Genomic DNA, 60,948 nt, shown 5'->3' with positions numbered 1-60,948 from the left:
GCAAGATTAGCTTTTTTCCTGAAAGGGCCTTTTTTTATGAATTTAGATGTATGGTAGCACTTTATTTTAAGGTGTTATTGTTATGCACCAAAGCTGGTGGTGTTGTCTCCTTGCGTCTGCAGCATTGGACAAAAAGCTGCACTTGACAGCCGACTGCAAACGAACATGTGCATTCTGTGCTTGCGTGAGAGGAATTATCTATTTTAGCAGCTATCAATAGTATATATTCATCATTTAAAAGGAGAAACCGAAACAAAGATATACGAGATAAATGCAGATATACAAAACATAAACAAAGCAGCACTTGCTTACCATTTTGAATTTTGAACAGTAACATTGATAACTTTGATAACTTTCTTCATTTTAAATGCCTCATGCTGTTACGAACACATTCACATATTGGAATGCTTGGGTAAGATCATGTAACATTAAAACAGTCTTTTGTCTGTGCCACCTTCATCTGCTTACTAGTTTTCATTACTTTCACTTTAATTCTTGAAAACTGACTCATTTGCTAAACTGAACATCCAATCAGAGTTTTAACTCTCGTTGACTCCCCCGACGGCGATTCCACATGTTGAAACAGGCAAACTGCCTCCAAAACACAAAATAAACATGACTGACAGATGCTTACGGACGACCGACTGTCAGCTTGGTGTGTCCCGGGCTTTACGTGCATTTACTATAGTAACAGTTACAAGCATGGATACCGTAATTTTGAGCTAACACTAAACCAAACCCTAAACCTAAATGTGTACTATAGAAAACCTGAAGTTACTGTATGCATACTTGAAATTACTTTATGCATTAATTACATGCTGTTGATTAATCTTACTCAGTACTCACATATGGACTTTACACTTTACAATCCCACTTCAATTTTATTGATTTCTTTATTTTTTTATCCTTTAATAACAATGGTAATTTATTCCATTCACACCAAACTTTTAAATGTGCATGGGCAAGTATTATAATTCCTATCCATAGAGTCATAGGTATGCTGTTCTCTAACTATATCAAAATAATTTACCAAATAACTTGAAGCTGTCAGGGAGTCTCCGTCACCACCATGACCTTAAGCCTTTTACACACTGCACGATTTTAGCAATCCTATAAGATCATCGCTGGTCACACTGTGCAACATGAATCCAATAAACTTGGGTACGACATCATTAGCATGCGCTAGTGGTAAACAAAAAGAGCATAATGAATCACACTTTGACAGCTGTAGGTTTTATGTGTGCTGAAAAAAAAAGTGGAAGCGGTGAAAGAGGAAGGAATAAGAGCTTGAGGTAAGCAGTTTTATGCTTTAGCACCATGTCGCATTGATTTCATGTCGCATTTTTACTGGTTGTTCAGTAAACGTGGGTTGTAACTGCAAACACATTTTGCGATGATCATGCTGAATTTCTGACACTGCCAGAAAATTATCGTAGGCTATCTTTGGTCGCAAGACTGTGACAACGGCTGTCTTTGAACCTCTCTCACTGTACGACATAGGACAACCGATTAGGAGCCAAGATCACAGAAGCCAAGATCACAGAAATCGCCACATTGTTTCACAATGCCCATCTTTCGTCTGGGACAGCCGAAAATCGTGCATTGTGTCTCGGGCTTTAGTCTCCACAGCCAATCACCCGAATACTGATTGCCCGCGACTGTCTCAACTCACTAAGCTCCCTACAACACTGCACTCTCCCCACAGCCTCAGTGTCTGGTCTACAGTTTGCATTACCGAACTAGCCTGACTCTGTACCTTGCTACTTACCTGTGTTTACTCACCCTTAGATGCTCCTTCGCTCCACCTCTCCCATTCTCTACCACTCCTTCGCTCCTGCGGATCACCTGCAAGAGACAATCATCTGTTACCATCAGCATAGAGACCTGAAACCTTACATTTGCATATTACTCACCTTCTGATCATTGCTTCTCATTGCCACAGCCCATCTGTCAATAAAACTGCTGTTTTGCGTACTTCCCTCTGTGTTTCTGGCCTGTTTGCTGACAGAAGACCAGACCCCAAAATATGAATTTGGCTGAGGACCAGCTGTGGTGTCTGCGGTAGGGAGGTCAGCCATTGGAAAGGTATGTGGAGGAATTCCTCGAGCTGTCCTAATGGGTGAGCTGGCACGACGCTGCACTCGGTGCTTGTTTTCAGTTGGGTCTGGATGAGGAAACGATCTGTTGTGATCTACCTATGTGTGGTTTTCCCTTGGTCGAGTTGATTCATCTCATTCTTTATTTGAATGGTTCTACTTTTGAGGTAGAAGTTAAGAACAATGAGAATCATCCTCATCCAGCCCCCTCTGAAACACACCTTGCCTCTCCAGCTCATCCCACACCGGGACCTTCTACATTCCTAACCAATGGCTCCGATCACCCATTACCCCCCATTTACCCCCGAGCTTATAGGTGGATGTCAAACAGTGCTGAGCTGGAGGCCAAGATGGTAGATCCCGCATACCAGTCTGTCCGGTCCACGCTCAAATCCGCATCCCTTTTCCAGTCTTCAGTTCCAAGCTCAGTCCTCAGCCCAGAAATGCCGGCCGCTCAACAGTCATGTTTAAAGGCTGCTCTACCATCAAGCCTGCCAGCCGATTCACTCACAAGCCCTATGATGACAGCAGCTATCTCCTTAACCTCAGCCCAAAAAAGGGGAACGAGGAGGAAAAGACTGTTGGCTTTAGCTCCTGAACAGATTCGAGAGAGCTCTCCAGAGTCCACTCCAGAATGCTCTCCAGAGCTCAACATGAAGCCCACTCACATCACAGAGCTCAGCAAGGTGTCCAGCTCTCCTTCGTCTCTTTTGCCTCCGCTAGTCCCGTTCAGTTCTCCTTCATCTCAGAGTCTCAGTCACCACCATCACCATAGTCATCAGCCCCAGCGCACACCAGATCCCAGTCACCACAGCACTGATTGCCCGCACCTGTCTCAGCTCATTAAGCTCCCTATATCAGTGCACTCTCCCCACAGCCTCAGTGTCTGGTCTACAGTTTCCATGACTGAACTAGTCTGACTCCTTACCTTGCTTCTTACCTGTATTTACTCACCCTTACATGCTCCTTCGCTCCATCGCTTCTCCAGATCACCTGCAAGAGACAATCATCTGTTACCATCGGCGAAGAGACCTGAAACCTTACATCTACATATTACTCGCCTTCTGATCGTAGCTTCTCATTGCCACAGCCCGTCTGTCAATAAAACTGCTGTTTTGCATACTTACCTCTGTGTTTCTGGCCTGCTTGCTGACAGAAACCAAGTGATTACAATTTCTTTCATAAAAAAAGTCAGGCCTTAACTTTTCAAACATTCACTATTTGAATGAAAGTGAGGATGAACTTTTAACAGCATTCTAACCAATTTATTTAAAACATTTTCTAGCTAAATTGAGCCTTCTGCTATTTCTGTCTCTCATACTATGTGAACTGCTACTTTTAATGAGGTAGAGGTAGAAATGATAGCGGCTATATTAGGCTTGTTTAGGACTATAAATGAGTTGGAATACAAACCCCAGGAGTCCAGGTACTACTGTATAAAGAGAAAATCAAACATTTTGGCCTTCCACTTCGTGGTACCATGTGCTGAGCAGCAGAAGCTGTGGCATGTTTCAAGACTGTGTGATAGTTGAAAAGACTAGTTACCTTGTGAGTAGTATGGAAGTAAGGGTTGTGACTATCATGGTTATAGTTTGTGTGTTTGTTAGTTTTTGTTTTTGTTTTAGTGTGCTTGCTGGAGATATACTGATGGGTGCCTCAGAGAACTGAGCAGATTTACTCAATAACACAGGTACTGATCTTAATCGAATTATTGGACTATGTGAATTTTTTTTTAAAAGCTTTTTTATTGTAATTTGTTTTATGTTTTGTTGTGCTTATTCCAAGGAAATCATGGGCAAGGGGCAATCATGAATTGGATTTTGTTTTTACAGATGATGCTTGATTGCCATTTACTTTTCTTGAAAATATTGGTGGCTTGATGATAGGTCTTAAGACATTATTTTAAATGTTACTTTGTGATGAAGTGGCTTGAATTCATTGTGAGATTTTATTTTTGTGTGTTAATTTGTCTTGATTTTTATTTGTTTTGGACCAACAAACCACAGTGAGGTTTCCATTCTCTTATATATGGTTAACTCTGTTAAGGTGAGGGGGAGCAATATGTAGTGTTATGAATTGTGTGTTTCGCACTTGTAGTGATATTTGGTTTGTGTTGTGATTGAGTGTACATTTTTTGCAGAGTAATTGTCATTCCATATGATTGGGGAACCCTGTGGTCTGCAGTGATTATAATAATGTTTGGTTGTTTTGTTTCTTTTGTTTTCTTGCAACTTCTAATCACTTTCCTTGTCCAATAAATGTTTCTCTTTTGCAAAGAGAAACACTGTGGTTGTTGCCCTTCTTTTTCATTATCCCCATCTCTTGTAAGGTCTGGGGGTTACATACTGTACGTACTACTGTACACCCGCTGATACGAACCCCTGGAGCTGGACATATTAGAGCACATTACACCTGAACTGTGATGAATGCTTGACTGTTCATATTCATAGAAACCAATGTAGGGCACAGCATTCAGTGACCATTCAGTGTGACCAGTGGAATGGTGTTCATAACATTTGTTCACATTCAGAACATTCAAATGTCAGAAATAATGCATGTGTAATGCATAATTTGGTTGGCATCACCAAGGCCATGAGGGATTTTTGTTAATTTTAATAATTACGAGCTGTTGGCAGTGGTTAGTTGTTGGTTAATATCAAAACAGCTGAGTGATTTATTGTTTGAGTCAGCTATCATAATAAGGGTCTCTTCATAAGTAGTTTTCAGTCTCTGCAAAACAAATATAAATCTGATTAAAAAGTGAAAGTCGTGACATTTGCCAAGTATGGTAACCCATACTCGGAATTGGTGCTCTGCATTTAACCCATCCAAGTGCACACACACAGCAGTGAGAAGTGAACACACCGTGAACACACACCCGGAGCAGTGGGCAACTATATATCCAGCGCCCGGGGAGCAACTGGGGGTTCAGTGCCTTGCTCAAGGACACTTCAGTCATGGGTATTGCACTGTTCATTCACTCCCTCCTACCTACAACTCCTGCCAGCACCGAGACTCGAACCTGCAACCTTCGGGTTACAAGTCCAACTCTCTAACCATTAGGCCACAGCTGATCTTCAGTTCCTTGTAGTAGATCCCCCACAATCCACTGCAAACTCACATTCAGCTCAATCCAGATGGATAAACTCCAGCCAGCATTTATTCTAGCAGGAAATCATAAAAACATCAAATGATGAAAGCTGCAAATGCCTTCGTTAAAGATTTGTCTTTCACACATTTTTTTCACTTTCACTTCAGCATCAGTTTGTGGTATCCCTTTGCTGGTCCATGTTTGTGAAACGACGGATTTGCTTCAGCTCTGAAAACTGACACATAAGGTACAGTCATCAGAGCACTGGCTCCCTCTGTGAAATCCCCCCACCTCCTCATCTGACTTTCTCCAGCTCTGAGACCAAACAGGGTTTGTTGGTCGCTCAACAGCACCTGCACAGTATATGAGAACCAGGGCATCGACTGCTAGTTAATGCTGTGCTAATGAGGCAAGTTGACGAAATGTTTAGTGGACACCATCTGTGTTGTGCTGATGTATTAACTGAAAAAAAAAAAAAAAAAAACGGTCTTCTTTACAGACCCTGCAGAGCTGAAACAGAAGAACATCAGCAACACTTAGCTCTGTTTCCACACAAACTATTCCAGGACGGTTCTAAAGCTTCACAAAGTCTACAGAGAGTTAACCGCTCCAAAATACTGCAAATCCACAGAAAAAAAGTGATCTTGAGCACACAGGCCTGCAGTTTACTATAATCATAAAAGGTGTGTTTAGTTGAGATTAATAAACTCCAACATGCAGAATCAGATTTACTTCCAGGTCTTTGAGAAAAGAGTCAAGTTTGTTTGTGATCCTTTCTGTCCTGTGCAGGTATAACATATGAAAGTATGGCTGTTAACAGTAATGGCCTGTGTACAAGCACTGTGCAGAAGATAAACAGGGAGTTATTTCCTTTGGTAAGAGCACTCAAACAGTCAGGAACGTCACCTGCCGATGGCTTGATCAGATCACACATGGATTGGGGAGAGTACTGTGAGATCTCACGTCTGTCTGACGCTGAGCGTCTCAAGGCCACCATTGAAAACTGACCTTTTCTGTCTGTCTGTAGGTGGAACTGAGTATAGTCGCACTGACTGACGTCAGACATCATTAGAAATGCTGCCGTTGAGAAAACGCATGGACTTTCTGTAGGATGGAGTCTGGGTACACCGCTAATGATTCCTGTCTCTCGAGGAAAGTAACTGAGTGAAGAATAGAAAGAGGCTTGATGGAAAGCTGCATAAACAGAGGACAATGAGAATGTGACTGTGTGACACATGCGATGATATAATTAGGTCAGAAGGAGCATGAGAAAGAAGTAAAACAGAAAGAGCAGTAGACTGCTTTGATGCACATATTCTACTTTGATAGTATATCACTCTTGTAGCAATAGTCAAGATGTGTTTCCCCGAGAACATGCGGACTGATACATGTGAGAATTCACACTAAGACACTTTCTTACATCATCTGTGTAAATGTTTGATAATAGCACAGTGTAATAAGAGTTATAAGAATGTAATAAGAATTATCTGTAATGATTCATTAAAGTCCTGATTTAAATGAAATGTTCAATTGCATCTTCTGCAGTAATGACATTCTGATGTGGTGCGGCAAGATATTTATGTTTTGAGACAGATCATTATTTATTTATTTGCCGTTTGCTGTGTTGTTCTCACAGCTGTGATTTAAGAGGAACATCTAAATATTGAAAGATGTTTCTGTCCTAAAGCAATCTGAGACATAATCAGGAACGTGTGTTCATCTGCGCCTCAATGAAGATGCCTGGTAAATTAAATGTTTTAAAAAAGGCAGTGCAATGGAGAAATATTCAGAGATGAGTTCAAAGACATAAAGCGTTCAAGCTGGTCATTCAAAATATCTGAAAAAATCAGATGTTTTCCATCGAAACGATCCGCCCAGCAGGGACCTGTAAAGCACATAGAATTACATCAGAGAGAAGCTGAGGGGGAAGTGAGGAGAGAGAGAGAGAGAGAGAGAGAGAGAGAGGAAAAATTCTTCAAGAATGAGGAAATTTTACTGCTCTCCTCCCTCTCTCTCTCTTCTGCCCCCTCGCTCTTTCTTCCCCAGTCAATCAGGAGCATTCAGAGCAGCGACCGACTGACAGGAGGAGAGAGAAGCAGCATCCAGCATCAGCAGCTCCGCAGGTAAGACTGACAGCTCTCGCTCATCACTTCATGATCATTTGATTTCAACCTTCTGATGCTTGAGTCCTTAAATCACAGACTTCAGAAGCTTCAGCATCTTTGGCTTTTTCAAAATGCTTTATAGGAGAGTTCATGTCTGTCCATTGCAAAAAATAAAATAAAAATTTTGCACATATTCAGAGTAAGTACAACTCTTTCACCAAACATGCTCAATTTATGCTCTGCTTAAGAAAGAAAGAAAGAAAGTTTTCTATAGATCTGGTCACTGTCAGTAATTGTGCGCTGCTCGTCTGAAGTTTGGACTGAAGAGGTTCTGCTTACAATCTCTTTAAGTTTTCATCTTGTCAGGGAGTGGTGGTCACGTGATCTCTGGCTGTAAAGTTTTTATTATCAATGTTCAGAATATCATGCTTGTCTGTCTATTATACACTTCTGAAAAAGACTGACACAGAAGAGGTTCTGCGAGTTTAGACAGGGCTCATTTGTGTGATGGTAAACTGATGATGACATTTGTTAATGAAGAGAAATGATGAGATGGGAAGGAAAAAATCATCAGGAGCAGGCTGGGGGGTACAGCAGCTGAAATCCTCGTCCGTTTTATGTGTATTTCATGATACATATTGTTCCAAAGCAGCTTTACAGAAATTAAACCATATATAAAATCAATTTATCTTTATTATTATCTATTTTTATTTCAGTTTTAGATACTTAATTGACTTCAACTTAAACCTCTTTTGTTTTAATTCTTTCAGAATTGTTACATTGTTTTAAGTTTTTTAATCTAATATTTTATTATTATATTATATTATTTTATTGCAACTATAGGCACTTTATGAACTCATGTATGCAGTTTCACTTTGAATAAAAGCATCTACAAACTGTATTTAAAAAAAGTAACAGTAACAACACTATTACACAAATTAACTTTATAAAGATTTATGCTTATGAAAAATTTTACTCAGATAAGAGCTGCTTTTACAGCTGGTTTGGAAACTTTGTCTTGTATAGGAACAAATGAACTGCTGCTGCACGTTTATCTCTCTCTCGATGGAGTTCTCAGTTCAGTCAGATCTGATTTAAAGCTGATGTCATTTTAGTGGCTGTATTTTGGCCTAGCCCAGCTTAACCCCTCATCAATAAGTCTGTCTGAGCGTCCAGATACAGGGTGCGACTCCTAATACACCTGCGCTTAGACGCAGTTTCTTTTTAGTACTGTATGACGTGCACTTAAACAAATCATGCTCTTGAGCAAAACAGCTTTTAACAATAAAAAGCTCTTTTAATGACATCAGTAGATGTTATATTATTGAACCAACATGGCTCAAATGACGAATATGCAACTAAGTTACTATGGTCTCAGGAAACACTGTCTAGTTATTTCATGCATCACATTCTGGCATGTAAGCACTAGAACTATTGTTCTGCTGATTTTTATGGGAAAGTAGCACTGAAATCAACCAGTGGCTTTGATTTGGGGCTGGGCTATCTGGAGAGAGTTGTTTTGGTAATAGTTGTACCGATATTTTCATTTCAGTATCAGCTCTGTGTCAGATGCTGAAGATCTTTTTTGTACTATTCCTTTATTTTCACTCACCAAAGAGAAAAGTAGAGTGGTGCTTCCCAGGTCTGTTGATGTTATACACTGCTAGTGCTAGTGTCATGGTGCATGTCCAAAACACCAGAGTGTGAAATAATGTCCAAAACACATGACATCAAATCCTAAAGTAGCTCAGAGCAGAACTGCTGTCTGTTCTCACCTGCCACTGCTGACCAGAACTAACTGACTGTTCAGCAGTATTTTCAGACATTTAAATGAATTTTATCCCATCTTAGCATGACAGGATGTTCGCTCAGGTCGTGACATTTCCTTTCTCTGGTGTGATCTGGCCGACAGACACTGGAGCCTGGACACAACTGACAACGCTGTTTAAAGTCAACACGAAATCAGAGCTGACCATTCTGTGTCATTCATCAAAAAGTGTTTTAAATCTTTCATTCAGATTTGATTAGCTTTGAAACTACTTTCAACGATCCCTCTTACTTTTTCATACATCTCTTCAAACCTTCTGAAACTTGGATGTAAAACAGCTTGCACATGCTGTTTTTATGTTGATCTATCCTCTGTATGGTGAATGTCTAATATTGAATTCTGCATGACAAAACTTGACTGAAATTCATATGTGTTTGAAACAGGAGGGATAGACGTTTAAAGAGAAGAGGACACTGCAACGCTTTACATCACTCCAGATCTGAGAGCCAACAGTGTATCTGCGAAACCTGAGTTTAAATGTTTTGCTTGCCGATCTGAGTAGAAAAAAATACGTTCTCATTTACAGAACCAATCATCATCCATTGGTTTGGGGGTGTTCCTCCCTGTAAACATGGCGTTAGTGTTGCCTTTCCTGCTTCTGCTTCTGCCAAGTCCTGCCCTCTCCAGCCAACATCTGCAGACAGGAGCTCATCGCGTCTCCAGAGACATCAAACCCCAGCCTATTAAACTTGTTATTTCGGACACATGTGCACAAGATGGGGCCAAAGACAGAGAGCTAGACTTGGATCCCGATTCTCCTCTGGTCTTGACCCATCGGATCCGTCTGGTGCCAGGGTCAGGTTCAGCTTGTGGTCAGTGTGAGCTGGACTTCGCAGCCCTGCGTGATCGCATTGAAAGACTGGAGAAGGAAGTTTCGGATCTGAGGGAGAAATGTGGAGGTCCAGAAGGATGCTGCAGCTCCCAGCAGAGCAAAGGTAAAGCTCATCCAGTTCCAGCCGGCCTCCAACCGGAAGAGCTTTCATGAGCTTGACAAATCTAGAGCAGTAGTCTGAAATATCCTGAAGCGTGTGTGTTCAAGATGTCTTTAAGGATCTTTGAGGATTTCCTAATAGGAAATATTCAGTTCTAATCAAATCAGATCCTACTAGATCAAATAAATGATTATTATTATTACAATCAGTTTGCTTCAGAATAGGATCCCAAATGTATCTGGAAATAATTAAATTCTTAGGGGATTCATAGAGCATCCCTATTTATTCCATTGAATCCTTTAGCATTTGTTTCGGATTATCAAAATTCCATAAGCAATCCAGTGCATTCAGTTCCTCATGCACAGTCATGCTTATATTCTGGATGTATCTTTGATACATTACTACAGCACTACTTCTAGTACTACTACTGCTACTACTACTAGAGTAGAATAGAATAAAATAGAATAGAATAGAATAATTGAAAAAGATCGATTCAGTAACCAATGAGAAAATATGTATTCATAGTTTATCTGAACAAGGCAGCTGTTTGTGAAAAATCCTCGAAGGAAAAGCAACATTTGCTGAATCTCATTTCAAATTTCACACTGCAGTCTTGTTTTTAACAGATATATTTGACAATGGCAATGTGCTTTTAATGGATAATTTCATGTATGCAGAATAAACAGTGTGAATGGCTGCAGCTGCTCTAGTAAACACAACCTACACAAGATACTGTAGTAAACCCAGCTGTTTCACATACAGTATGACCATTGCTTCTATGATTAGTTAAACATTTAAACAAAGTTAACAGCAAAATATACACAAGAAAAAAAATATATATATTTTACAATATGAATGTAGTTTTTTCTGGAGAAAAAAAAAAAAACCTGGGACTGAAGTACCATAAAATGAGTGCATATGACCTGTGAACTATATTCCAGTTTAACAGCATTGACTGAAAAACATATTGAAAGTTCGGAAACCTTGAAACAGGTGATATTTCAGCACACTGAACAACCATTTTATCTGAATAATGACAATGAGAGACTTTGAAGGGGTCATGAACTGCCTTTTCTTTTGTCCTGTTCTCTGAGGTCCACTTATAAAGTTATCAAGATTTTTACATAAAAAAACCATTATAATTTAGAAGTAATAGTCTATTTTCTGCCCTGTTTGAATAGGCATGGAGGATTGTTGAAGCAGAAGTGAACACCCACTGCTGTTGTGTATGAATTGACAGCAACATTCCTCACAGATGGATGCTGCTGTGATTTAGGTCAAAAACACATAAATACTCGTATCAAACGATCTGTTTAACAGACAAAGCAATAGTGACCACGCAATAAAAACTGTTACTTACACTTGTATGGTGCAACATTTTTGTCTGATCCAATATAGTCACACAGCATCATCTTTTATTTTCAATCTTTCTGAAAATCCTGCATTGAGAAGTACCTTGTTTGTAAACAAATCCACAGTAAAATGAAGTAAACAAAGGACCAAGTTCTTACCGATGTGATCTGGATCTTCATTAAAAATCAAGTTCATCAAATAAATCATTTGATCATTTATCATTTGGTTTCTGTGTAGACCTGTGTTTACTGCTATTGTCATTTACCTACAACATGCGCAAATTGTTGGACGGGGCTAAACAGACAGCGATGTAGAATCGGTGGGCAGGGCTAAATAGGCAGCGATATAGAATCAGTGCGTAAATCCTAGTTACCACGGGATGTAGATCCAGCAGAAACAGAGAAACAAATTGAGACATAATTAGCGTAGCTGCTGTTCCAGCCAAGTAAAATTAATTAGTTTAACCCAAGCTTAAGAATAATAATGCGCATTTGATCAGATATAACTGCAGTCCAAGATTATGAGATGCATTATTTGAATACTTGGCCAAAGAGGTGTGTTTTTGATCTAGATTTAAACAGAGGAAGTGTGTCTGAACCCCGAATATTATCAGGAAGGCTATTCCAGAGTTTGGGACCCAAATGCGAAAAAGCTCTACCTCCTTTAGTGGACTTTGCTATCCTAGGTACTATCAAAAGTCCAGCGTTTTGTGACCTTAGGGAGCGTGATGGATTGTAGCGTGGTAGAAGACTAGTTAGGTACGCAGGAGCTAAGCCATTAAGGGCCTTATAAGTAAGTAATAATATTTTGTAACTGATACAGAACTTAATAGGTAGACAGTGCAGAGACTGTAGTATTGGGGTAATATGATCATACTTTCTGTAGCTTGTTTATTGAAGATGCAGGACAAGCACCTAGCAGTGCATTACAATAGTCCAGTCTAGAGGTCATGAATGCATGAACTAGCTTTTCTGCATCAGAAACAGTAACATGTTTCAGACAGTAATGTAGAATCGGTGGGTGAGGCTAAACAGTCAGTAATGTAAATAGGTGGGTGGGGCTAAACAGGCAGTAATGTAGAATTAGTGGGTGGGGCTACACAGGCATTGATGTAAATCGGTGGGTGGGGCTTAACAAGCAGTAATGTAGAATCGATGGGAGGGGTTAAACAGGCAGTAATGTAGAATCAGTGGGTGGGGCTAAACAGGCAGTGATGTAGAAGTAGACGTCGATCATCTTATTTGGAGGTGGTGCTTATCCACACTATTACAACATAGAGTGGCACATTCCACAAGCTGTTGCTTTGGCAGACTGCCTTCAATATAAGCTGTTTTTATACTAACAAGATAGTTTAGCTTTAGCTTTTTTTCTGTCTGACACACAGTTGAATCCTGATGTGATATGTTTTTTTTCTCCACAGGTGCAGTCTGTACCACCGTTCGTCCCACAACTGACAAGTGTCCGGATGACTGCAGTGACCAGGGTCGCTGTGTAGATGGCAAATGTGTCTGTTTCCCAGGATTCAGCGGGCCTGACTGCAGTGTGCCTGACTGCCCTGATGACTGCAGCAGCCAGGGCCAATGTGTGAATGGCCAGTGTGTGTGTGACCCAGGCTTTACTGGCCCAGACTGCTCCTCCAGCACATGTCCTGATAACTGCAGTGACAAGGGCCGCTGTGTGAACGGCAGGTGTGTGTGCGATGCCGGCTTTACCGGGCCTAACTGCGGGACACCGGGCTGTCCAGATAACTGTAACAAGCGGGGTCGCTGCGTGAACGGCCAGTGTGTGTGTGATGCAGGGTTTACCGGGCCTAACTGCAGTACAAGGGGCTGTCCGGATAACTGTAACAAGCGGGGTCGCTGCGTGAACGGCCAGTGTGTGTGTGATGCAGGGTTTACCGGGCCTAACTGCGGTACAAGGGGCTGTCCGGATAACTGTAACAAGCGGGGTCGCTGCGTGAACGGCCAGTGTGTGTGTGATGCAGGGTTTACTGGGCCTAACTGTGGAACACGGGGGTGTCCGGCTAATTGCAATAAAAGGGGCCGCTGTGTGAATAGAAAATGTGTGTGCGACTCAGGATTTGCTGGTCACGACTGCTCTGAGATCTCCTGCCCAGGGAACTGTAATGACAGGGGCCGATGTGTGAATGGACAGTGCGTGTGCGATCCTGGCATCTCTGGGTCGGACTGCTCTGTCAGAACATGTCCAGAGAACTGCAACAATCGTGGACAGTGTGTAAACGGCAAGTGTGTCTGTGAGAGCGGCTTTACGGGCCCCAACTGCTCGTCCAGATCTTGTCCTGGAGACTGCAGTAACCATGGCAGATGCGTCGACGGCCGCTGTGTGTGTGATAGCGGTTTTACAGGACCAGACTGCTCGGCCAAGGCTTGTCCCAATGACTGCAGTAACAAAGGCAGATGTGTGAATGGGAAGTGTGTCTGTGAAGCAGGCTACTCCGGTCAGGACTGCTCCACCAAAACCTGCCCCAACAACTGCAATAACAAGGGCCACTGTGTGAGGGGTCGCTGCGTGTGCCAGCGTGGTTTCACGGGGCCTGACTGCACCGAGTGTCAGTCGGGCTTCACAGGGGAAAACTGTGACACTGGTGAGTGATGCACGTGATATATTACTGTATTGAGTACTGCAATAAAATGTGATAAAAAGTCTGCACATAAAAGTCTCAGCATTGTTTCAACTCACTGAAGCGCTTTAGCATTTGAAGCACCATGTCTCTTGGTGTCATAGTATTTATGATAGTTCTCACAGGATAAGTTCACAGTCTCATGAATAATTATGAGACACTGCTAATTCGACTCTAGCAAAGGTTCTCAACCTTTCTGATGGCAGGGCCCCCACCATCCAACAGCACAATGGGGGACCTTCACACCAGAGGAACCTTCTCGTAGGTCCTAGAACTACTGGTGGATGTTCCCACTTTTTGGCGTGTTCGCACTGCAGGAACTAGGAACGGTTATAGTTCTAGAAACTCTGTTTGGAGGAACTAAATAAGCTTCTAATTCAGATAAGGGTCTGAGTAAAAATATTTACTACACGAACATGGAAAACAGTGATAACGGCATTTCCCTTTTGTCTGCAGTGTTGTTCTTTTCCTTGATGACAACACTGCAAGTTGTCATAGGAGATTTAGTCACGTTTTCATGCTCTTTTAATAGTGTAAATTGTGCATTTACATTCTGTCTCCGTCATGAAACCCATGATACACAACAAAAACAACTTAGATCACGGCAATCCTCCATTCACCAGTTATTGACTTTTGTAAATAATGCAAATAAAGCGCTTCGGAGTTCCTGCTGCCGGTGCGAATGCAACCAGAAAAACAGGCCGAGGGAGAAATTGGTTTTCTTGGAACGTCCCTGCTGGGTAATTCCCAGAACAGAGGGCATAGAACTGCGTGGTGCAAAAGCCCCTATTATTTTCACCTTCCAATTAATAATTGGGGATCAAGCACCAAACTCTTGTCCCATGTAATTGTAATTACCTTTGTAATTGTTGCATGCCCCATAGAAACGCACATAGGAAAGCACACAGACAGAGGACAGTTTGAACATTAAGCACAGCAGGTTTGGACTCTCAAACTCAAACCTTCTGCCCAGCTGTCCAAATTAGTTTATGTTAATTCCTCTGATTGTTTGTCTTATGAAGAGTCCAAAAAAAAAACTAAAAAAAAAAAAACTAAAAAAGGGAATTAGGCCATCTCCAGACCATACCAACTAAGATGTATGGAATTCCAACTGATTAGTCAAGCTGTTCTTAAATAACACACTAATTCATTCATGAGCATTTGAGGCTGTTTTAAGAACTTGAACCAGACTTGTGTGATTATTGCAAATTATACGTTCTGTCATATTATTTTTATTTATTAATTGTAATCATAAGCATGCTGGTTTAGTTTTACAGTTTACTGCACTTTGTTTTTCTAGTTATTTACCTATAGTGGCTACTGAATCTGAATTTGGTGCGGCATATTGAGTGAAACTTTTATACTCGCCATTATGGGCGTCTGTTGTTTTGAATTTTGGTGAAAAATGCTACATATTGGCATATCGTTGTAACTCATTATGTAGCACAAGACAAGACAGCTTTTTTGCTGAACTTGCTGTCTGCCATTTTGAAATGTTTTGAACACCTACGTTTCAATCTAATCTAATTTTCATTTCCAGACCATGCTGGCCAAAAGTTCTTGATTTCATGTTGATAGCATGATGCCAAACTGCATCTAAGACTGTATCTCTTAAATGGTGTGGCATATTGACACCAAACTTTATGTGTGTCATTGTCACCTCACATTGACATCCATTTGATAAGAGCGCCACATATTGGTCAAAAGTAAAAAGCAATTAAAGCACATTACAATTGGCTGATTTTTGGGTGCTTGGCACACATCATTTTTAAATTAATACAATTAAATTATTATTATTATTATGATAACATCTCAAAAATATGTTTTAGTCTTTCATGACCTTTTAGGAGTTTCAAGCCTTATTTTGGAACCTATTCACGGAAAGTGACAAATCCATTTCAGATTTTTACAGCTTCTGAGTATGTCCACTTTTTCCTTTGGGAGGGAGCAGATGGTATAACAGCTTTACAGACACAGACATTTTAAAGAGCGTCTTTATATTCCATTTGAAGGTGTTTAAATAATCTACACATATGGTAACAATACATCATTATATTTTGTATTGCCCTGAGTGTTCACTGTATCTTTATGAGTGCTCTTGGTGAGTGAATACAGCACTGGGTCAGCAGTAATCAGACCTAGTAGAAACAGGTGGGATTGAATCTGTTTCTGTTTCGTTTCTGTTTCTGTCCAGCACTGGCGGGCGTCTCGCGTCTCAACACCAGAGACATCACTGAGTCATCTGTCACTCTGTTCTGGACTCCACCTGCCGTGCAGTACGACACCTACCACATAACCTTCACCAGCAGGGCAAGTACAGCACTACCAGACAACATTACATATACAAATTCATTACGACACACTGCATGATAAGCATAACAAGCACCGATTTCACTGTTATATCCTCAAAAGGACAAATGGGTGAATAATAGCAGTAGATGTTCAGCCCGGAAAACATGGGGTCAGTTCCAAATGTAGTATTATTTAAATTAATTACTGAATTCCTCATTTTCAGAATTTATACATAATTTATACAGTACATCCAAAATAAATAAACTGTAAATGAGAATCACCCCCCCCCACTTCTGATATCAAATCTGGCTGAGTGTGTTTTCCAAAGGAAAAACAAATTAATTTTTACACAGACATAAAATGAGCCCAATCTGGCAGTGGAAAAATGAGCTATTAGCTTCGGATAGAAGCCTTGTTTTGATTTAAAGAACTCTGAATGTTTACTGCCCATCTCTACCTCAGCAACCATCTCAACGCTACTGTAACCATACACAACACCCATCACTACAAGTGACTATATAAAGTCCAGTTTTGTTAGGGAGCCATAGAAGACATACAGTACATGTCACCATGACTGTGGAGTCAGTAGTTCTGACTGTTATTGGACGTTTCATTTCTGGAGCAGGAAGAGCGAAGCTTCCATAGGAGAACTGAGGTAATTGTAATGGAATTACCATACAGGTTTTCTTAGCTGAGGGGTTTGTTGCAACCAGCTGCTGGACTACAGTAATGTTTCAGCTCAGTTTGATGGCGTGTTTCTGTCAGCAATTGTTCATTAAGAAACATATGCTATTAATCTGCTGTGGGGTGGGTGATGTAAGTTCTATCAATGAGAGACTGCAGCAGACTCATCAGATGCTTCAGGAATGAAATGTGGTGATGCTGTAATCTCTGAAATATCCCAACATGCTGAAACTCTTATTTCTGCATGCAACAGTATTTGAAGCACTTCAGTCTAATCCGCAGCTCTCAGACAGCTTCCTGCAAGGATTAAAAGCCCAAAAAGAGCACAAGAGGAGAAGTCTAATAATCATGTAAATTCAAATCATCTTATTTCTACAGAGGTTCAAAGTTCAGGTTTATCAAACGTTCAGCATGATGAATGTTCTTGTTAAAACCATGTTTTGGTCTCAACTGGTCCTAGCCTAGTTAGGAATCTATGCTGAGGGCTTGTCTGGTTGTCAAGGTCTTCGTTGAGAATCTGTCTCAAGAACTCATTTAATGGTCATGGCCTTTACTGTGGGGGTATTGTGGTCATTCCTGGGTGCAGATTCAAAATCTGGTCTGGATACAAGCTGGATTCAGCTGACTACAATAATGATAGGGTGAGGCAGACAGACTAATATTAGCGTAGATGCCATTCTTCTAACGATGTAGCAAGTACATTGGGTGTTATGGGAAGTGTTCCTGGTTCCGGTTGACCTAATTAATGCAGCCTAACAATCCTTTAATGGATTTGAATATAAGAGATGTGTTAGTGTGTTATGTGTAAGACAGGTTAAAGAGATGCGTCTTTAATCTAGATTTAAACGGACAGAGTGTGTCTGCCTCCCGAACAATGTTAGGTAGATTGTTCCAGAGTTTGGGCACTAAATAGGAAACTGATTTTCTAGTCACAGTCCTGTTCCGGGCTTTATAAGTAGTCAGCAAGATTTTAAAATGTATGCCATGTTTAATACGTAGCCAGTGCAGTTTTGACAGAACCGGACTAAAATGGTCATACTTCTTTGTTATAACAAGAACTCTAGCTGTTGCAGTTTGGACCGGCTGGAGTTTGTCATGTTTATTTTTGGAGTTTGCTACAGCATGTGTAGTATATTTCTACCATATTTCTTTTCGGCCAATAATAGACATTAACTGGTGTCACTATTGAAAATATATCAGCTAATAATGGATTAGCCCTGATGGCTGGAGACTCTGTCCTAATGACCAATATGAATGAGGACTCTGGTGGATAGCACTTTTAACAATACAGATTGCGTCAAAGCAGCATTAAAGTATTAAACAGGAAAACTGTGTGTCGAAGGAAACAAGACTCCATCATTCTCCTCCTCTCTCATACGGAAGTAAACACAGAGGATATAAAGTAAGCGATTATGTGTTTATTTTTCATGTGATCTGCTGCAGAAGCCAGTGAAATTTTGCGTAGGCTATATGAAAATAAGACAAGGATGTGACAGAAGAGAGCAGAGTTTTTCTTTTCTGACTTTTCTGACACAAGCCCTCTTATTTTGCTTGTATATAGTGTTGTCACTGTAATACTTATGTTCTGACACGTCACTATACTTCCACTGACTACCTTTTGCAACTGTCTTGATAACTTTGGGTATGCAACATCTTTGAAGTGACTCCCATGAGAATATTGACGAATGTTGATCTAAAGTGCCATAAAAGTCGCATGAATTCCAATATGACTGTTCAGACTGTGGTCGCATTGCAAAGCATCTGACCTGTATTGGATTTAGTACCACAAATAGAAGTGGCACAAATCAAAAATGAAAATATCAGATTCCATGTGGTTTGTGCTGTTCAAGTCACTGTCATGGGAAAAACAAAATCAGAGAGTCACATATGAGCAAAGAAATTGGATTTGGACTACATTTGCCTGCAGTATGAACAGAGCTTAGTGACCAAATGTCTGCCCATCCATGCTGTGAAACTCAACATAGAATTAGTGAGTCAAGAGAGACTTAGGTCCTTCAGTTCTTCGTATCAGAGACCATCCCAATCTTAACTGGATGGTGGCTGTATCACTTTCAATCAGCATACAAGACAACAAGAACTTTAATGCCTAGAGGCATGGGACGTTCTGCAGCTCAGATGCCCATAAACAGCAGGGTCGAGATACCAAAAGATGATAAAATGGAGAATGAGAGAATGGAGAACCAAACTCTCAATTTACTCATTGACCTTCCTAGGGTGTCATCTGAAGGCTCTTAGCGCAGATTCCTTAAGGGACCGCTATAGGTCTCATTCATTGGAACCACGGACAAATCCTGGAGATGCCGACATGCCACATGATCAGTGTTAAGCAGGGCAGATTGTCGCAATGAATGCACACAACTGCCATAACCACCCAGCATGTCTACACTGCCTTTAGGGAAGCAAGCCAACATATTATTGTCAGGCTACTAGCTCCAGGTGAAGGCTGGAGGGGCAATTAAGAAAGTGGGCTAAAGCATCCTACTACCTATTGGTTGATGGTTGCTGTATGCTATATATTCTGGAGAGGGTGACAAAAATAGGACAGACTATGCTTTTCTATTTCCATAATCTGTCATAACCCTTTCCTCACAAACCCTGAGGTAGTGTGTAAAGATGGATCCTTCTACATCAGCATTCTCAACTCCAGTTTACAGTATTGGAGGGGATGACAGAGAAAGCCCGTTTTCCAACTCCGCCAACTCACCCATTCCTGCAGGACGCATGCTGCACGGATGCAAAATGCACACTTCCACAAAGCACACTTCTAGCTCGTACTACTCACCCATCCCTTTCTTGTAACCTGCGGAAGCTTGCTAACATGTATGTATCTACAATATCACCTTCAGCCACAGTGCTGGGTGGGACAAGAGAAGGTGAGAAGACAACACCCACATCCAACTCAGCTGACACATTAAAGCAGACTGACACATGACTACACCATTCCTATGGGTTAGAGAAGAGGTCACCTCATCTCACCATGACCAACAGCTTCAAAGGCCCTCAGCAGGCTTCTTTCCCTAACAGCCATTGTCAATAGATTCTAGAGAATATATTCATGGCCACAGTACCGTTTCTAGGCATAGGCAAACTAGGCAGTTCCCTTGGGCGCTACCAGCAGGAGGGGGCGCCAAGGAGCACATGTACTGGTGCTACATTTGAGATATATCCAAGCGGCAACCTTCCGGTCTCTCTCGTGAAGCCAACACAGAAGTGATTAAAACTGCAATTCATCAACTGGCCACTAGAGGCTGGCTCCAAAAGGGAGTCAGTCCCATAGACCAGTGGTTTTCAAACCTCTCCGTGAAGTATCCCCAGCCCTGCACATTTTGTATGTCTCCCTCATCTATCACACCTGATTCAACTCATCAGTTCATTAGTGGAGACTGCAAGACCGGAAGTGGGTGTGTCAGATATAGGGAGACATACAAAATGTGCAGTGTTGGGGGTACTTCAAGGTGAGGTTTGAGAACCACTGCTTTAGACTCCCCATGTTAAAATGCCCAACTTTACAGCAGAAAAAAAAATATGTTTACAGCCTGGTACAAAAAGTGGTTTTGGTCTATTTAGCTAATTTTGCCAACTGTGAGGGGGGCTGAATGTTTTCATAACTCATCCATTTAAATTATATTAAGCCTTAAAGTTCTGCATAATTAAGGGCGTGGTCACTTGAGTGACAGGTGGATTGCTGCTGCTGTCACCACCGTCGAGATAGGTGGGCATGGTTGCAGCAACCAGCTCCCGCTTCTTTGCCCATTTTCGATTATCCGGGAGTGATGTGCGGTGACACGCTCCCAAGATGGCGATGGTCAGCTCCTCCCACTTTAGGCTTCAAAAACACTCTTCAGAAACCTATGGGTGACGTCACAGATGTCCATGTTTTTATACAGTCTATGGATATATCCAGTTGCAGCGCCACAGCTCACATGTTTCAAGACACATGATCCAGGTCACCTGTTTCAGACCGGAAGTGAGGCGAACTATATATGGTTTAAGGCAGATCTGGTCTTTTCAAAGTCACACCACCTACAGTTTGTAGAGTAATGCATGTTCTTTTGTTAGATTTAATACAAGCTATTTTCGAATGGATTTTTGAAAAGATTTATATGTACAACCTGTAATAACAATACCTGAAATGCTAAAAATAATATAATTTGATTATTTATTCATGTTCATTTTGACCAATGTAGTTAATGAATGTAACACCATAGATTGTTTCGCAAATAAATTGTTTCTCAAATAAATTGTTTGCAAATAAATCCTATCAAAATATGATTATTATAATAATTTTGATCAATTAACGAATGTAACATCATGTTGCATACTTAATTCCATTTGGTGGCTGTCTATTATGAGGTAATATTTAGCTCATTTTCATTTTCAACAAATAGTCAAGTAGGTTTTTATAGTCAGTTCAACCATATACACTACACTACACAGTAAAACAAAATCAAAATGTTCCCCTAGGACCAAGGTGCTATGCAGAACGACATATTAAAAACAATACTGGTAACACAAGACAGATAACAACATAAATTAAAATCAAAATAAAAAAATCAATACAAGAATGCAGAAAAAAAGCACTAAAACCTTAAAAAATTGCATGTATTTGAGCGTTTAGTGGAAACAATACAGAACAGTGGGCAATAAACAGTGGCATTTCAACACCAACCAGTGCAGTAAATGTGTGATATTGCACATAAATTGACCATATAATATAAACAACGTATATAGACATATGTAGACATTTGTTGTGTAGCGTCGATTAATAAGGCAAAAAGTAATTTTTGCAATTTGAGCAAACAGTTTCAATGAATTTGCTTGTGTGTGTTAGTCCAATCCCTTTGTATTGAGAAGTCAAATGGATTGTGGAAAGAAACTATTACACAGTCTGACTGTGATGGCCCAAATGTTTTGATACCTTTTTCCAGATGACAGGAGGGTGAAGAGTGGGTGTGAGGAGTGTGTGTACTCAGCTACAATGACTTTGCGGATGCAGCATGTTGTGTAAATGTCCATGTATTTTAATTCGCAAACCAGGCGGTGATGCAGCTGCTCAGGATCCTCTCAGTAGTCCCTATTGAGATGATCCCTCATTGTGAGAATAGGTGGTGGGAGTTGGGCTTTCCTCAGTTTTCTCAGGAAGCAGAAACACTGCTGGGCTTTCTTGGTAATGGAGACAAAGTAAATTGACCAACTAAACAACCCCACCAGGTGAACACAAAGGAAATCGGTGATCTATACAATCTCCACCAAGGAGCTTTTGATGATCAGCAGGGAGTGATCGCACTGTGTCTTCCTGAAATCCACAGCCATCTCTTTTGTTTTGTCCACAATCACAGACAGATTGTTGGTTTTGCACCAGTCTGTTAACCTTTGCACTTCCTCTCTGTATGCTGACACGTCGTTCTTACTGATGAGACCTACCACTGTCGTGCCATCGGCAAACTTGATGATGTGATTCGGACTGTGCATTGCTGCTTAAGAACACAGAGAATGGACATTTAATGTCAAATATACTTTTTTTTATTTTTACATTTTAAATAAACATTAAAAAGTGCTATATTCTTCTCAAATAAAAAGACGTTTCAAAAACAAGAATATAGCTAAAATTATAATTTAAAACTTAAACGTATAATTGTAGAACAGACATAATAAACAGCAAATAATTATCAACTTTTGAACTTATTATTATTATTATCATTATTATTATCACTCATGACAAGAAGAGTTTTGGTTTTGGTTCCCTGTTTTCATTACACTTAATCAAAAAAGTCTTCTTGTCTTCAGTGAGTAAAAACTTAACTTAAATAATGGGTCTCTGTATAATAAATAATAACTTCAAACATTTACAATCATCCATTTACAATCACCCAATCTAAAACATAATTGAACTGTCAAAAGAAAAATACTGAAAACAATAAAAGATGACAACAATTTTAACCTTCAGTAGTAAAATGTGAAAGACATGCAAGTAATCGAGACTAGAAGAAACCACTTTACTTAATATATGAATTAATAGATCACCACATGAGAGAACATTACATGTGTCTTACCGTGATCCCCACTATGTTGTTATGATTTAATATCCCCACCCACCACTTCCGACCTAGATCAGGTGGTCTGGATCGTGTGGCCTGAAACGTGTGGGTCTGCGGGGCTGCAGCTGGATACTATTGCTACATTTTAGCAGGGTTGTGATGAATGGTACGGTCACCCTGAAATATGATTGCTGCCCCAATTGGATCCACCAACATCATTGGGCTACAGTACTGTCATTCTAACGATGCCTATATGCCACTGGATCAGAGTGCTGTCAATTGCTGCCTGATTGTTGCATAAAAAGTTTGCATTTGGAGTGCTCAACAACATCATTAGATCAATGGGTTCTGTCAAGGTAAGTTTTTTTTTTTTTTTTTTTTTTTTTTGCCATGCAATACAGCCAAGTTCAATGGCCAATTTAAAATACTGGTACAATAAAAAGTGCACAAAATCAGTATTTTGTTTAGGCAGTATATGTGGCAGTCGAGAAATCATGTTGAGAAATCGGTTCAAAATGTGTGCATTTTTGTGCCAATGCAATGTTAAAGGATCATCGTGTTGTGTAATATTCCCAACAAACTTTATCAGCCAATTAAATTTAAAAATTAAATTAGCTAATTCACAAGATTATTACATCCTTTATTAAACCGCTTTGTCAAATTTGACGCATCGTTACGGAAGTGTCGAAATGTTGAGTCAATTAATTTGTTTTCAACAGCGCTTAGTGGGAGCAGCGTCAAACACAGAGAGGGCAGAGTGTCACGTTATTTAAAGAGGAAGTTTACGCATCAATGAGTAACAAAGGAACAAGTAGCTGCATTCTGATTACTTTTATGCCACTGATCAGTCTTTTATATGTAGTTTGGGGTAACAAAGGGTTATATAGGTTTGACTGAAATAATGCAATAACTGACAAAACAATTGAACAAAAAAACAGACAAAGTCAAAAAGTAGCCCCTGATAATATCTAAACATGTATCCAAATCCAACTGGAATAAAATTAATTTATGTGTGATGACAGTTTCGTAGAAACTAGGGATTGTTACATAGAGCTATACAGGCATCCAGTGGCTATAGATTATATATATATATATATATATATATATATATATATATATATATATATATATATATATATATATATATATATACCTGTCAGCCCAAATCAAAATTTTCTTTTATTTTTTAAAGTTTATCCTACCAGTCAATTTGTAAATAATGCATTCCGATTTTTGTAAATCACAATGTGCTGAATCTCCACAAATTAGGCCTTGTTCAGCCTGTCAGCCCAAATCCAATTTTTGTGCAAATCTGACTGAAATCTGATCATATTTAGATATTTAGTTTGAATGGCAACAAACTACATGAAAACATGAAATTTGTGCATATCTGTTTCGAGCTACATTTGCATGTAGTTTGGAATCCTGTTCAAATTGTATTCCTGGAAATCCGTTTCAGTCTGACCGGTCAGATCGGATTTAGCGTAGCTTTTTCACATCCTCACGCCACGTAAAACGAAAAAAGTAAGACATTTTTGTAGAAAACATAAACATCTCTTCAAAAACAAGTTTGTGCTGTTGCGAACTGCAAGTCAAGCGGAAAAGACAATTTAAAAGACAACTTAAAACCCTAATAACTATAGGGGGAGATGAAATTAAAGGGGGAACTGGAATCTGCCCAGATAACTCTCAATCTTTCATCTCTAACTGATTTAATTTATAAAGCAACTTCACAGATGGGGTGCACAAGACATATCTCTAGAGCACTGTATAGCAGCAACTAGTGGATAGTGCAATGCAACCAGCCCTGCCTCATACCAACCCTCTGTTTGCCTAGAAAGAGACCATATAGTAACTCAACCATTGCTACATAGAAACAATCAGAGTCAGATCAGAAGCAGCCACAGAGCAATAAACAGAAAGGGAAGTTCCTTTTCAAGCTTATCCGCCATGACCAAAAGTTGCCATGCTGCCTCAGCAGATGCAGGGCCTGAACCACAAGATTCAGACAGTTGCCTCTCATCCTTGATGAAGAGAGCCAACAGAGCCACAGCTCAGAGCTTGTGTGCATCTCTGGCCATAATGGAACACAGTGATACACACTCTCTGAACTGGCATAAGCTCACAATGTTACAAACAACATCTTCACAATAGCTGGGGATTCCATAATGTAGCTATTCTTTTATGGCATTGCTTATGCATCATGCCTCGTCATGTGACTGCCTACAGCCATCTGAGTTTGCACACATGCTTCAGACACTGCTAACACTGGAGACGCTCCAATAGCATCAAAGTTATAATGCAGCGCCTTGTTTCCTCAAAAGGGAAAGTGCGAAACAATCTGTTTTATAATTTTCAAGAACAATGGCAATCTTTTTGCAGATTGGTGTTTGGGTTAGTCAGTTTAGGTTACAGTTTAGGTAAATTATTTCTAGGTCACTAATCAAACAGCCAAATTAATGCCACTGATCATGGCTATGTTTTGGCTACAGTTCTGCTGTCATTAAAGGGGTCATATGATGCAATTTAAATTTTTCCTTTCTCTTTGGAGTGTTACAAGCACTTGGTGCATAAAGAAGATCTGTAAAGTTGCAAAGACTAAAGTCTCAAATCCAAAGAGATATTCTTTATAAAAGTTAAGGGTCAACCAAACCCCCCTAAAATGGCTCGTCCTAACATGCCCCCACATCTCTACGTCACTATGTGGGAGGATTTGCATAACACCGCCCAAATGTTCACGCAAAGAAAGAAGGTGTAACGTTTATGCTTTCTGTTGCTGCAGCTGCCATGTTGTGGAGTCGCTGTGTGTTTCGTTGAAGTGAAACTTTGTTTGGCCTTCCAAAAAAGGACATGACTAGAAATAAGTGGTAAAGTTGTATTTTGAGCAGTGTAGAGTAGGCTTGTTTGCTGTTTCTCAGATCACAAATGCAGACATAGTTTTATGTTTAAGCAGCGCGATACGCAACACAATGCTTAAAAAGACAGTATAAGTCATAATAATCAGTAATTATTTCCCCACTGGATGCAACAAATGCCTCGTTTGTAATGAGTTTTATTTGTTTCACGAGTTCACGCTTACATATAATTAGCTGAAGTATGATAATGCATATTTGCCGTGCTGTCCAGGGAAGGTCTCCGAGCTCAGGAATGGCCTGAACTTAGAGTCCCCCAGTATAATTGTACAATGAACTCGAATTGAGGAGATGGGGTGGAGGAGGGATGCTGATAAACTGTCAATGGATAGAGGTAAGTCAGCTGTATTTATACTATGGTGTTGATTAACTTGATTGTGCTCCACCGGTGTTGATTATGCTAAGTATCTGACGCACTCCTCCTGAACCTTGTTAATAAAACATAATTTCATGAGTTCACGCTTACATAAAATTAGCTGAAGTATGATAATGTGTATTTGGCGTGCTGTCCAGGAAAGGGCTCCGAGCTTGGGAATGGCCCGAACCTAGAGTACCCCCAAAAAGCAACTGAGCAAAGGACAGCCGCCAGACTAAGAATGTCCCCAAAATAAGCATTGAGTACTGGCGGGGGCTAATTTTGGCAGAGAGCCTACGTACTCCGGTGGGAGCGACTTATGCATTGGAAGGGTAGGCCCTACCGGCTGCTGGTACTGGACAACATGGTTTGGGGCGCCCAGTCGGGAGGGCTAGAGCAGATGCTCAATGGGAGCTCACAGCGTTGGAACGGGTGAGCCCTACCGGCCGATGGCGAGGAGCAGCATGATTGTATAGCCCGACCAGGAGGGCCCGAGTTGCCTTGACTGGAATAGGTCATGGTCTCGGTGTACGGGCCCTACTGGCTGACAAGCCCCTGCTAATCAGTGGGCAAAGGGCAAATGGCTGACTGAGAGGGCCCATGAAGCCTCCGACTGGAGATCAAGACTCAGGACAATAGATGTGTGGGTCCTCTCGGTTTGGCAGATAAAAAGGCTTTTGGCTGACTGAAAAGGAGGACTCTTGTGACATCCGACGGGAGATCAGTACTCATGGCATCGGATGGATGAGACTCGCTTGCGGGCGGCAAGTATAGAAGCCCAACCGGGAGAACTCTCGCCTACGTCTGATGGGAGCACACGCATCAGATGGGTAAGCCTCGCCAGGCGGGAAGAGAGAAAAGGAAAACCCGACTGGGAGGGCTCTCATGGCATCCGATGGGGTATCATACTCAGAACATTGAACGGGTAAGCCTCGCCAAGCAGGGGGAAAAGATGTGAAGATAGCTGAGAGGGCTTAGACAGCGTTCGGCGGGAGGTCGAGACTCGTGTCAGACGGCTAAGCTTGCCTACCATTGAATTAAAAGGTAAAGCTGTGTGGCCGGGAGACTCTCGCTGACGTTCGATGGGAGCACACACATTGAACGGGTAAGCCTCACCGACCGTAGAATGGAAAAGTAAAGATTGTCTGGCCAGGAGGCTCTCGTCGATGTCCGACGAGAGCTCTATACTCACGGCATCGAACGGGTAAGCCTCTTCCGATGTAAGACGGAAAGGTAAAGTTGTGTGGCCAGGAGGCTCTCGCCAGCATCCAACAGAAACTCCATGCTCACTGCATCAGATGGGTAAGCCTCGCAGACCATAGAATGGAAAAGGTAAGTTTGTGTGGCCGGGAGGCTCTCGCCATCATCTGATGGGAGCTCAATACTCGCGGCATTGAATGGGTAAGTCTCGCCAACCGTAGAAAGGAAAAGGTAATGTTGTTTAGCCAGGAGGGAGCACACAGCATCGAACAGGTAAGCCTCGCTGACTGTAGAATGGAAAAGGTAAGGTTGTCTAGCCAGGAGGCTCTCGGTGACATCCGATGGGAGCACACAGCATCGAACGGGTAAGCCTCGTTGGCCGTTGAATGGAAAAGGTAAGGTTGTATAGCCGAGAGGCTTTCGCCGGCATCGGAAAGGTAAGCCTCGCTGACCGTAGAAAGGAAAAAGGTAAATTTGTGTGGCTGGGAGGCTCTTGCCTTTTTTTTATTTTATATTAATTGGTTTGATGACCAATGAGGGTTTGGTGGTCTTATATATATATAGACCACCAAACCCTCATTGGTCATCAAACCAATTAATATAAAAAAGGCTATATATATATATATATATATATATATAGGAATGGCTGGAGAAACTGGTTAGTTCTTATGTAGCTTTGATAGGTTTCTGAAGGCCATCTTCCTAGAGTTTGGATCTGCTCCTTGGAGAGGCCTCTTTTGGGCTGCTGATGTTGCTGCCCTGATGCGATAGGAATGGCTGGAGAAATTCTTTTCTGGGATGCCTGACAATTGCAGGACAGATCTGAGATGTTTTTGGAAGTAGAAGCAAGTGACAGGTTTTTTTTTTTTTTTTTGAGTTATCTAAAAATAAATAGTGGTTCGTGGGAGAATTTAGCCTGAGAATTTCTTAGGCGGAGATACATGAAGATGGACAGGTATGGTTGGATTGAAGAAGAAAAAGTCAGGTTGTCTGACTGGTAGGCTCTGGCCGACGTCCAACGGGAGCTCAATACTCACGACATCGGACGGGTAAGACTCGCTGACCATAAGACAGAAAGGCAAAGTTGTGTGGCCGGGAGGCTCTCGCCAGCATCCAACGGGAGCTCAATACTCACGGCATCGGATGGGTAAGCCTCGCTGACCGTAGAATGGAAAAGGTAAGGTTGTGTAGCTGGGGGGCTCTCGCCGGCATCTGACGGGAGCTCAATACACATGGCACGGACGGGTAAGCTTCGCTGGTAGTTGGACGGAAAGGCCAAGATTGTTTGACTGGGAGGGCTCTTGCAGCCTTCGACGGGAGTTCAATACTCACTGTATGGACGGGTAAGCAACACCGTTAGTTGAAAGAAAACATTCACTCGACTGGGAATGCTCTTGCAGCTCCTGACAGGGAGTTCAATACTCAGAACAATTTGAGTTGTCTAAAAGGGTAGATACGCTGAGTATTACTTTGTGTAATTGTTTAACAAATCCAATAAGATGCTTCCGATAATATGTCAGAAAATCTTGTTGCGGCTTCGCATTCGAAAGTTTAGCATACAACAAAATAGAATTTCCTGTGTCAGTGTACCCCAAATAAGTGCGATGAATCTGGATGCATGGGCATAGCTTTGAAAGCTGAGGTGATGTTGACTTTTGCCAGCCAAGTGCTAAGGCCCATGATTTTTTTTTTCTCTTCATATTGATTGCATGATCGTTGTCCTACGGTTGAGAGAGAGAATTCATCAAGAGCAATCGAGGTGATTATGCTTGAAAACGGCGAATTATGTGAAGCTGACAGAACGATTAGGAGTTTCAAGTCAAGTCAAGTCTGCTTTATTGTCAATTCTTCCACATGTACAGTACATACATACAGAGAATTGAAATTGCGTTACTCTCAGACCCATGGTGCATACAGATAACAATAACAGTAGAGCCTAAAAATACAGACAGATACAGATAAAAATCTAAAATCTAAAATACACTATACAAATAAGGGCATGTAAAAAAAATCATAAAAATAAAGTTAAAAAAAGCAGCGCAAGGCACATGGCAGACAGAGTGCAAACCAGTGAGGTCAACAAACAGTGCAGATAAAAAGATTGTAGTGCAAAAAAAAAGAGAGCAGTTCTTTTATTAACTGACTGAAGAGGTAGTAGAATTACGTCAGTTCTATGCTGAATGAGGTAGTGAGCAGGACAATGCTGCACAAAGTGACAGGTGCATGATATCGTATGTTAGTGGGAGGGGGAGTGGAAGGAACTGGGGATGTTGGACCTGGGGGCGGGGGGCTCTAGCTCTTCTCAGTTTGCGGAGGAAGTAGAGACGCTGCTGTGCTTAGTTGGCCAGTGCTGTGGTGTTGTCGGTCCAGGAGAGGTCCTCTGTAATTATCCCAGAATTTTCAGAGTACCCGCTCCAATGGGCTAATGCAAAACTGAGAAGGCGGGGCTTCGAAAGGGCTGATCATAAACCTTTGTTTAATTAATGCCGCCTATGGGGGAAAGCTGAACAGATTATTTCAGTAAAATGGCTGAACTTAATGAAAAATGACAACATTTGATGTCTACGTTCGAGGATTTATGATTGCTGTAGCATTTCTGTCATGAAGAATTGTACAAATATTAAAGATTGTGTACATTTGAATTAAATGTTTAGCCAAAAAAGAATTAGATTGCACAGTGACATGTAGAAACAATTGTTGGGACTTTGGTGCCCTTTGAAGGCTTTTGATATAATGTGCATGCACATTATATTGTTTACAACGCATTATGTTAAGTTTTGATCAATAGAACAGTATCATTAATTGCTTTTCCTACTTCATTTAAACCAATCACCATGGCCTCATTGCTATTATATATGTATTTTAGGTAATTTTAAAGGCTATTGTTTGATTAGGTCTATTTATTTATCTTTTTTTTTTCTTTTTTCTCCCATCAATATAAATTATAATTATCCAATTAATCAACAGAATTATCCACAGAAAACTCTGTTACCCAATTAATAGGCCTTAGATGAGGGGTCTATGTCCGCACTTGCCAGGATTTGAGCCCGGATGTTGTGAACCATTGGAGGTGGCCCCGAGGCAACAGCATTTGATGGAACTGTGATATTGCTATAAAAAGAGAATATTGTGATTTTAAATGAAGTAGAGAGCTGTGAGGGAGAGGAGCAGGCGCCGAGATTGTCAGGGGAGGCGGCCTCATGCTTAATATCACCCTCTGTGGCTTGTGGTGGGAAACTGAGAGAGCCTGCAGTGTTGCCAATTTAGCCATTTGTTGTTTAGATTCAGCAATTTCTTAGACTACCCTAGCAACTTTAACAGTTTATTAGATGTTAAAAAGAAATGCATTTTCCTCTTAACCACACAAAGAAAAAGTATTGAAAAGCTAGCCAATGCGGCACGTTGGCTAGAGACTTGGAGAGAGGTGCCTAGAAATTCTCACGTCACATGTGAATTAGGTTGCTAGTTGCACTTGATCAATAATTGTTTCCTTTATGATAAACCTTAGTAGTTAGTTTGTGCCTATAATCGTTAATCATTTAGGTACATAGTAGAAATAATTTTCTCGCAAATGAATCTTTTTCATCCGTTTGTCTGAGTGAAGTGTAATTTAAAATACAGGAAATAAAGCTAGCGAAAATTAAGAAAATCTGAGTAATTTCTTTGTATTCTACGCTGTTTGCGATGTGGCTTAAAATTTACATCAACATCCTTTTGTGTCACAATGTCGTTTAACAGGTGAACCTACCTTTTAGCGACTTTACCTAAAAAGTTATTTGCAACACGGCCTGTGCTGCTAGTGCAAGAGCTTTCGGCCTGGCTGCATATGACGCTGGGGCCGGAAGAGCAGCAGTAAAAGGTTGAGACGAAGCGGGAAGCGAGTGAGGCTTTGCTGTGGTGAGATCAGCGGGGCAATGGTGGTGTCAAGTGAGGCGAGTTCTGGGCCTTGCGAGCTTTGCTCGAAATATTGGCCGCCCTTATGTTGTGGATTTAGGATTGAAGTTTGGCTGATTGCTGGGAGACAAATAACTTAGATGGTACAGATCCGTTTTGTTTACCCTTCGCGAGGAAGGAATGTCGGAATTAATCAACATTTGCTTCAGGCTTAAATACGGTCAACTTTCGGATTGGAGGAATTGTAGGCATAGCCGAAAAATAAGAGGATGCCAGGGAAAAATTGGAAGTGACGTCGGTAGAGGCGAGGTTAAGCCTCGGCGTCGTGGAGAGCGTGTGGCTGGTTGAGCAGAGCAGCGGCCGCAATGAAGCCTGAAGCTTGGCGGTGGTGTCTGGTGGAGAAGGAGCAATCCTGGGGCCGGCAGATTGGCCAGAGAACTGTAAAATCCCCAGTATAGACCTCTTCATCTAAATGGGAGAAGCTGAGTCTGACATATAATGGCAAAAGGTGCAAACTGAATGCTGATGCTGAGTCGAATCAGGAAGCGAGTGAGGCTTTGCTGTGGTGAGATAAGCGGGGCAATGGTGGTGTCAAGCGAGGCGAGTTCGGGCCCTTGCGAGGTTTGCTCGAAATATTGGCCGCCCTGATGTTGGGGATTAAGGAGTGAGGATAGCCAAAAGATAAGAGGATGCCAGGGAAAAATTTGAAGTGGTTAAGCCTGGGGCCGGCAGATTGTCTGGAGAACCGAAAAATCCCCAGTATAGACCTTGTCGTCTAAATGGGAGAAGCTGAGTCTGACATATAATGGCAAAAGGTGCTGATAAACCATCAATGGATAGAGGTAAGTCAGCTGTATTTATACTATGGTGTTGATTAACTTGATTGTGCTCCACCGGTGTTGATTAGGCTAAGTATTTGACGTGCTCCTCCCGAACCTTGTTAATAAAACATCATTTTGTCTTGTCTAGTGAAGTCCAGATCACGAACGAATGTTTCTATTTAACCGGATCTTCTTAGTGAACCATTCAAACCAGTTCACCAAATCGATCTTTAAAAAAAAAAAAAAAAAAAAAAAAAAAAGTGACATGACATACAGGTCCTTCTCAAAAAATTAGCATATTGTGAAAAAGTTCATTATTTTCCATAATGTAATGAGAAAAATTAAACTTTCATATGTTTTAGATTCATTGCACACCAACTGAAATATTTCAGGTCTTTTATTGTTTTAATACTGATGATTTTGGCATACAGCTCATGCAAACCCAAAATTCCTATCTCAAAAAATTAGCATATCATGAAAAGGTTCTCTAAACGAGCTATAAACCTAATCATCTGAATCAACTAATTAACTCTAAACACCTGCAAAAGATTCCTGAGGCTTTTAAAAACTCCCAGCCTGGTTCATTACTCAAAACCACAATCATGGGTAAGACTGCCGACCTGACTGCTGTCCAGAAGGCCATCATTGACACCCTCAAGCGAGAGGGTAAGACACAGAAAGAAATTTCTGAACGAATAGGCTGTTCCCAGAGTGCTGTATCAAGGCACCTCAGTGGGAAGTCTGTGGGAAGGAAAAAGTGTGGCAAAAAAACGCGGCACAACGAGAAGAGGTGACCGGACCCTGAGGAAGATTGTGGAGAGAGGACCGATTCCAGACCTTGGCGGACCTGCGGAAGCAGTGGACTGAGTCTGGAGTAGAAACATCCAGAGCCACCATGCACAGGCGTGTGCTTTTGAACCAGAAACAGCGGCAGAAGCGCCTGACCTGGGCTACAGAGAAGCAGCACTGGACTGTTGCTCAGTGGTCCAAAGTACTTTTTTCGGATGAAAGCAAATTTTGCATGTCATTCGGAAATCAAGGTGCCAGAGTCTGGAGGAAGACTGGGGAGAAGGAAATGCCAAAATGCCTGAAGTCCAGTGTCAAGTACCCACAGTCAGTGATGGTCTGGGGTGCCATGTCAGCTGCTGGTGTTGGTCCACTGTGTTTTATCAAGGGCAGGGTCAATGCAGCTAGCTATCAGGAGATTTTGGAGCACTTCATGCTTCCATCTGCTGAAAAGCTTTATGGAGATGAAGATTTCGTTTTTCAGCACGACCTGGCACCTGCTCACAGTGCCAAAACCACTGGTAAATGGTTTACTGACCATGGTATTACTGTGCTCAATTGGCCTGCCAACTCTCCTGACCTGAACCCCATAGAGAATCTGTGGGATATTGTGAAGAGAAAGTTGAGAGACGCAAGACCCAACACTCTGGATGAGCTTAAGGCCGCTATCGAAGCATCCTGGGCCTCCATAACACCTCAGCAGTGCCACAGGCTGATTGCCTCCATGCCACGCCGCATTGAAGCAGTCATTTCTGCAAAAGGATTCCTGACCAAGTATTGAGTGCATAACTGAACATAATAATTTGAAGGTTGACTTTTTGTTGTATGAAAAAACACTTTTCTTTTATTGGTCGGATGAAATATGCTAATTTTTTGAGATAGGAATTTTGGGTTTTCATGAGCTGTATGCCAAAATCATCAGTATTAAAACAATAAAAGACCTGAAATATTTCAGTTGGTGTGCAATGAATCTAAAACATATGAAAGTTTAATTTTTATCATTACATTATGGAAAATAATGAACTTTTTCACAATATGCTAATTTTTTGAGAAGGACCTGTACAGCCAAGTATGGTGACCCATACTCAGAATTCATGCTCTGCATTTAACCCATCCAAAGTGCACAGAGCAGTGGGCAGCCATTTATGCTGCAGCCCAGGGAGTAGTTGAGGGTTCAGTGCCTTGCTCAGGGGCACCTCAGTCATGTTATTGCCGGCCCGAGACTTAAACCCACAACCTTAGGGTTAGGAGTCAAACTCTCTAACCATTAGGCCACGACTTCCCCACAAAAATAGTTTGAAACAGTTTGCGTCTAAACAAAAAGGCCTGTTTTGTTACAAAATAGTGTAACTTTTGGATACTTTATACTATCACCACAAAATTTGAAACAGATACACCTTAACTTACCTTATTTATGTCCTGAGATATTGATTGTCAAATAAGACAGATATGAAAAATTTCTCTTGAGCACTCATTTTTATTTATTTATTTATTTATTTACATTTTCATCAGTTATTTCTCAGCAGAAGAATGTCCAAATTAAATATTGTTGGGCAGAAACTAGTTACTAGTAATTTAGTTATTGTAATAATATTACTTTTGCAGTAACTAGTAGTGTAACTAATTACTAATAATATTTCAGTAATAATTTTACAGTTATCATCCATAAAAACGCAATTTAAATATATTATTTCTATAGGCTATACAAAAAAAAAAGAAATGAAGAAAGACAGAATAATTAGGCTGAATAAGCTGATCTATAGCATGTTAAATGGTGGTTGCCTAGTTTATGAACGGCAACCACGCGTTAAATACGTGTTGTTTACACGTGAAATACACGTGTTTAACGTGTTGTTGACCCGTTAAAATTAACGTGTTTTTGGCCCCTTTTTCTTTCCATAGGGTACGTGCACAAGCAGAGCAGCTGGACTGAGTCTCATGCTGCTGCTGGCCTGAGAGAGGGCATAGTATGTTATGGGGCTTAACATTTCCGTCACACGCTTGAGGCATTTGGCCAATCACAACATACTGAATAGCTGGTCAATCACAGCACACCTCGCTTTTCAGACCGATGAGCTTTGTACAAATCGAACAGAACAGAACAGAAGGCGGGGCATAGAAGGGAAACTATAATGTACATTATATGGAAAATAATGTGTTTTTTTAACCTTAAACCACATAAACACATTGCATTAAACCAAATACACAAGAACACAATGTTCTTTTTAGCAGCATCATATGACCCCTTTAAAAGGGTGACATAAACAGCAATACCACAAAATTCTAAAATTCATGCTCATTTTTCAGTTCAAATGTACACTAAGGTCAGGTATAATGCAATTTTTATTAAATTATAAAATGTGTTTTTCAAAAAGAGTGTAGTTACTTGTTTTGGAGCTTTGATTCCCACAGAAGAACTGCGAGAAACTTCCACATCCTTGACCGGAGACCACACCTACAACAATAAAACTGCATTTTTTTGCTGGACTTTGGTCACTGGTCTCATGTTCACGTGTTATAACATACCAGACAGAAAGCAAAGGGAAACGCTGTAACAAACAGATGTTTCAGCACTGTACAGATATTTGAAAATTATATTAATTGCATTTAGATGGAAAAATACACAGAGGAGCCACTGAGACAATGAAAATAATATGAATAAATGGGTGTAAAAAAGATGGAGAGAACAAGAAGGGAAGTAGGCAGAAACAGCATACAAGAGAGTAACAGATGAATCAAAGGATTAAAGAGGAAGAATATGACAAGGGCCAGAGAAAGTTCAGTAGGATTATTGGAGATTGGAGGAAATGCAGTGAAAGATAGAAATCCATCAGCAGCTACAAAGAAATGGAGCGGTAGAGAGAAAGAGAGACAGATGTGGGATGCTTGTTGCTAGGAAAGGCGTAAACATGGTCAAAAACACACGGCAGCCAGAGACATGACCTCACAGAACAGCTGCTGTGACATACTGGAGACGGCAGGAGGACAACAACAATAACACGAGATATGCAATCATCCTCTTCATTGATAAATATCGTAAACATGCAGAAAGATGTCAATAAAAAGCACAGTTGTGATGTTTTCTTTAGATAAGTTGTAGAAAGATTGGCTCTCAGCTGGGCTCAATTAAATTTATTATAAGAAACCAAAACTCAAGAAGACCAGAGAGCACCACCCAACTGGCATAGGGAATTTAGGACTAATAAAGTACTGGAGAGTGGCTTTTCCAATGTATGCAATAAATGGCCCTCTAGTTTTCTGTTATGTGTAAAATATTGGCTGTCTGATAATGAATGTATTACTGAAATAGAAGTCGGGAATTACCACCAGTAAACTCATTACTGTCTTTAAGCCATGGCTTTCTGATATGGGATTGTGTAAATAACATGCGAAATCATTATGGTGGAAGAATTTATCAGAATTTGTCACTTCATAGGAAGTTTAATTTGTGAATGTTGGCTGTACAATTTAGTTCAGAGACATTGTGGATAGTGTTGAAAACACTGTTCATTTAGCTGATTTTAAAGACTTGTGCAACCAAACGACCAACTAGCAATTCCCTAGCAACCATTCACAACACCATAACAATTGTAAAGCAATGACCTGGCAACCACTCATAACAGCCTAACAAGCAAACGAGATCAAATTGGTTAAATCACCATTAAACAGACTCAATCCACCACCTCACTGCCATCTACTGGACAGCAAAAAGATATTAACTTTTCAATCTGCTATGTTACTGAGTGTACTGACAAACTATGCTGACTTAGGAAATGTGATGTGACTGATGCGATAAGCATGAGTTCTGGTATGCGGAGTTGCTGGTATAAACACAAGCATTGACTGCTGTGATCAGTTCCGGTGGTGTGGAGCCTTAATGCGCTGCAGACGCGTGCAGTGATGTGCAGATCAGCTTGTCTGCTGTTAAAAATAAACTCATTCATCATATCATCTGGCAAAACTAAGAATTAGAATCATTGTAATGTGATGATCAAATATAAGTGCGGGTGGGTGGCGGGCAGATAATTTGAAGCAGTGGACTCTGGTGAAGTTTGAGCTCATCTGCGCATCTCTACACTACAGTGACCTGGGTCGCCAGTTGCAAACAATGGAATGCGCTCTGCTGGTAAAACTAAGTAATCACACCATTTAGAAGCATTTCATCTGCATAATGGTGGTCCTCATCGCTTATCTGCGACATGCTCATAACGGCAGATAAAATCAGCAAAATTATATATTGGTTGGGCTCTACTCATTATATCACAACATGCTCACGTTACAAGCAAACATGAATATTACTGCAATTAATGTTAATCAATTTCATACTGATCACCCAAACAAAGATAAGACTATGCACTGATTTTTACAGTATTCTCTCCACAGAAAGAAACAGATCAGAAAATAAGCTCCAAAATCAATGGCAGACTGAGCACCTACACTCAGATGGGACTGGCCGCTGGACAGGAGTATACGGTCAGCATCACTGGAGAGAAAGATGGCATTATGGGAACAGAGAGCACAGCAGAATTCACCACATGTGAGTCTATGCCAGCAGGATCCTAAGGACCAGTGGCCGGTGTTTTGTAGATTTCTAGTCCGTTTTTAACAAGTGATTCATTCCTGGATTCATTTTTGAACAGTGATCTCTGGCCCAAAAGACTTGCAAGTTGTGAAGACAACCACTACATCAGTCATTGTCCAATGGGAGAAAGCACAGGGGGAGATTGACAGGTACGTCCTCACCATTGCACCCAATCAGACAGATGGATCAAGCAGACTTCCAGAGATCAACCTGCTGCCAGAGAAAGATTCAGCCCAGATCAACAGTTTGGAGCCGGGCCGCTTGTATGACATCTCATTAGTGGCAGAGAAAGATAGCATCCGGAGCCTGCCAACAACCACACAGGCAACCCCTGGTGAGTTCTTATGAAGATGAATTGCAACTGAACAGAAATTCTTATTAACAGCTCTTAAAGCTCACACAATTATGTGGAACATGGCTTTAAGTTTGTTACAGTTAAAATCAAAATGTCTTTAACCTGAGCAGGTATAGTCAGCTGTGGAGTGTCAAAACATCTGTTGACGTACACAACAAACACAAACAATCACAATAGTCATTAGTCATACAATGGATTTGTGCGCATCAGTTATCATGTATTTTTTGGAGCTCATCTGATAATTGGCGATGTAATTGCGCTGTGAAGCTCACGAGAGAAGAGACATCCTGTGCTTCTCTCCGTGCAAGCTTCATGTGCTTACATCGCTCTTCACAACGTGCTGACCAGGGCTGTTTCCTCTGGAGACATGAGGTTATATTTTTAAAAATCTAAAAATCTGAACATACATCGTCAAATGTATGACTGCTTCATGGTAGTATTTCCACTAGACACTCTGTCTGACATTTATTTTATTTTATTTTATCAGAGACTGGGAATTTTACTAATTAACGAAAACACTGATATTAGATAGGTTTTGAATCCAGGCGCCTTTGCATGCTAAGCATAAGTGCGTACACCATACAGCAAAACTGACACATCTGGATGCATCAGGTACAAGGAAAAGTCATCATTCACAAGTAATGTATTTATAGCCACCAGATGATGCAAATTTAGGTGAGGTTCATGCTGATTGTGTATAGCCCAGTCAATCTGTCATATTTACAATCCAGTGACCCTACTGTTGAAATGTTCAGGCTATTGTGATGGAGTTTTATAAGTGACGAGGCAGAGTTTTGTTTGAAAAGGGAAGAGTCTAATTTAAATGTGCATGATTGGATCATTTTCTCTTCTGATTGATTTTTTATTTATTTATTTTTATTTTTTTTGTGAAGAATTAAATATTGTGTCACCTCTCCTCACACAGACAGTATGATCACTCTAACCAGCAATGCCACATTTTCTATTTCTTCAGGAATATTTTACCTTTCTTCTTTCTTGCAGAAAATTTAAACCTCTCCAGTTTTCTATAGGACTAAAAGGGGACCAAAACTTACTAATGTCACAAGGATAGTGGTCATCACAATACCAGAATTGTTTGGATAACTGACTTAACCTGTTGCATTAACACAACTTTTTATTAACAGGATTTCCCCCTCCAGCTAAGCTGTTAGAGAGAAGTTAATGTTGAATCCATATTTTGTACTTCATTTATGCCTTTAGGGAATGCCTCAATGCCTGTGACCAGGATGACCACAGAGACACAGACCGAGCAGGTAGACAACAACAAAGAAAAGACACCAAGGTTCACGAACACAACACTCTTCCTGCGAAAGCAAGAACTGAGCAAAGGGGGCCAAGTGACAGAAGGGAAGGTTGAAAATCCAGAAAGAACAGGGAATGTGAGCAAACTCATAACAGACATACTTGTTAGACCTGGGCAAAAAAGACCAGATAGGATAAGACCACAACCCACAAGAAGAAATCATAGTCCAGAGATAAAACAAGAACATGGTATTCCATAAAACAAAAAAACCAGGAATTGTTGTGCCTTTTTCAAATAAGTCAAGAACGTGGTATCCTCTGAGACCAAGAAACCCTAATGTAGATTCGGCTTCTCCTGTCTCTGGTGGTAAACCATTGGCACTGACAATGAAAGAGACAAGATCTCAGGAGGGAAATGCTGAAACCAACTTTAGAACACAATCTGTCAAGACACCCGGACATGCCAGTCCAAGCTCCACCTTCCAAAAACACATAATCACCCAATCTGCCACCCCACTGCCCTTTACAAACATCACTGAATTGACTGAAGAGCCAACAATTACAACAGAAAAAAACCTAACAGCCTATATAAATGGGACAAAATGTGTTCGAAAGGTTTTGGTTGGGTACAGAAAAATAAATGCAAACATGTCAGATGGCAATACACTGACAAAAAACCTGACAGTTATAGTTGGCCATTTAAATGGAAATGATCTCTTACACAAACTTCTGACAGATGGATCTACAGCCAATGCAATGGGGGTTACAGGGCCTGAAGCTGAGACATCTGAAGCCAGAAGGAGTGTGAAAGAGCAAGGAGGAATGGAGAATATTGATGAAGAGACAATGGAAAAGAATGCAAATGTAGTGAATGCCACTCCCTTTTTAACAAGACAGCCTGAGACAACACTTTACCAGCCACTCACCACCACATCTGCTCCTCCTTACCTCCACAATCCTCACCTTCCTACATCTTTGGCACAACCTGAGAGAGTAAATCAACATACAGCAAGAAATCAGTCAACAGCAGAAAGACCACCTAGAAAAAACAATATCCAGTCATCTTTATTATCCATCACCAGACAAACAACTAGACCAAAACCCCCACGTTTAGCTTCTCCACCAATAGAAGTTAGACCACCTTTTAAGTCAACTTCCAGTTCCTCATCCTTAGAGACACAAAAACACAAGCATACATCTTGGCCTAGTCCCATCGCCTCTCGTTTTGCAAAAGAACCACATGTTGAGAAGGAAGTGTTAAATTCAATTCCATCCGCAAGGCAGTTCCAGGATTCAACTCCTGAACTTGCTCACAAGTCCAAAACTGAGACTCCAACTCCACTGCCAGTCAAATACCCCCTGATAAAAGACACTGCAATAAAAAACAGAGGCATTGAAGCACCCGATCTGATGCCATATCGCAGCACACTTTTTAGGGGTTCCAATCCTCATCGTCCTAATGTCAGTCCTTTTCAGAACCGTACGAGGCCAATTCTAGAGTCACCTCAGCACCGCTACCAGGGACCCAAAAGACGACCTTTATCTTCAAAACCCATAAACAAAAAAAACATAAACAAAAACAAAGTCACTACCAAACCAGTAAAAAATCCGCTTTAACCCCTGCAAAAGAAAACGGCACGAGTATTAAGATTAGACCGAATGTAATTCTTAACAGGACCAATGGATCATCCAACAGACATTCGCAAATAAAAAATGGCGGTAATACTCAAGTGGTCTCAAATATCAGTCAGTATAGAAAAGGAAACTCTGACAGTTATTTTTCCACAGATCATCCCATGGAAATTGATAACAGTACTCAGGAATATATGTTGAGGAAAACAGATGGCTCCATTGAGCATGTGGAGGTCAACAATGTGACATCGACAGGGTTTGTACTAATATGGGGGGCACCGAAAGGAAAGTTCAAACACTTCATAATCACTCAAACTGAGCTTGGACAAGAAAACAAAGACAAGGATGAGATGAATGAGGAGAGTGAGGAAAAAGAAAAAGACGACGATGATGAGAAGAGCCTTAAGACAACAGCAGCAAAGAAAAGTAGTTTGAGCAAGGGAAAAAGTGTAGTGTATGAATTTGTACCTAATGTACAGAGTACAAAAATGAACAAGAGTGGAGAAAACATTACAAGCTTTACCACAGTTCTCCCTGGAACAGCCCGCTCACACCAAATGGCGAATCTCTCACCACAGACCAGGTATTCTGTGTCCATCTTTGGAAAGGGACCAATGTTTCGCTCCAAAACTCACAACCTCATCGTACATACAGGTACCCAAAATCAAAAGTCAGTATTGTTAAACCTTAATCTGTCGATACAGCTCTGTAAATGGTCAAAGTAGTTGTTCTAAGGAAATATTTCTGAATATCTTCAGTTTTACTGCTTAGCTTGTCAGCACTGTTGCTTTCCATGCTGTTCAGTATACAGTGAACCCTTGACTAGCAAGGGCTTTTTAATCAAAGCAAAGTCAACTTCTTTGAAGCTTTGATTAATATCCATGCAATGTGCAGCGTGTAAATGTCAATAAATGTGTGAGTATAACACCTTTGTTCTCAGTGCTAACCTTGTGCATTAATTTGTGGACAATGTGTGGCCTGCATACTGAGCAGTAAATTAAGAAACTAGCCAGCTAGAAAATGAAGACACAGTAGATGGACATAAAATAAATAAATAAATAAATAAATAAAAATATTCCCCATCTATGTTAAAAGTAGTGGTTTAATAATTTGTTTTCTCCATACACTGATTTAAAATCCTGTCGAATGCTTTGCAATTCATTAGGTCAGTGGTTCACAAACTTTTTGGTCATAACCCCATTTAATCCTTTAAAAAAATCTAGCAAGTGATTTGCAGCTGTCGCTCTGTCATGTTTCCATAGACAACTTTTAGGTTGTCTATGCTGTATGTGGCAATGGTTGCATCCAGTGTAGACACTGTGCTTGTGTTGCTGTTGAACGAAAGCAGCGAGTTCATGATGCTGTCTGCTGAAGCACTACTTTTCGATGGTGAAGGTCAATGTCAGGCTTGCTGAGATGGTGTGAGGTCAAGACAGAGTAAAGTCAAAAAGTTTCAGAGGAATTAGTGTCCGGTGATGTCTTATAAATGGCAGAAGGCCAACCACCATTCACATACTTGATCGCCGCTGCAACTATTTGCTGATCTCCCACACTTTGAGAACCACTGCATTAAAGGGTTCATGAACTGCCTCTATTTTTTATTTTGTACTGTTCTCTGAGGTCCACTTATAATGTTATCAACATAATGTTTTCTGTCTTGTTTTTGACCCCCTCATCAGAATGATCTGTTTGAATAGGCGTGGAGGATTGTAGACTCAGAAGTAAAGGCCCACTGCTATAATTGGCTAATAACTGTGCATATTTAACAGCCTACATCCTTCACAGATGTTAGGTTAAAACACACACTTGTGTTGCGACATTACTGTCAGATCCAATATAGTCGCACAGCATCTTTTAGTTTCAATCTTTCTGAAAATCCTGCATCGAATTGTGCCTTGTTTGTGAACAAACAAATCGGTGGGCGGGGCTAAACAAGCAGCAATGTAAAATCTGTGGGCAGGGCTAAACAAGCAGTGATGTAGAATCATTGGGCAGGGCTAAACAGGCAGTGATGTAGAATCATTTCAGTGGGGCTAAACAGGCAGTCCTGTATAATCAGTGGGTGGGGCTAAACAGGCAGTGATGTAGAATCATTTCAGTGGGGCTAAACAGGCAGTCCTGTATAATCAGTGGGTGGGGCTAAACAGGCAGTGATGTAGAAACAGGCGTTGATCTTCTTCTGGGGAGGCGGTGCTTATCCACACTATTACATCTTAGAGTAGAACATTCCACAAGCTTTTGCTTTGGCAAACTGCCTTCAATATAAGCTGTTTTTAGACTAACTAAATCACCCTGAATTTACAAAAAAATATATATATTTTTTTAATTGCTAGTGAAATCTATTCGAATGCAAAAACACACACCCCTTTAATTATAAATTATGCATCTGTAGAAGAACAGTATGTCATGTTCCGTTTTTTTTTTTGCAAAAACTGTACCTGCCAGTATGTCTGTCCACACAGTCCCATCATGCAAATGTGTCTTGAATATCAGCAGAAAAACAGTTTGTTTAATAGTTTCACCTTAACATTGTCTCCATTCATGGTAATAATAACTAACTGTTCACAACTAATATTAACATTGGACTATACGAATGCATTTTTACTATGACGGCCACTACTCAATACATGTGTAGTGTATTTTTGGATCAATTTAGCTGAATTAATTTAACATAACTTTTTATTATTATTTTGAAAAGTATCTTTTTTTTTTTTTTGGATATGAGAGTTACCACTGATTAATGCAACAATTATGCCAGCTCAACAATTCTTCTTTAAAACCATCATAAATGCCACTATTTTAATTACAACAGAAAATAATATCAGCTTGTGCTTCTGTGTGTAAAAATGAAGAAAATCAAATGAAATGCATTACATTTGTTTGTATTAGTTATGTAAAATCAATATAAACATCGTGATGCCATGATGATTTTGAGCTAATGGTATTTTATTCTAAACTGTTTTATTCTGATGATCTGTTGGGCACTGGAATCACACTCAGAATCAACTCACCTTTTCTTTGTAACATAAATACAAGCTTCTGCTTTTAAACCATGGGAAATGCATCCACTGCATTACTGTAAATGTTTTTGTTCTTCTTAACAAACGGAGGGACCAGTCAAAATTATTTTCTGTGGTAATCGACAACCTGCTACAGATGCTGAGTTTTATGTGTCCCATTCTGGGAATAGTAACCTGGAATATTCCTTTTGATGACTATTCAGGAGATACTAATGAAGAACAAAATAGAGTTCTGGTACAAACAGTAAGATATATTCATGAGACAGTCCTGCTCATCACCATTTATCGCTGCTTTGATCTTCTCTCATTCAGGGTAAGATCACAGTCAGCCATCTTCATGTCTCCCCTCATCACTCACCCTCAGTCCAGGGTAAGAACATGGTCGCCCCCCTTGATTTCCAACAAACAGAAGTGGTTGAATCCTGTGTAAAATAACTTGTTCCATGTTGGCCAACAAGACACAAATTATGTTGTTTTTAATGAAATAACTCAACGAAAACGTGTTGTTTTTAATGTTTTTAATGAAACGGCCGTTCACCACGTTTCCTTCTCAGTGTCTCCACTTCCTCACTCATCTCTTCTTTGCATTTTTCTTCTCTTCTCCAGGTTCAAAAGAGCAGCATCAGCATCATAATATCACGCTTGTGTTTTCTTGCTCCTGTGCAGGACTTCATGTCAGTCATTAACAGCGACGTTTCTGTGGGGCTCTGTATAGGCGGTGGCCTATATACTGTATATATGTTTCGACTGCACATATATACACTTGTGTTTTCACTCAAATAACCAATAGTCAGCCTTATTTCTGAGACACGTATGTAAGGTTTGTCACAGAGATGAGAGAACTTTGAATGCAAGTAAACAAGTACTGCTTAACAATGTTTTATTCTGGTTTTGCATTCATTCTTACTTTTTTTTATATCAGATTTTTTCTGATTTTGACTTGTTTATCTGTAAGCTTATTTTTTCTTCTGTATTTCTCTTTTCTGTCACTTTCTGATATTGACCTGTATTTAATGTTCTGTACCCAGGCCCTGAGCCTCCATCCAATCTCGCCTTCAGCAATGTGACCGACAGCTCTTTCACAGTGTCCTGGACCAAACCCAGGAGCAAGGTGTCTGGATTCAAGATCACGTACACTCACGTGCAAGAAGGTACTGTAAACCTCAGGGGGGAAAAAAACAAAACAACAACAACACAAAAAAACACTATAAATCCTTCATGAAACTAGCAGCTCAAAGTAATAGACAATGGTCCTTTCTGCAAAGACGGGTATAAAGTTACTTCTTATTGTTGCTTGCCTGATTAGAGTAACAATCTGATGGTTAGTTAGTGTTCATTACATTAATGAGATAGAAGAATGCCGGTTACTTTAAAGTCCACATTACATAAAATGTGACACTATTTACTTTATTATATATATTTGTCTTGGTAATCTTCAATCAAAATCAGAAAATTTGCGCTGGAATGGCATTCCTTCTCTGATGACGTCAGTTTACAGGCTAGGCCAGCAGATACTTAATACTCTGTAAGTTTGCTGCAATTGAGAGATGGAGATGAGGAGCAACAAGGTAAAACCCCTCCCTCTGTTCAGTATTTAATTTCAGTTGGAAAGATGTCACAATAAGGAAGTAAAGTAGGTAGCAACGTCCTCTTCATGCAGACTTCAAGGGTTTGGAATGGGAAGTGACGCAGACACTTAAATGTTTTCACACAGTTCAGTGATTTGAAAGAAGTTGACAAGAATGAGTCTTCTCAAGTATGAGTCATCTTTACAGACAGAACAATTGGCAGATGGCTGCTGGTTTGAGCTGGTCCTAAGCAGCTAGCTCCTGCTCAGGACCAGTTAAGGACCATCTTAAACCAGCTCAAACCAGCAGCCATGCTTCAAAACGTACCTAACCAGCATATGTTGGATTTTTCAACAGTCCATTTAGAAATTTTCATGTTCTGGGAATGTTATCAGTGGCAAGTTTTGTTTTAGTTCCCAGAATGTTCTGCTAAAAGGTAGGATAACATTCTCTAAAAAACATTCTAAAAATGTTTTTGATAATATTGTTAGAACATTATCCTGTTGTTGATTGATGGTTTATTGAAAATAATAGTTTGTTTTGAAGTCACCATTATTGTGATCAGTAGTTGGGCAGTTTGACTCAAACTTTTCAATGTTAGTTTTTTTGGCTGTGGTAACTATATTTGTTATAGTAAAAACAGGGAGAGAAAATGTGATTAGATGAAGCTGATGTTGCAGATGCTAACGTCATGTAGTGAACTGACCAACTGATCTCATCTAGAGTTTAATCCATGTTATTAGTTTCATATCAGTGACGGTAGTAATGCATTTCAACAGAAAAAATCCAGCATTTTTAGTCTTTAGTCATTGTTCACAAACTATTTCGAGCTACTGAATGCTTACACACACAAACATCAAGAATCAGTGTATGATCCTCAACAATGGTGACATGCTTCAAGCTGAAATGAATTCTGGGAGCCAATGATAAGTTTCGTATGATGTACAAAGAATACATTGCAACATGAAGCATGCCACCATTGTTGAGATTCATAAACTGATTCTTGCTGTTAGTGTGACAAAGGCAATTTTTTTTTTTTTTTTAATTCTGCCAATTATAGCAGTGGGCCTAAAATCCTGCTGGATCTCAGTTGGCAACTAATACCATAGATTAGACTGGATGAAATCAGATTGTTACATAATGATATCTTAACCATCAGCAAGCAACCAGCATCATTTAATCATGCGCATTCTAGCTGTTTTTGCCATAACAAACATAGCTACAGCAGCTAGAAAAAAAAAAATCTAAATTGCCCAAGCAAAGCAAGCACTGATCACCATAATGGTGACACCAAACCAAACTATTACTTTTAAACAGACATCAATATCTAAACGTCTGTTAATCTCAATAAGACCTTTTGTAAATGAATGACAGAAATAAAGTCAATCTGGTTCATAAGTGAAGCTAGTAATGCTGTTTATGGAGTTATTTAATGAAGTTGGAGCTTCATCAACAAAGGTTGGGTTTTTACTTTCAACCAAAATTTGACATTGAGCAACATTTAAGTCCATATCCAATGTCCAATGGGGACCTCTCCGCTTAAATCTTTATTAGAATGTTAAGGGATAATATTCTAATAATTTTATCAATAAACATTTTTAGAATGTTTTAAGAGAATGTTATCCTACCTTCTAGGAGAATATTCTGGGAACTAAAATAAAACTTGTTGTGGAAAACATTTCCAGAACATATATAATGTTCTCGGAACATTCTTAGAGCAATAAAATTCCTAGCTGGGATGGTTCTCCACTGAGCCCCTTTTTGCCCCATCCTGATAAGCCTACAGTCCCATAAGAGCAAAGCAAAATGTCCTTTGAAACTTACCTGTTAGCAATGGGTCTTGATGCTGTTCCAACAGAGCAGAAAATGGCCATACTCATTCTCGTTCAACAGCAGCTACTATTGGAAGATGAAAATCTGTCTTTGGACAAAGCTGTAATTACGGCCTCTCATATCAAGTCTGCTACCCAGTGCTCTGCTAAAGTAAACACTGCACATGAATCAAGCATAAGCAGTGGATGCACACAGGTCCACAGGGCAGAGGCAGATGTATCTTCAAGTGCAAACATACACTATACACACCCTCAAGTTCAGCAGCGATGTGGAAATTGTGGCTCCACTGGACACTCATCTCGTGCCCTTGACTTTCCAGCACAGGGACAAACATGTCGACACTGTCAAAACCTGGACCACTTGCAAAATGGTGTCAGTTTGCTCCAGTTCAAGCTCCTATACAATGAAATCTACATGCTAATGTACCCCTGCTATTATCCACTGAATTGACACCAATTCAGCAGACTTTTGTCAGTTACATCTTTTGTCTGTTTATAAAGTGCCTCTTTAAATTGTCTTTGTCTTCCTAAAAAGAAAAGAAAAGGAAATTTTTCAAGCATTTAAGGTCCTCATTTGATACCTGTTGATTGAAAGTGCCAAATATGTGTCTTTTGTTTCTTGTATATATGTTTGTTGTTTGTGTAATGGCAGGTGAGCCGAACTCTGTCAGCGTGGACTCAGAAACGGTCCATCTGTCCCTCTCGCCAGTGTCTCCTGGCTCCACCTATGAGGTCCGTGTGATGTCTCTACTCGGACAAGACGAAAGTGACTCTATCCAGGACACTGTAACCACTTGTAAGTTATTCATCATTTCTAGAGGGAGTGATATAGGAAACCAGTGGTTAAAGACCAGTCTGATAGCTAAAGCCTGCGCAGGGTTTATGTAAAGAAGGGCGTGGCTATGGTGTGAAGTTAGCCGATCACAGCAGTGGGCGTTTACTTCAGTTTCTGTAGGAGTAAGTGCCTCTTTAAATTGAAAAAAAAAACCTTTATACACATAATATAAAATAAAGAAACTATAGGACCCTTTTTAAGGGATAGTTCACCCAAAAATGAAAATTCTGTCAACATTTACTCACCCTCATGTCATTCCAAACCTTTTCTAAAAAGTTGCTTTCTTATGTTGAACGTAAAAGAAGATATTTTGAAGATTGCTGGTAATCAAACAGTTAGTGGTTGCCATTGAATTTCATAGTAAGAAAAAAATATATATTATGGAAGTCAATGGCAACCACCAACTTTTATGTTCAACATAAGAAAGCAACTAATACAGGTTTAGAAGGACATGAGGGTGAGTCAATGATGACAGAATTTTCATTTATGGGTGTACTATCCTTTTAACATTAAAGTTACAAGACATTAAAGTTGGTGTGTCTGTAGGACCAAAGAGAATTGCAGTTGGTTTATTTCAATGGCATGGCATAACAACACTGGAAGCATGGGTTGGCCTCCTGTACCTGTTTGCCAGTGTCAGAGGCTTTAAAAAGAATGTCTGCTGTAATTTTGATGGATTGTGTGTCTCTCAGTGCCTGACCCACCAACAGACCTGAGGGCCATAAACGTCACAGACAGTAAAGCGCTGCTCCTGTGGAGACCTGCGTTGGCTACCGTCGACCATTATGTCATTGTGTATAGTTCTGACACAGGTGAGCGAAGTCTGCAGTTTAAATGGTCTCAAATACTCTGAGTTTTGTTGCTGTACAGAAAATTTAAGATGGGACATTTGCTCAGTGATACTACAATGTGATTTATACATTGTCCGAAAAGAAAGGACTGACACTTTCCAATATTCCTGAAAAATGAAATTCCTGTGTTCTCATAAGCACCTGGGCCTGGAATCAGCATCAGAGTGTCTGGCAACGCTGCTGAAGAGCAGCTGCAAGCACTGCAGTCCTCCACACGGTACAGAGTGAGTGTTCACAGCCAGCTGGGAGACCGGAGCAGCTCCAGAGCCACCACAGCCTTCACTACATCCAGCGGTTAGCATCACCGTCTCCCATTTGCTCAGCAGTCGTCCGCTCAGGTGCTCCGATATGAGCCAGAGGGGCTAACAACACTAACCTCACTTTTCTGAGCCATCACTGTTAAATCATTTTCATTGATTTTTAGCGACACACGAAGGCAGTTCTCAGTTTGCCACAAGTATAGTTCTTCACAATAACTATGAACATGAAAATTTAGATTTAATTTTCATTGAATACCTCACTTCTTTTGTGAAATGTTGCTTAAAGGGGTTATATGAGGATGCTAAAAAGAACATTATTTTGTGTATTTGGTGTAATGCAATGTTTACATGGTTTAAGGTTCAAAACACATTATTTTCTACATACCATACATTATGTTGCTCCTCTATGCCACGCCTTTCTAAAACCATTGATTTTTACAAAGCTCATCATTCTGAAAATCATTCTGCTCTGATTGGCCAACGATCCAGTGTGTTGTGATTGGCCGAATACCTCAATCCTGTGACGGAAATGTTATGCCCCTTTCCATATTTGTAAACACACAGCAACTCCATGACAACGAGAATAAACATTACGCCTTCTTTCTCTGCGTAAACACTTGGGTGGTGTTATGCAAATCTTCCCACACAGTGACATAGATTTGTGGGGACGTGTTTAAATGAGGCGTTTTAGGAAGGCTTGGACTGGTCTTAACTTTTATAAAGAATATCTCTTTGGGTTTGAGACTTTAGTCTTTGCAACTTTACAGATCATATATATGCACAAACAGCTTGTAACACTCCAAAGACAAAGGAAAACTTAAAAATTGCGACATATGACCCCTTTAAAAAGCATGCTTATGCTACCTTTTATTTCTTTATTTTGATAGCTCCTGTTTAAGGCAGAAGTTTTCCTAACTATGTTTCAGGTAAAAAGGTGGATGGTCCTCGTGATCTCAAAGCCGGTCAGGTTACGCCTCGTACCGCGGTTCTGTCTTGGAAAGCACCTGTATCAGCCGTCAGCAGTTACAGGCTGAGCTATTACACGGATGGCCAGGACGTTCAGGTTAGATTTTGACATCAGCTGAGCGCATGTCTACAGTATATCAGCAGCATAGTGTGAGTTATGATAGTTTGTCCCCTTGAAACAGCCTCTGTTACCCACCGCTCTCATCACATTGAGCATTAACCGTGTGAACTGATCGTCTGTTATAGTTATAAATATGTGTTTCCTCTACACAGGAAGTAATTCTTGGCCCCACGGTCAAGGAGTTCAAGTTAACCAGACTGTACCCATCGTCAACATACACAGCACACCTGCAGGCCGAGCGGGACGGTCTGTACATGAGCACCATCTCTACAGACTTCACCACCGGTACTGATGACCGTCTGTCCTCTGCTGCCTCTGTGTCTGTGTGCAATCATCTAGTGGTTAATCATCACTCTTCCCTAGTGTATTTGTTAATCTCAAAACACCTGTCAAAAACAACGTCACATTTCAACATAAAATCAAAAAACCACTGAGCGCTATATTTAGCAAGTAAAACAAGGCCTATTTTAGAACCGTTATGTTTTGCTTCGACATTATATTAACTCACAGTTAAACACATTACACATATATTCTCCCCAAATTCTCAGTAGGCTACAAGACACATTTTGTACAATGATATATTTCTATTGATATATTTTTTGTAGTAGCATTTATATAGTGGTGGTGTCTGTTTGGCATATAGTGTGCTTAACTATTTGCAGAAAATAAGATCCATGTGATTAGTCAAGTCAAGTCACCTTTATTTATATAGCGCTTTAAACAAAAAAGATTGTGTCAAAGCAACTGAACAACATTAATTAGGAAAACAGTCTGTCAATAATGCAAAATGACAGTTAAAGGCAGTTCATCATTGAATTCAGTGATGTCATCATCAAGCTCAGTTCAGTTTAAATAGTATCTTTGCAATCAAGTCAACGATATCACTGTAAATGAAGTGTCCCCAACTAAGCAAGCCAGAGGCGACAGCGGCAAGGAACCAAAACTCCATCAGTGACAGAATGGAGAAAAAAAACCTTGGGAGAAACCAGGCTCAGTCGGGGGAGCCAGTTCTCCTCTGACCAGACGAAACCAGCAGTTCAATTCCAGGCTGCAGCAAAGTCAGATTGTGCAGAAGAATCATCTGTTTCCTGTGGTCTTGTCCCGGTGGTCGTCTGAGACAAGGTCTTTACAGGGGATCTGTCTCTGGGGCTCTAGTTGTCCTGGTCTCCGCTGTCTTTCAGGGCTGTAGAGGTCATTATAAACAAAAGTTTTTGTCATTTAGCTTAAAGAGATCATTGGTGAAAGTGTCTGAATAGACACTACAATATTTCTAATTCATACATCATGATAGTGGCCTATCTAGCACTGCCTTTTGTTTTATGCTGATTTAAAATTTAAAACATTGTTTTTCATTTTATCATGTTGATGAGAATTTACTGCAAATTATTATTGTACATAGTGAGAAGAAATTGTCAGGATGCACTGGAGAAATAAACAAACAAACAATATATATATATATATATATATATATATATATATATATATATATATATATATATATATATATATATATATATATATTGCCGGAACTTCCTGTGACGGAATGAAACATTAGAACATTGAAAATGATGGACTGGCTACCTCAAAGTCCGGACCTCAACCCCATCGAAATTTGGGCCGAGTTAGAAAATAAAATGGATAGATCTGTTGTACATTCAAAGGAAAGCCTATGGCTTAAGTTGCAGAAGCCATGGGATAACATTAGTGTTGAAATTCTCAGGAAATATATTTACACTATGCCAGAGAGATGTGCTGCTGCAATTGCTGAAAAAGGCAAAAACTGTCAATATTTTTCAGATGTGTCAGGTGTTCTAACAATTTTGGCCACCACTGAAGATGTATACATTTGTGATCTTGAGTTGAAGCATGTCCATGTTTTCATGAGGTTCCCCCTGTCACTCTGCTCTCTCTCTCTCAGGGAATCTCCGGTTCCCGTTTCCCACTGACTGCTCGCAGGAGAAGAAGAACGGAGCGCTGGAGTCTGGTATTGTGGAGGTGTTTCCACAGGGCCGCGAGGGAAAGCCGCTGATGGTTTACTGTGACATGGAGACCGATGGAGGAGGATGGACGGTATGAATCAATCCGTCACATCACATCTTTACTAGTGGTTCAATGACCAGGTCAAGAGGAGATGAATTAGTGGTGAAGATGATTAAAAAAGGTGGAAGATTAATGGTACATGCATAGTCACCATAAACCATATTCTACAAAAACTACTTAACATAGAAAGACTTCTCTTTCCACAAACACAGTCACTAACGTCAAAATTACCACATTTGATTTGAAGCATCACACACATGTAGCACAAATGATTGTGTGGGATAAGTTGCTTGATATAGCAGCTAACATCAGTATGAGTAACAGTAACAGTGACGTTGGTTAAATGTTAAATAATACATTACAATATTCCATAAAGAGATGTTAGTTAGCCATTCCCTGCTGAAGTGGCATCATCTCTTTGTTTGTGTGTCCAGGTTTTTCAGCGAAGAAAGGATGGGAAGATGAACTTCTTCAGGAGCTGGCATGAATATAGTAATGGATTTGGAGCAATGGATGGGGAATTCTGGCTCGGTGAGAAACGCAGTTATCACACTCCGTTTCCTCTGTAAAGTGCCTATGTTATAATGCAGGACCACACTTCTGCGCATCTTTTTCTGAAACAGCATCTGTTACACAGTCAAGTGTACAGCAACAGTCAGGAAGGTTTGTACTGCCTTCTAGAGGATGACATGCTGTCTTCTCCCCACTTTAGGAAATGAGAAGCTTCATAACTTCACTAAGATGAGTCCAATGACACTGAGAGTAGACCTCAGAGCAGGAGAAGAGACTGTTTACGCACACTATTCCTCATTCTCCATTGACAATGCGAAAAAACACTACACCATCAGAGTGTCTGGATATTCTGGCACAGCTGGTGAGTCTTACTCCATGCAATGACAGCCATTATGTACATGTAGGCAGGATGAGGCTGTACACCTGGACAACTCTGCACATCTTCATGTACAGGTGACTCACTGACGTACCATAATGGATGGCCGTTCTCCACGCGGGACAGAGACCCTCAGCCATTCATCACACGCTGTGCCATGTCCTACAGAGGCGGCTGGTGGTATAAGAACTGCCATGAGGCCAATCTTAATGGCCTCTATAACACAAACACCAATCAACAGGTAAAGCAGCAGACTTCACCCAATACATACAACTACAGTATATGTATATATATATATATATATATATATATATATAAAGTGCATTCAGAAAGTATTCAGACCCCCTACACTTTTTTCAATTTTGTTATGTTGCAGCCTGATACTACAATTATTTTAATTATTTTTTTTTCTCTTTAATCTACACTCCGTACCTCATAATGACAAAGTGAAAACAGAATTTTAGAAATGTCTCTAAATTTATTAAAACTGAAATATCACATTTACAATTAGTATTTAGACCCTTTACTCAGTCCTCAGTTGAAACACATTTAGCAGCAATCACAGCCTCAAGTCTTTTTGGGTATAACGCAACAAGTTTTGCACACCTTGACTGGGGGATTTTCTGCCATTCTTCTTTGCAAATCCTCTCAAGCTCGGTCAGGTTGGATAGGGAGCGTGGCTGGACAGACATTTTCAGGTCTCTCCAGAGAGGTTCGATAGGGTTCAAGTCAGGGCTCTGGCTGGGCCACTCCAGGACTTTCACAGAGTTGTCCCTAAGCCACTCCTGAGTTGCCTTGGCTATGCGCTTAGGGTCATTGTCATGTTGGAAAGTGAACCTTCGGCCCAATCTGATGTCCTGAGCTCTGTGGAACAGGATTTCATTGAGGATATCACTGTACTTTGCTTCATTCAGCTTTCCCTCAACCATGACCAGTCTCCCAGTCCCTAACACTACCAGCACACTTTACTTTTCGGATGGTACTCTGCAGGGCATGTGCAGAGCTGGTTTCCTTCAAACATGACTCTTAGAATTGAGGTTCATCAGACCAGAGAATCTTGTTTCTCAGAGTCTGAGGATCCTTTATGTGTGGTTTTGCAAATTCCAAGTGTGTTTTCATGTGTCTTCACTGAGAAGAGTCCTGGTTGTGCCAAACTTCTTCCATTTGAGAATTATGGAAGCCACTGTGCTCTTGTGAACCTTCAGTGCAGCAGAAAATTTTGTAGCCTTCCTCAGATCTGTGTCTCGCTACAATCCTGTCTCTGAGCTCTGCAGTCAGTTCCTTTGACCTCATGGCTTGGTTTTTGCTCTAATATTCATTATCAGCTGTGAGGCCTTTTATAGAGAGGTGTGTGCCTTTCCAAATCTTGTCCAAAAACGAATCCGGGGCCCCCCTCTCCCTCACCAGGCCCTTGGGATCATCCTATCGTTTCCCCCGTTACGGTGCCATGATTCTGAATACTTATATAAATGTGATATTTCCTTTCCTTTTTTTTTTTTTATAAATTTACATTAAATTATTTTTTTTTATTAAATTTAATAAAATTCTGTTTTCAGTTTGTCATTATGAGGTATGGAGTCTAGAATCTTGAGATATAAAAGGAACTGAAACAATTGTAGTATCAGGCTGCAACACACCAAAACTGAAACAAGTGAAGGGGGTCTGAATACTTTTTGAATGCACTGTATGTGTATATATATATATATATATATATATATATATATATATATATATATATATATATATATATACACACACACACACACACACACATATATATATATATATATATATATATATATAAGGGCGTGATCTGAAATGAAATTAAACCCAAACACATATTGGTATGCACCAGTTGTAAGGACTGTGTTTGGTTTCTCTCAGGGCGTGATCTGGACGGAGTGGAAAGGCAAAGATTTCTCCATTCCCTTCACTGAGATGAAATTCCGCCCAGCCTCATTCAGACCCTGAACACGAGGATAAACAAATTAGTGCAGAAGAGCTGGGATGCCCTCCCATTATGGACAAAAACATAAACAAACCATCATTGAAAAACAAGTATCATTACTGCACTTATAACCACACAATCAGGCTTCATAACTACATATACACTCTTAATCCAATTGTCTTATCTTTAGTCTATATGTAGTATTGTACAGTGTTTGGATTCTCTATGCTCTGTGCATTGTGACACCCCACAGCAGCTGGAAGAAATTTTATGCACTGCCTTCTCTACAATGAAGCTGTTGACTAGGTGTCACATATACTGTATCAGCTTGAACTATTAAGAGTCTGATGTTTGTATTCATATTGCTTTGTATGTACCATATTTCAGTGTCTTACAGAAAGATTTCATAAAATAAAAAAGCTGTAAGTTGGTATATGTTAGTGTTTTAACATTCTATGGTTCTATAAAAATATATATTTGATATAAAAAACATGCTAACATGATCATTTTGCGTAAGTATTATTATTATTTTTTTTTTTTTCTGAGTGTTTCTCACCTACCAGCTTTGTGGGCAATAAAAGAAAATAATATTGCAAAACAAAAAGTGTTGTGAAAATGCTCAGACACACAATCTGTCATAAACTGCTTCAAGACACGAAGGCTGAGAATCCAAATGCAGTGTTTATTCAGAGCCTAATCCATAACCACAGTCCACACACAGACAAAAGTCATATACAAGAAACACATTCAAAGATTAATCCAGAACGATGGGCAGAATAAAGCAAGACACAGGGAACCAGGAAATAACAGCTTAGAAATGCAGTACATAACACATGCAATACTTTACAATGAATGACTGGATGAACCAGGCTATAAAGAGTGAGCAAACAGGGTTAATGAGATTCAGGTGAAAACAATCAGGCATCATGAGTTTGGGTAGTGGGAAGTAGGCATGGTGATAGAACCCTCTGACGGTGAGTGGGAGGATCAACCAGGCATAGCTGAGGACTACCACGGCGGAGAAGGTGGAGCAGGAAGCCACAGCAGAGTTTGAGACCCCAGAGGAGCTAAAATATAGAGCACAGTTTATTTACTGCCCCAAGGGCCCAGGCAGGGAACTCAGTTAAGTTCAGGGTCCGCTTCTTGGACAGGAAGCATAGAATGTTCACGAATGGCCTCTTTGGCCATGGCAGTGTAGACAGACAATTCAAAGATGGTCTCCATGGTTGAGACAGGACATGCAGAGAGTTCAGGGACGGCCTCCTTGGTCATGACAGGGTGGATAAAGGGTCTAGAGATGGCCTCCATGGCGGTGACAGGCCAGACTGTGAGTTCAAAGGTGGGTGCTACCACCTTGAGAGGAGCTGGAGCAGATGCCACTGCCTCAGGAGGAGCTGGAGAACAATACGTGGCCCAAACGCACCAGAATGCAAGCCCCAAAATGGGAAGTGTTACCGCCAGGGACATGACTTTGGGAGCCGTGGAGCTTGAGAGCGCTGAGTTCACTGGGATGCCTGCCACTCGTACCTACATCAGAGGTCCTTTCTAGGTGCTGATCCACCATCTGGGCTGGATACATACTGGATCCGGGTGACTGCAGTGACCCTCTGATCTGGATAGAGACTGGATCTGGTGGCTACGGTGACCTCGGAATAAGAGAGAAACAGACTAATATGAGCGTAGATGCCATTCTTCTAACGATGTAGCAAGTACATCAGGTGTTATGGGAAGTGTTCCCGGTTCCAGTTTACCTAATTAATGCAGCCTAAAAATCCTTTAAAGGATTTGGATATTAGAAGCGTATTAGTATGTTATGTGTAAGCCAGGTTAAAGAGATGGGTCTTTAATCTAGATTTAAACTACAAGAGTGTGTCTGCCTCCCGAACAATCTTAGGTAGGTTATTTCAGAGTTTAGGCACAAAAATAGGAAAAGGATCTGCCGCCCGCAGATGACTTTGATATTCTAGGTATTATCAAATTGCCAGAGTTTTGAGAACGGAGCAGACGTGGAGGACTATAATGTAACAAGAGTTCATTCAAATACTGAGGTGCTAAACCATTCAGGGCTTTATAAGTAATAAGCAAGATTTTAACCCTTTGTCTTCGCTGATCTTCATTTACAAATGCGTCATTAAAATGAACTGTAACTCAGTGAAGAGATATCTATAGAAAGCCTGACATGTCTATTTTTAAACTAAATAAGTGCTGCCGAAAAAACAAATATTCTGTGATAAAGTAATCCATATGAAAACAATGCGACCTCCTTTTCACCACCCCCCCCATCATCATCTAATAATACCACCACCACCACCCGACCACCCCTATATTCAAATTCTAATGTTTCACTAAAGCGCGTGGCTTGAATACGCCCACACAACAGAAGCCAACGCAGCGAGACGGTTTTCAAGTTTTTTTATTTTACTGTTTGCTTCGCGATGAGTGGAATAAGACATGATTCACCCCAAAAAGATGTGATGTGGATGAGGATTTGAGATTTGGATTTCCTCAGAAAAAAAGAATGAAGCACTTTATTCAGCAGAGATCATAAACATGAGTAAGTCTTTTTTTTATTTATTTATATACTTGTACTAGTGTTCACATAACGTGTAAACATTTTACTGGTTAGACTTTTTCCAAACTATAATTCCTGACTAAATGTATAATCAGGTGAAATATTATGAAGTTTCAATAACAATATACAATACTACCATTCAAAAGCTTGATGTAAATAATATTGTAACAATTAGCAGTTGATCTATTAACGTGGGTTGACTGGAGCTAAGCTAGACTGTTAATCTAACGGCTAGCAGGGTGCTAGCACCTACACGTCACGATTTACTTTTCGCTAGCGGGCAGAGCGAACACTCGCGTCCCATACACCGCACGACCGTGAGTGTCTCTGTGAGCAGAGTTATTAACACACCAGCCAACAGGAGGCAGTATTGTCTGTTACTCTTTTAATTCTGAACTCAACATTCAAACTTCCACAGGCAAGGCCATATCACAAGTCACTCTTCTACACATCTCTCTCCATGACGGTGACATTCACCCATTTATATAACAGGGCTGTAAATGAACCCAAATTAACCCAAATTAACTTCACTGTAAAAAGTGATACTCTATATTTACTCAATAAAATTGTGGCAACAGATTACAAGCAATATTATTAATTAAATTTAACACATTAGAATTAATTAGAATTAATCAAATGAGATGCTTACAAGCAATAATTCAAAATGAGTAAAATAACATGAAAAAAATAAGTAAAATGTATACAAAAATATTGGTTTTTGTTAGACAAAAAACGAGAAGCACCTGGCTGCAGCCTGCATATAGAGGCAGGGTTGCACATGTTAACCCGCCCCATACCTACTCTGATTGGTTCGATCGTCTTTCATAGGCATACATGATAGGAAATGTGTGCGTAGTTGGTGTGTACACTGTTAAAAATAATACACTATATTTACTTAATAAAATTGTGGCAACAGATTACAAGCAATATTATTAATTAAATTTAACACATAAGAATTCATTAGAATTAAGCAAATTTGATGCTTAGAAATTAACCATTCAAAATGAGTCAAATAGCACAAAAAAAATAAGTTAAAAAAAAAACAAAACAAAAAACATTTCTTTGAGAAAGAAAAACAAAATCACTATGCTAAGGAATACTATGTTATTCATACCAGGCCAGTAGTTTAGCGATTAAGAAACACAGCGCAAAAATGTAATTCACAAATTCATGTTTTTGTTGCTTACATGGAGATGATACAGGCATAGTGTTCAAAATCTTGTGTTTTCAAGCCCCCAAAACATAGTTATTGAAGACACCTTATGTTAACAAAACAGAATCACTGAAGGAGCATAATCTACAATCTACATGGTTAACATTACGGTGGTCAGTGTTTGCTTTAGTTGGGCTCTTGACCCTTAAACTTTTAAACAATTTTGTTGATTGCTGTAATTGTGACACAGCAGTTAGACAAGCCAATAAAGAATAAGATCATCTGGTGTTGTTCATTTTGCCATCGTTTGATCTGGATTTCTGAGTTGGTTGTGTCTTATCAACAACAGACGTCCTTTGTCTGTACAGTGTAAGGTCTGGTATTTTCAGCATAATCAGAGATATTCTAAGAAGCAAATTTTTTAAAACGTTAAAAAAAAAGAAAATTTATTTCATTTAGGCAACAGACATCAAGAATCAGGCTGAGAACCTCAACAATGGTGACCATCAAAAAGCATGTTGCACTGCATTCTGGGTTCCACCAATCAAAACTCATTTATGGCTCCCATCATCCTTTGCGGCATGAATAAATTATGAGATTAATTGTTTTAAGATTTATTCTTAATATTTTCTTTTATTTTTACTTTTTTATGCAATTTTTAGTAGCTTGTTTTGTGATGCTTACAGTTCATCTGTTAATCTGAATATGCTGTTCGTCACCATTCTTGAGATTCATACGCTGGTTCTTGATGTCACTGTGTGTCTAAAAGAAGGTTTCACTTCCCCACTACAATTTTTTTTCTTAATCAGAATTCTTAAACTCTGGATTTTACAGGAGATTTCAGGTATTCTATTGTTGAATTACAGGGGCTGCTATATTGAATGTTAATTTAACTCAGAGAACAGGCTCTATTTATAACACTCAGGCTAAACAATGATTATGTAAAATCATAACAACACCACCTGAACAGCTTTACTCTTGGCATATCTAGCTGTTATAATTCAGTTACAACAACCATACAAAATGTAATATTAAAAAGTCAAGGGTCAAGAGCCCAACTAAAGCAAACACTGACCACTATAATGGTAACCCTATAAATTTACCCTTTTCTCCTTCAGTGATTCTGTTTGTGAACTTTAGGTGTCTTCAATAACTATGTTTTGAGGGACTGAAGACACAAACTTCTGAACATTATGCCTGTATCATATCTATGTAAGCAACAAAAATGTGAATTTGTAAAAAAAAAGTTGACGTCATGTGCATACATATAATGTTTTCACAGGGTGTTTCATGATCGCCAACTACTGGCCTGGCATGTATAACATAGTATTCCTTAGCATAGTGTTTTTTTTTTTTCTGTTTTTTTTCTCAATGAAATCAATATTTTTGTGTAAATTTTACTTAATTTTTTTCATGTTCTTCTAATAATTTTGAATGGTTGCTTGTAAGCATCTAATTTGATTATTTAGAATTAATTCTAATGTGTTAAATTTACTTAATAATATAGGATATACAATTTTAAACAATTTTATTGAGTAAATAAAGTGAATCATTTTTTACAGTGTTGGACATGAACACACATAACATTACTAACAGAAAAACTCAACCATCTTACTTAAATAACCCATAATTGAACGCTAAACAAATACCCATAATACACCTGGCTGCCAGACCAAACTTCCCATTTCAATAAAGGAAAAATGTAACAAATAAATGTAACTGTAAAAAAATGTAACAAGCATTGCTGTTCTTTCAATTTATCCCCCCTAAAAATCCTGAAAAAAAATATTCTCAGCTCTTTTCAAGATTAATAATAATAATAATAATAATAATAATAACAACAATAAATGTTTTTTGTAGAAAATAAGATTGTTAAAAGGATTTCTGAAGGTTTCTGATTGTGTGACTGGAGTAATGATGCAAAAAAATCAGTTTGAAAGTCAGCTTTGATCGATCCTAATAAACTGTTTATCTGCACTCACAAGTGAATATTAAATTATGTTGTGGGATAA

General features: G+C 40.0%; 1 protein-coding gene across 1 annotated transcript; it reads left to right on the top strand.

The window, feature by feature from the left end:
• Nucleotides 1–7,175: 7,175 nt before the first annotated feature.
• LOC109088009 (tenascin-like) lies at nt 7,176–55,714 on the top strand. The gene is made up of 18 exons (XM_042745385.1): nt 7,176–7,310; nt 9,504–10,055; nt 12,826–14,010; nt 16,241–16,356; nt 37,433–37,586; nt 37,690–37,965; nt 44,930–45,052; nt 47,954–48,097; nt 48,829–48,948; nt 49,126–49,285; nt 49,428–49,444; nt 50,174–50,310; nt 50,487–50,619; nt 52,220–52,404; nt 52,809–52,905; nt 53,087–53,248; nt 53,341–53,504; nt 55,148–55,714. The coding sequence occupies exons 2-18, from the start codon at nt 9,692–9,694 to the stop codon at nt 55,232–55,234; spliced, it is 3,624 nt and encodes a 1,207-aa protein (XP_042601319.1). The 5' UTR covers nt 7,176–7,310; nt 9,504–9,691; the 3' UTR covers nt 55,235–55,714.
• The last annotated feature ends 5,234 nt before the right edge of the window (nt 55,715–60,948 follow it).

Source organism: Cyprinus carpio, chromosome B19 (assembly GCF_018340385.1).
Source record: "Cyprinus carpio isolate SPL01 chromosome B19, ASM1834038v1, whole genome shotgun sequence".
NCBI classification, from domain to species: Eukaryota; Metazoa; Chordata; class Actinopteri; order Cypriniformes; family Cyprinidae; genus Cyprinus; species Cyprinus carpio.
The sequence above is the reverse complement of the archived record's forward strand: the minus strand, read 5'-3'. Positions and strand labels throughout refer to the sequence as shown.

Bases quoted from the DNA above. Each gene is read 5' to 3' on its own strand.
- LOC109088009 (XM_042745385.1), top strand. From the start codon at position 9,692: ATGGCGTTAGTGTTGCCTTTCCTGCTTCTGCTTCTGCCAAGTCCTGCC. The intron at 37,587-37,689 runs GTGAGTCTATGC...ATTTTTGAACAG, and splicing joins CACAGCAGAATTCACCACAT to TGATCTCTGGCCCAAAAGAC. The intron at 45,053-47,953 runs GTACTGTAAACC...GTGTAATGGCAG, and splicing joins GTACACTCACGTGCAAGAAG to GTGAGCCGAACTCTGTCAGC.